This window comes from Thamnophis sirtalis, unplaced genomic scaffold, assembly GCF_051295495.1.
Source record: "Thamnophis sirtalis isolate CommonGarterSnake01/CBP01778 unplaced genomic scaffold, rThaSir2_p1.2 scaffold_7, whole genome shotgun sequence".
NCBI lineage: Eukaryota > Metazoa > Chordata > Lepidosauria > Squamata > Natricidae > Thamnophis > Thamnophis sirtalis.
In genome coordinates this window covers 83,043,512-83,115,600 of record NW_028261387.1, presented here as the reverse complement: position 1 = coordinate 83,115,600, position 72,089 = coordinate 83,043,512, and the positions used below count along the sequence as shown (strand labels likewise).

The following is a 72,089-nucleotide window of genomic DNA, read 5'->3' as shown; positions in this document are numbered from 1 at the left end:
CCACGTCCACTCAGCAACCAGGCAGAGAACCCATTGCTGAAATTTTTGAAGCCCATCCCTGCCTATAATTCTTGTTCAATTAAACTTAAAATAGATCTTAGCTTTCTGAGACCAGATGGAGTGGACTAGATTCTGCTATCTGTTGAAAGTGGTCATTAGTTCATCTCAGGAATTTAAGACTTTTCCAATTGTCAGAGTTTGGTAAAAACTATGTTTGGAGGAAACTTTAAGAGCTGCATTTCCAAGTCCTCAACTTGTAAAAAAATATTTAGTGCCCATTCAAAGTTATAACAGCACTGAAAAAAGGGACTTACAATCGCACTTAACAACTGTTGCAGCATCCACCACAGTCATGTGATCAAAATCCAGGTGCTTGATAACTGGCTTGAATTTATGGTAGTTGCAGGTTGCTGGGGTCATGGGATCACCAGCTGCAAACTTCCCAGGGGGTCTTCCAATAAGCAAAATCAACGGATTTGTTTCATGACTACATGAGTCACTTAACAACTGGAATGATTTTTTTTTAGATTAGATTAACAGAGTTGGAAGGGACCTTATAGGTCATCTAGTCCAACCCCCCACTAAAGCAGGAGACCCCACACCATCTCTGACAAATGGCAGTCCAATCTCTTCTTGAAAGCCTCCATTGATGAAGCTCCCACAACTTCCCGAAGGCAAGCTGTTCCATGGATTGATTGTTCTCACTGTTAGAAAGTTCCTCCTTATTTCTAGGTTGAATCTCTGCTTGATCAGTTTTCCATCCATTATTCCTTCACTGGCCTACAGAAGCTTTGGAAAATAGCTTCTCTGTGAAAATCCTCTCTGTGGCAGCCCCTTAGATATTGGAACACTGCTATCATGTCTTCCCTGGTCCTTCTCTTCACTAGACTAGCCATGCTTAAAACCATTTACTTAAAAACCATGGCAAAGAAAGATCCTAAAATTGGATGCAATGCACATAGCCTATTTTAGGATTAGGAATTCTCTTCCCAATTGTGCTTGAAGTTGAGGATGACCTCCTGTGCTCATTGTTCCTCTGCTCGTTTGATATGCATTGTTCATCTGAGTCCCTCGGGAATAGGGCGGCATAGAAGTTGAATAAACATTCCAACATCTTGAATTTTTTTAAAATTCCTTCTCCAGTCACCCCAATGGAGAAATGTGATTTATGCTTGATGGGGAAAAATGGTTGGAATTCTAAGGGAAAAATTTCGAAGTTCTAGTTGTCAGATTGAAAAAGAAAATGAAGATACAAAGGTAGATTGATCTGTGATGAAGATGGCATGTCTGTATGTTCAAAGTTTCAACTTCCTTACCATTTAATAATTCCCACGATTTACTGGACTGTGCTTGTAAGGATTTGAAAAGCATCTGATCTATTGTAAAGAGACTCCTCCAAGACTATGCATTTCAGCTGAAGGATAGCTGTATTGAATCATATCATGATAACCAGAATTAATTAAAATGATATTTCTCTTTATATCCTGTTCCACGTCTCCGCAGATGTGTGGGCTGTTCAGATTATTTATTGGGTTCATTTAAATTCCACATCTTTTCCCAGCTCACTTTTCCCCCCACTTTCTATTCTATAGCACTCACTTGTAAAATCAATACTCTCAAGTGGCATTTTCCCTCCCTTCTAAATTGGAATGGCTTTTCAAAGGAATTTTTAGAAGACAAACTTGAACATAATATAATCTAAAAAGCATATGTCTAGCATTCTGAGCTGTTTTCCAAAAGTTTAAATAAAAAATTACAAGTAATCATAAGGTCCTCAACATAGCTTCATTGGCTGGATTGCCTCCCCTTCTTTTTCAGCATCTTTAGTGTATAAACTGGTAAGTCACTCAGCAGTGGGATTCAATGGTTGGCCATAGTGGGGTGGCCTACTCAGCCTTCTGCACCACAGTGGGAGGGGGGAGTTTTCACCCTCCCCAGCCTCTGGAGGGCTTGCAATTTGGGAGTCCTCCTGGATCCACAGCTGACGTTAGAACATCACTTGTCGACTGTGACCAGGGGGGCCTTTGCCCAGGTTCGCCTGGTGCATCAATTGCAACCCTACCTGGACCGGGAGGCTCTTCGGATAGTCATTCACGCCCTCGTCACCTCAAGACTGGATTACTGTAACGCGCTCTACATGGGGCTGCCCTTGAAGAGTGTTCGAAGACTCCAGTTAGTCCAGAACGCAGCTGCGTGAATGATTGTGGGTGTACCTAGGTACACCCATGTTACACCTATCCTCCGCGAGCTGCACTGGCTGCCCATTGGTCTCCGAACACGCTTCAAGGTGCTAGTCGTTACTTTTAAAGCATCGGATCTGGTTACCTGAGAGACCGCCTCCTGCCAATTACCTCCCAAAGACCGATTAGATCGCACAGACTAGGCCTTCTCCGGATTCCATCTGCCAGCCAATGTCGGCTGGCGACGCCCAGGGGAGGGCCTTCTCTGTTGCAGCTCCGGCCCTCTGGAATGACCTCGACGTTGAGATCCGGACCCTGACCACCCTCCCGGCCTTCCGTAAAGCTGTTAAGACCTGGCTGTTCCGGCAGGCCTGGGGCTGTTGAAGTATCCAGCCCCACTTTAATTATGAATGTTGTTGTAATTTTAAATTGTTGTATTGTCTTATATATCCTCCCTCCCTTTTTTATTGTAAGCCGCCCGGAATCCTCCGGGAGTGGGCGGCATACAAAACTAATAAATACAAATAATAATAATAATAATTTGGAGGCTTCTCCTGAATCCTTTCTCTCTTTGTGAGATTCTGAATGATATCTAACCACCTGAGTTTATTATTGTTATGTTAAGGTAAGTAAGCATAATCAGGAGTGGGAGAAGGCTGTCCATGACCACAATTTGTCTTTCTGGGACTCAGACTCCCAAAAACAGATGATCCAGGAGAAAAAAAAATGAAAGACACTTCAGATTCAACCAGATTAAAGGTAATGATTCTATTGCTAGATCTCTGATGATGACATGGACACTTTATTTTCTTGGCCATTGTGGGGAGCTAGTTTGATGTTGCCTTCTTCTGGGATATCTCTGTTTTTAAGATGAAAAATTGGACAACTATTTGTCTGAAATGTTATAGGATTTCGTGCCTGATCAGGGGGTTGGGTTAGAAGACCTCCAAGGTCCTTTCCAAATTCTGTTATGGTCAGAGTTCCAAATAGCATCCAAAATTAAATCAGAGTCTGAGGCAAAGTATTGCTCAAAGTTCCAATTTATTAAGAGAGCCATGTTGGCACATCTGGGAAAACCCAAATCTGAAAGCTTCCTGGTTTTCCCCACCCAGTCGAAAGTTCAAGATCTTGCCCCCACACCCACAAGTCCATCTCATGGTCCAATCTCCCACTGCCATGCTGGCAGCTTCCACCAATCCAGTTCCGGTCAGGTGCCGAGGTGCAAAGACAAAGGATGACCTTGGCTTTCTAGAAAGAATTTTGTTATGGCTACATAGCATCTAACTCCATACAATCCCCACTCCCATTTTCCCACAATAGAAAATGCATAGTAGAATAATAGAAAGTGTGGCAGGCCAAAGATCCAAAAGAAAAGATGGCTGCAGGCCTGACAGTTATTCTGTTATTTTTATTCTGTTAAGTAACTAGTCCCATGTAAGGCATTATAGCTAATAACCAGGGATGTGCAGTCAGGGGAGGCAGGGGAGGCAGGGCCTCACCACTGTCATCCTGAAAAGAAAAAAAAATAAAAGGAAAAAAGCTGAGGTAGTTGCTGCCAGAGTCACAGTGGATGACTCTGCTTAGTGCTTAACTGCAGGAGGAGGCGAGAGAACCATGTGCCTCCTTTATTCCATCTTTATGATCATTTGAGCAGAGTTAAGCAAGGGTTAAAAGGCGAAAAATTCCTTATGTAGATGAGGCACGTGGTTCTCTCACCTCCTCCTGCAGAGGGCACTTTTTTAGAGGCTTTTTTTAAACAGTTAAGCAGAGTCATCCACATGGTGACTCTAGCAGCAACTATCCCAGCCTGGCTTCAGCAGCTCTTGCCTTTTTCTTTTCACATTTTCACATTTTCATCGTGGCAGACAAGAGGAGAGTTGAAATCCTCTGTGACACAGCTGGAAAAGGTATGTGGATCCTGGGTTGGAGGGAGGGGGGAGGAATTCAAAATTATTTGTAAGTAATTGTAATTTGTATTATTATAAGTAATTTGTGTGAGTGTGTGTGTGTTTATGTGTGTGTGTATGTTTTACCCACCTCTGCTGGTGCGTGGGCTGGTACTTTATTTTTTATTTTTTAAAGCCATGCTGCTGCGACTCGTCATAGAGCGGGATGTGGTCCCGCTGTATGGCTGGTGCGGCGGCATGCACTTTAAAGTGCTGGCGCACCTTCCGGCCATAAAGCAGGTCCCTCTGTATGGACGGAAGGCGGCATGCACTTTAAAGTGCCAGGATGCTTTCTCTTTTGCCGCTCGCTGGTCCCTTTAAACCCTCTTTTCGCCGCGCGAGTTGGGAGGAGACGGACGGAGGGAGGCTGGAAGGCGGCAAGGACACCCCTTGTGCTGCTGCTTCTTGGAGCACTGTGTGCGGCTTGCTCGCACGAGTCTCTCCGGCTGTCCTTCCGCCCTGACTCAGAGGCCACTGAGGGAGGAGGACCGAGCTGGGAGTCCCCCACCCCACTGTCCATGCCTCTCCAAGCTGGGTAAGAAGTGCTGCGCCCTGCTCCTCTCCGGCCCCTCACTTTCTCTTTAACCCCCTCAAACCGCCTTCAGGTCTGTCTCTGCTTTCCCCACTTTTGCTTCGACTTCGCCTTTTTGCAAAGGGGGAAGTGTGTGGCTTGGGGTGCGTGTGTATGAGCAGACTGCCTAGCCCCAGGTTTCCCATTCTTTCTCTCCCCCCTCCCACCAAAGTCACCCCCGAAGCCCTGACGCGGGCGTCTGGCACTGGCAGACATAGGGCGTCTTTTGCCCACTTGCCTCACCGGCCGTGAACCTCACCGCATGTCACTGCTAATAACTAGTACCTTGTCTTCCATCTGGAAACAAATAGGGAAATTTCCCAAGCAACAAGATTGGGAAAGTCTAGTTCAGCATGGATTTTCATCATGGAACATTTCACTAGGAGTTAATAAGGGACCATGGAATTTAGTTATTAATCCTGATTTTGGTGTCTGTGTATTAGTGAGTCCTTCGGAGAAAATGCTGCGAGTCAGTGTCACTCAGCTGTAGACCTTGTTTAGACCCAAGGGAAGAAAAGGTCTGCTTCTTTTTAGACAAGCGTATGAAAAACATTTGACATTTTCCTACTGTCCCCAAGACTAATGAACTGTGGTAGGATATAATGTTAATGGCCTCCAAATAAGTGAATAAAAGTCTGTGGAGGACCATTTGGTTTAGATTTTAGTGTCTCTTATTTCTTATTATGATTTTCTATTTTTTTTTCCTTTTTGGCAGTAGCTGCTGCTGCCAGTAACAAAAGGAAGTGAGGGTTGTTTTAGCTTCAAGCTCATTTTTCTCCCACAGCACTTCTCCTGGATTGCCTTGGACAGGTGTCTTTTTTCTAACAGCATCTAGGAAGGGGAGGAGGATCATCAGAAAGAGACCAAGAGTCGACTCTTCAGCTGGAGATGCTGCTGAACTGAGCAGCCATTCAGAAAATATCCAGACTTGCTGTCTAGACGAGGAGCAAACAGACACTCTTCTTAGTCTTTGTCCCCATCCAGAAGCCTGTTGAAATGCAATTTATGGTATATATACATCTGCTCATTAAACCTAGGTACTCTGTTTCCCCCAGGACAATTTCCCTCATGACTCCTTTCAGTGAAAATGTAGGTCATTTGATTGACAAGGGTCTCTTTCCTCAACTTTACCTCTAATGTGAGATTTATGACTGAAAATGCTGTCTTTGGATTCAGAAAAAGAAAATAAGCTGCCTGGCTCTTAAAAGAATCCTTTATTGCATACATATTTTTTTTAATGTATATGTACGTGTATGTGTGAGAGAGAGAGGGGGGGAGGGAGATATCCACAGAGAGAGAGAGAGAGAGAGAGGGAGGGAGGGAGGGAGGGAGGGAGAGACAGAGACAGAGAGAAAGAGACCCAGAGAGAGACAGAGACAGAGACAGAGAGACAGAGAGACAGAGAGACAGAGAGACAGAGAGACAGAGAGACAGAGAGACAGAAACAAAGAGAACGGGAGACAGAGAGAAATAGACCCACAGAGAGAGAGAGAGACAGAGAGAGACAGAAAGACAGACGGAGAGAAACAGAGAGACAGAAACAGAGAGAGGGAGAGACAGAGACACAGAGACAGACAGAAAAAGAGAGACAGAGGCACAGAGACAGACAGAGAGAGAGACAGACAGACACACACACAGAGGCAGACAGACAGATAGACATACACACACACACAGACACACACACACACACACTCAGAGAGAGAGAGAAAGAGAGAGAGAGGTGTTGTGCTACAATGTGACTAGTTTAATTGAAATAGGAATAGAGCAGTGGTGGGATTCAAACATTTTTATTATCAGTTCTGTGGGTGTGGCTTTGTGGGCATGGCATGGCTTTGTGGGTGTGACTTGGTAGGCATGGTCGGGGAAAGTTACTGCAAAATCCCCATTTCCTCCTGATCAGCTGGGACTTAGGAGGCAGAGAATAGATGGGGGTGGGGGGAGTCGGAGGTGGTATTTACCGGCTCTCTGAACTACTCAAAATTTCCGCTACCGGTTCTCCAGAACTGGTCAGAACCTGCTGAATACCACCTTTGGAATAAAGTATTTTGAAGCATAGCTAGACTCTGGCTAGAAGCAAGGACTATATTTAGATCACTCATAAGACTTGGCTCTGAAAACATACCTTGGGATTAAATGCTTTTGACATGTTCTTCCATATTCATATACATGTATGAGTATACTTTTGGGAATGGTAATATGGGGCTTCAAAAAGAAAGGTTCTTTAGTTTTCCAAGTGTTCAAGAGATATATCTTCCTCAGGTGTAAATGTATCAGCCCTAAAAGCTCAATGTGTAAGAATGTGTGATGCAGTAGTTATATCTTTTGTGACTTGTAACCAGACTGAGGATGGTTACAAGAATATCACAGATTTGGATGATCACTGGAAATTGTTTACTCTTAGTTTATCCATTGCACGAAGGGATCGTCAAACTCTTTTTTCAGAAAGAGTGCAGAGAAGAGTAACAAAGATGATTAGGAGGTGAAACATATAAAGAATGGTTGCTGGAACTGGGTATGTCTAGTCTGATGAAAATAAGGATTAGGGGTGACATGATAGCAGTGTTCCAATATCTCAGGGGCTGCCACAAAGAAGAGGGAGTCAAGCTATTCTCCAAAGCACCTGAGGGTAGAACAAGAAGCAATGGGTGGAAACTAATCAAGGAGAGAAGCAACTTAGAACTAAGCAGAAATTTCCTGACAGTTAGAACAATTAATCAGTGGAATAACTTGCCTCCAGAAGTTGTGGATGCTCCAACACTGGAAGTCTTTAAGAAGATGTTGGACAGCCATTTGTTTGAAATGGTGTAGGGTTTCCTGCTTGAGCAAGGGCAGGACTAGAAGACCTCTAAAGTCCCTTCCAACTCTGTCATTCTATTATTCTTTTTGCAATGGAGGAACATTGTTAATCTTGCTGGGTGGATGCATGGACATTGGGTAGCAAATATTGAAGTGATGACAGAAAATGATGGAATCACGCTAGATGGAAAGCTGGACGATAAGTTTTTATCTCCCCACCCCCATTTTACAGGTAGGAATAGGAACTTGTATCTTTCAGGTTTGGCCTAAACGTTTGTGTACTTTCCATTTCAAAATGACAAGGAATCGCCACTGGATTTCAGCAACTGGGATTGGAGAAGATCCTGAAGACAATAAAATGGTCTACAAGCACTTAGTTTAAGAAAGAAGTTGGCCAGAGATGACAATTATATCAACACAGAACAGGTGCCTCTGTCACTGCAGCAACTGAACAGCCCACCAGCTTGAAATGGTGGGAAATATACCGTAGAAAATAGCTTCATTCTTGTCTGCAAAAAATGCAATAATCTTGTGCCTAAGAAAAAGGTTTCCTTGTGAAAAGATGTGTTCAAGATGAGGTTGGGTAGTCATCTGTTAGGGATGCTTTAATTTGGATTTCTGCGCTGAGCAGGGAGTCTGAGTCAATGGTCTCAGTGCCTCTTCCAACTTTTATGTGATGCCAACATTCATATTTATGCGATTCCATGAATATAAATGAAGCCGCTTTGAAGGGAACACATTTATTTATTTTCAGACTATGCAGACACATGATATAATGTATCCTTTTGCAGGAAAAGCATCCCAGACCTCGGCGAGGAAGACGGAATCCCTCCAAGACAATTTCAAGGGATTGCAATATTTGCCTTAAACGTAATCTTGCCTCAAAACAAAAACCTGTTGCCAAATTAAGTCATTCTTTTTAATCACTTGAAATCAATCATCTAGGCTGATTAGCTGAGTAAATTCCCCATTAATGGGTATTGGCTGCCAATGATAGGTTATTCTTTTTTTTGTAAAATCATCAGTGAGGTTTAGGTCATTCAGTATCAGCCCAAGAATGATATAGAACAGTGATGGTCAGGGCCAGATTTAGATGAAAAGTGGCCCTAGGCTATTCCACTTATGAGGCCCTTTCACCCCCCCATTTTTAAGTTTGTAAGTTACATGAGAGACAATAAAATACATCATTACTGTGATATATCAATATATATCAATATATATAGCTGGCCTCCCGACGGAGGGCGGCTCTGCTCTGCGGCAAAGGCAGCGAGGCCAGCCGCCTCCCCTGCTGCGCTCAGCTGCCCGGCTCGGCCCCCTTGTCCTCACCTGCCTGGCTGCTGGTGGGCTCCGCGTCGACAGGGTGGCTACTGGGAGCGGCCGCACCTCTTGCCCGACTGCCAGTGCCGGGAACGTGGGCGGGCTCCCCAACTGCCGCGGCGCTGGAACGATCTTAACCAATACATTTTTATGTTTGTTTATTAGTCATATGTGTAGAATTTCTCCTTATTTTCGGTTCAGTGTTTTAGTGTTCACTGTTTTTACAATAGTGTAATTTTAATTTTGCTAACAATTTGAATGTAGGCCCCTCTTGATCTTGAGGCCCTAGGCTGAAGCCTAGTTAGCCTATAGGAAAATCCGGCACTGGTGATGGTGAACCTTTTTGGCACTGAGTGGCTAAACCGGAACTCGTGCATACCAGAATGCCAGAAAGCCGAAGACCAGCTGGTCGGCACAGGATATTTTGAATAAACTCCTTTAAAGCTGCTTTGTGAATCAGAGCATCCCTGGAAAGGGTTTGTCTTAGGATCCTGCAGTTACCTTTGGTGCCATATTGTTTTGTATTGCTTTGGGGTCTCCAAATGTACTTCTAACAGCTGGAAGAGGCTTCAGCACATAAGCATGGGAGTGCTAGGGGACTCACCCAAAACAATATAATGTTCCTTTGGAAAGTCCTGACAAAGCAAATCTCACATTGCATCTGCGGCATAAAGCATCTCACAGAAGTGAAGCACAGCTGAGTCCCACTGGTGTATTATATGGGTGGATTTGTTAATGTCTAGTTATGAGTAACAGTATACTTGCATTAAGTCCAAATAGTTTGCAACAGGCCATAGTGTAGCAACCCTAAATAAATGTCTAAATAATCATTTTTAAAATGTGCCGTTGCAGGCACTGCTTCTGTCAGGAAGCTATATTTGCAATACAAATGTGAATGATTAACCCTGAAACAAAGGCTTAAAGGGAAAACATAGAATCAATTGCTAGAGAAATTCACAACCTACATTTTCATTGCATTATAGGCTTTATAATGCTACCCACCTATTTGCCAGTTGTTTCCTGAAAACGACAAGGGATGTGGATGAAAACATCCAGGGTTTCTGATAAGTGCTACATCAAAAATGTCTATGGAGATTAGCAGTAGCAATAGCAATAGCAGTTAGACTTATATACCGCTTCATAGGGCTTTCAGCCCTCTCTAAGCGGTTTACAGAGTCAGCATATCGCCCCCATAGTCTGGGTCCTCATTTCACCCACCTCGGAAGGATGGAAGGCTGAGTCAACCTTGAGCCGGTGAGATTAGATAGATTAGATTAGAGCCGCTGAACTGCAGATAACAGTCAGCTGAAGTGGACTGCAGTACTGCACCCTAACCACTGCGCCACCTTGGCTCTGGATGGATTCACAGTCATCCAAGTCATGGTTGTCCCAAAAGTGTTTTTTTTCTTCAAAATAGAATATAGAATAGAATACAGGGCGGGGCATAACCTTTTCCTAGGGGGTCACAGCAAGATCGACAGCAGTTTACAACTTCCGCGACACTTCATTTTAAAGCCCATAAAAAACTGAATTGAATGAGCTATTAAATGTTAAATTTGCTTTAAGAATGGCTGGAAAATTGATGATCTTCATGACAAAGCTCCTTGCATGCGTGCAAATGCGACTCAGCAATTGTTAAAGGAAAACAATGTCGAATTTTGGGGCAATGACGTCTGGCCGGGAAATTCGCCAGATCTCAATCCGGCAGAGAACATTGGGGCCATAATTAAGGATGAAGTGGAAGCTCTGATGATTCAGGAGCAAGGTCAAAATCGATATTCGGTTGAAACTGAGAATGAATTTGGAAACTGTGTTGAAAAATCTGGAAAATCGAACGGAACTGTTTGAAGATTTGTTGTGTTCTTATCCACCTCGTTTGAATGCTGTTCGAAGGGCTAATGGTGGTCATACTGACTATTAAATCGTGTCAATAAACTCAGTTTTTGATGGGCTTTCGAATGGTGTATGAATTATTTGTGTTGTTATTACAAGTGTTGCTGTGACCCCCTAGGAAAAGGTTATGCCCCGCCCTGTAGAATTCTTTATTGGCCAAGTGTGATTGGACACATGAGGAATTTGTCTTTGGTACATATGCTCTCAGAGTACATAAAAGAAAACTAAAATAGAATACATTCATCAAGAATCATAAAATACAACACTTAGTGATAGTCATAGGTTACTATAAGCAATCAAATCATACTAGGAAACTAAAAAAAAACATTTTAACCACCAAATGACCTAACCCATGTTGAAATGTATGGCTGTGAAGGTTGGACCATAAGAAAGGCTGAGCATCAAAGAATTGAGGCCTTTGAACTGTGGTGCTGGAGAAGACTCCTGCAAATCCCTTGGACTGCAAGGCTTCCAAACTGGTCAGTCCTAGAGGAGATCAACCCTGACTGCTCTTTAGAAGGCCAGATCCTGAAGGTGAAACTCAAATACTTTGGCCACCTAATGAGAAGGACGGACTCACTGGAGAAGAGCCTAATGTTGGGAAAGACTGAGGGCAAAAGAAGAAGGGGATAGCGATTGAGGGCTGGATGGAGTCACTGAAGCATTAGGCATGAGCTTACATGGACTCGAGATGATGGTAGAGGATAAGAAGACCTGGAGGAATGTTGTCCTTGCGGTGGTGATGGGTCGGACACGACTTCGCAACTAGCAACAATAAAATTGTAAAGATCCAAGCAATATGATTAAAGTCATGTGGAAGAGATAGGTACTAGAAAGGATGAGAATAATAATAGTAATACAGTAAATAGTAAATAATTTGACAGTGTTGTGGGAATTAGTTGTTTAGCAGAGTGATGACATTCAGGAAAAAACAATCCTTGTGTCTAGTTGTTCTGGTGTGTAGTGCCCTATAGCGTCATTTTGAAGGTAGAAGTTGAAACAGTTTATGTCCAGGATATGAGGGGTATGTAGATATTTTCACAGCCCTCTTCTTGATTCGTGCAGTGTACAGGTCCTCAATGGAAGGCAGGTTGGTAGCCATTGTTTTTTCTGCAGTTCTAGTTATCCATTGAAGTCTGTGTCTGTCTTGTTTGGTTGCAGAGCCAACCAAAAGGCATCTGAACTTGGTTTTTCCTTGAAGATGTTTCGCTTCTCATCCAAGAAGCATCTGAATCAGAGCTGGAGAAGTTTCTTGGAAGAGAAGCGAAATGTCTTCAAGAAAAAAAACAAAGTCCAGATGCCTTTTTTTGGGGGGGGGAAACACTTTTGGGATACATCAAACAGATTTTCAAAATCAGGGCTCTTGAAAAGCACGACTTGGTTTTCATTGCAGAAAATCAAACAGGAGAAGTCTTGCAAAAAAGGCAACACAATTATATCATTGTGCCAATATTTCTTTTTTACTTATGTCTGGCAGTGGTGTAAAAAAAAAGAAAAGAAAGCACTGGAATGGTGGATAAATGAATTTTGGTAATACGTTAAAAAGCGATTCTATAATGATGTAAAATGTCAGCTTTAGCCTTGGTTGTTTCCATGGGATCACATTGTTTCAATTGCCGAGCCAAATGTTTTGGAATGCATTTTGCAGTCTGATACTCAATTCCCATCAACCTTAGTTTCATAGTGAAAAAGACACACCCTTTCCATCCACCACAATAGTGGAGTCTGTCACATTAATTCAAGCAGAATAATGACAGAGAATTGTAAAAACTAAGCCAAGACATATGGGTGTTTGAGGCAACGCAACAACTGAAGACAAGCTGTGTGCCTCCAAAGAATAACTATTAATCATGGGCTGCGATTGAAATATGATGACATGATGAAAGGCAGAAGGAACAATTAAGGCTGATACATAACATATGACTATCATAAATTGCCCCACAATGTGGCTAATCTAATAGAATAATGAAAAGGGAAGTGACATAAAATGAAGGGGAAAAGGGAGGGACACATGTAAACGATTAATGGAAACTGATCCAGCTCAATAATCTTCATGGGCTTTTGTTCCAAGCCCTAATTTATGTTTTGAAAATATGATACAAATGGAGAAGGTAGGAAGGGGGAAAAAAGCAGAAGGAGTTAACAGATTGGTTCTATATCGATTATAGAAGGTTTGATTTGCCTTGATTCTGCTAGGATATTATTGTTTCGGAGGGCAAACAGAAATGGAGAATCAGAACATGTAGGAATTGAGAGGAGGAGGCAAAAGAGAGAATCGGGCTTGAGAACGATGGATCAAGGACCACAGTTTGGCAAATTTTGTCTTTCAATAGATTCAAAACAAAGTATAAATCACAGCTATTCCTCACGTCTTTGATAAAAATCTGCAATTCTGCTTTTGGAAAGCATCATGTGAATTTATTTCATTGGATGACAATAGTAAATATCAACTTTTATTCATTCTTCACCTCTTTTATATTTCTTTTGTTGCTTTTGAACAAATTGTATCCTTCACTTTCTATATTCCAATTCTGGAGGTCATTCCAACAGCTTACTATTTTCAATGAAATCAGATATTGCTCTTCTTTACTAAGAGTTCAAGCTCAATTGTTTATTTTTCATACTTCGGAATATTAATGTACAAGCAAAAAAGCCCATGAACTTTAGAAGTCAACATCGCTCATAATTTTTTTATTAAACAGTTTAATAGTTGCCATCACAACGACGTCTTTTTTTTTAGCACACACATAACATTATTTGATCTTCTTCTTCTGTCTATAACTTTCACTATTCCACTTTAGATCTTCCTAGGAATCACTGTGGGGAAAAAAAAGACCTTTTGATGAAAGGGAAAGAGATGGATAATGGGAGGCCCTTTGGAAACGCCAAGGATGGTGAGATGGGTGGGCCCCTTGCAGCAGCCAATGGATAAGAGAGCCTTTTATCCATCAGGGCCTCTTCCTGTGTGATTTTGGACACAAATGTTCTTGAAACTTTGGAGACTTCCTTTCCACAGATGAACATTTATATCTACTTTAATATTTTCTTTAACCACTTAAACTTTTCTTCTCTTTAATGGACCTTATTATGACTTTTTGATAACTCAAACAATACTTTATATACTGTAAAAATAATTGACTTCTTGTTACTGTTTATTGCAGCCAAACAGGTATGGCAAGATCTTGGAAAATAGTATTTCCATATAGTGGCAAATACATTGGGCATGCATTGTTTACTACTTAGTTCCAAATCCCTAGAAATTGCATAACTCCTCCTCCTCCTCCTCCTCCCTCCTCCTCCTCCTCCTCCTCCTCCTCCTCCTCCTCCTCCTCCTCCTCCTTCTTCTTCTTCTTCTTCTTCTTCTTCTTCTTCTTCTTCTTCTTCTTCTCCCGTCCTCCTTCCCCTTCCTCCTTCTTCTCCTATAGCTTCCACAGGTTTTACTTTAGAGTCTGCCTATTAATGTTTCAACCAAGCTTTCTGTTTCAACTTTCTGTTCATCCTTATGAGCTGAAATCCACTGCATACTTGCAACTGCTCTGAGTTAGATACCAGCTGTCAGTAGAGGTGATGGGAGGTTCATCTTGTGGGTTATCTAAGACAATTTTAAGCCTGCTAATCTTGGAATTGGAAAAGGGACAGGATTCTTTTGACATCAAGTGTTCCACCTGTAAGCTAAATCTCCATTCTTCACAGATGGTGGAAACCTCTAGGGAGTTTCCAGGAGTCTGGAGCAGAATAATGATGAATGCATTCTTAGGGAGTGGATGATATCGTCACCCCTGAAAATAGATGCGGTATGCCCTTCCTCATGAAAATAAGTGTTAATAGTTGTTTGATAGTTGTTCTTTTACTTGCCTGGCTCCTTTCATTTGGCTGGAACAATGCACTTCACAAGTTGATGTGGCCCATCAACAAATTTTGTTTTGGTTATTTCCAGCTCCTTGTAGTAGTGAGTCATGCAGGTGTCATCTAAATCAAGCAAGAATCAGGTCAAGAATAATTCACAACTCTGAGACCTGGTAGGTAGTAAAAAGTTGGCCTGATAGGCAGAAACTTTACTCTGCTCCACCAGGAAATTTTTATTGCAATCTATACTTTAATTTGTATTTCAGTAGAAGAATTAATATTCTTACCATGATCAATGTTTGATAATGATTCTTGGATTATTGAGATAAGAACCCTACTTCACCTGTTGAATTCCTGAAGGAGGGCACAGGCTAGGAAGGTTCAGTACTTCAGAGCCAAAATAGGGGTTGGAATTGTGTTATGAGAATTTAATAGCCCTCGGTTTGTTCACTGACATCTACTTTTAATCATGTTTGTAGTGAAATATTGTATATTGTATATTTCACTACAAAAAGTGACAAAAATGGTTTGTACATTGGTTTTTTAAAACTGCACATATTATAGTAATTAAAATAATATGAACATAAAAGAAAACTAATAAAAATAATAACTAAAATCCAGATTGTATTAATTTAAAAGAATAACTCAATCATCAGTAGAATAATAGAACAGACAACTTCAAGAAATCTGCCCTCAACCTTCACTATAGTCATTAAAATTAATCCATCAACATTGTTCTGAACGGGGCATCTGAAACTGATACAAACCTATGACTTAAATATTACTCCAATTTTCAAGGTAGAAAGGAGTAACCTGATCATACAACCAATGTTCCCTCTAATTTTTTTTCAGTGTGTGCGGAAAAGTATAGTGTTTGAGTGGCACATTTTCATGCCTGAGCACCTGAATTTTTTTTAGCCATAATTGCCATCAGAGCAGATATTAGGGAGGGGAGCAAGGAGGAAAAGGGTGCCCTCCCTCTCCCTCAGACCCCCAGGAAGGAAAGAAGGGAAGGGAGGGGGAGGGAAAGGAAAGGAAACGGGAAAGAAGAAAAAGGAATAGAAAAGAGAAAGGAAAGGAAAAAAGGAAAGGAAAAAGGAAAGGAAAAAGGAAAGGAAAAAGGAAAGGAAAAAGGAAAGGAAAAAGGAAAGGAAAAAGGAAAGGAAAAAGGAAAGGAAAAAGGAAAGGAAAAAGGAAAGGAAAAAGGAAAGGAAAAAGGAAAGGAAAAAGGAAAGGAAAAAGGAAAGGAAAAAGGAAAGGAAATGGAAAAGAAGGAAAGGAAATGGGAAAGAAGAAAGGAAAGGAAAAAGGAAAGGAAATGGAAAAGAAGGAAAGGAAAAAGGAAAGGGAATGTGAAAAAAGAAAGGAAAGGATGAAGAAGGGAGGGAAAGGAAAGGGAAGGGAAAAGAAAAAAGAAGGGAAAATGAAATAAGGAAAGGAAAAGAGAAAGGAAAGGGAAAAGGAAAGGAAATGGAAAAGAAGGGAAGGAAAAGGAAAGGAAAGGAGAACGGAAGGGAAAAGAGAAAGGAAAGGAAATGGAAAGGAAATGGAAAAGAAGGAAAGGACAAAGAGAAGGAAAGGGAAAAAAAGGAAAGGAGAAAGGAAAGGAAAAGAGAAAGGAAAGGAAAAAAGAAATGAAAAGGAAAAGAAGGAAAGGAAGAAAGGAAAGGAAAAGAGAAAGGAAAGGAAAAAGGAAAGGAAAGGAAGATAGAAGAAGGACAGAAAGGGAAAGGAAAGTGTGGAATGGACTGGTGCTGCTCAAAAATCAAGTCTCAAGATCCCATGGACCCCTTTGGCTCACACAGTCCAACTCCAGCGAAGAGATTGCAGAAAGACTGCCGAGTCCAGAACGGGGCTTCAGATGACGCAATGCCCGAGAAACCCCGGATGTGCAGAGAAACGCAGGCTACAACCAGCGAATCACGTTTTTCCAGGAACCGACAAAGCCCCAGAGGACCAATGGGAATTCTCCCTTCTGCAGCATCATCAGTCTCTGAGCAGAGTCTTCCTTGATTTCACTAATCACCAGATGGAGGAGAGCATTCGGTGCAGAGAGAGAAGGGAGGGAGAAGGGATATTTTCAGTCATATTTTAAGTCATTAAAAAACACTGCGCGGCAGTTTGAAACTTCTGCACGGTGTTTTCTTGTTACGTGCACGGCCACGCAGCCGCGCAGCTTAGAGGGAACATTGCACACAACAGCCATAAAGTTTAACTCACAGTCCCAACCATTTGGAGGACAGTCACATGTTTGAAATATGAGAACAGGTGACACATGGTCTCTCATAAGTAGTTGACGCAGAGGACATGGCAAATGGATGAAGGAGGTGTCTATCATCAACTGGGCAGTCCTCCAGGATCTTGTCTGCTACTTCAGCTTCTCCCTTCATCCTCTAAGCTCCAAAATGGGACCAAATCATTTTTGGAAATTGTCAGTGCATGAGAGTTCATGACTTAGAAGGCATGATAACAAGGTCAGCCAATGAATAGGCATAGCAACTAAGCCAGCCAATGAGTGCTGTTTGGAAACTGAAGCAGTATTTGCTGTGTGAGCAACAAGGAGACAGCAAGGAGCCTGGGTGTAGCTTAGCTCAACTGTTCTGTACTAAAGCTCTGAGTCTGTGCAGACCTGTAAACTAGTCTGCTCTCTGAACTGAAACTGTTCTCTCCTCTGCCTGTGTGCTTGTACTCTTTACCATGTTGGAAGAACCAGATTTTGGTATTGTATATTTACTTCATGTGTTATATTATATATAAAGAGAAGTTAATGAATCTTGCTGAATCAGTTACCTGTGGGTGCTTTCTGGATGTAATTGCTCCTGCAAACTCTGACAGAAATTAACCTGATCTTTGAAGCAGGTGCTTTATTTTGCAGCAGGTGTCATTGTCATTTTATTCCTGCGTAATGACAAGGATTGAAAAACTGGGAGCCTGGAGCCTGGCTGTCACCAAGAGCACATTGGCACCTCCAGTCATCGTTTCGCTGACTCAAAAGATATCCTTCAATTGCATTACTTCAGATTGCAGGTGGGAGATTATGACTGAATATTCCTACCAATAAGAAATGACACATGCATTTGGATCCTTTCCATGTTAACTCACTTGTCAACTTGAGAGAAGAAAACCAAATCTTTGGTGCATGGATCATTACTTTCCCCCAGTAGAATAGAATAGAATTCTTTATTGGCCAAGTGTGATTGGACACACAAGGAATTTATCTTTGGTGCATATGTTCTCAGTGTAGATAAAAAGATGTTCTGACCCCCCGACCTGTGAATACACCAGAACACAGGCTTGGCTGTTTGCCATTATTCAATTACTGAGATAACGAATCTTTTGGCTGAGGGCCCAGGCAACTCGTGTTCAATACAGTAGCTCTGCAGCAACCCAGATAATTCAAACGAAGCAACGCAGATAGTCCAAACGAACAGACACGACTAGAATACACGGATAGATTTTATTAACTACTAATTCGAACAGTTGTTTCCTGAAAATGTCCCCTCCCAATGCCTCACCTATAATCTCTCTTGGGAGGGGCCAATCAACAACCACCTCTGCTTAATCATCTTCTGTGAGTCTGCCTACGGAGTTGCTGCTTCCGTTTCTCAGCCCTTCTCAATCTAGCATCAGGGACAAACTGCCTTTGATCCTCCCCACTGCTCCATGCCTCAGGCACCTCCTGGTGGCCAACCAGCCTCTCTGGTCCCTGCTCTGCGTCTGAACCCTGCCCAGGATCCTCCACAATTTCCATGGCAGACTCATATGGTTCCTCGCTATCCGAGTCCATCAGCAGCTCAACCGGATCCTGCTGGGCCACAACAAAAAGACAAGATACATTCATCAAGAATCATAAGGTACAGCACTTAATGGTAGTCATAGGGTACAAATAAGCAGTCTGGAAACAATCAATATCAATATAAATCATAAGGATAAGCAACAAAGTTACAGTCTTGCAGTCATAAGTGGGAGGAAATGGGTGATAGGAACGATGAGAAGATTAATAGTGGTGCAGACTTAATAGTTTGACAATGGTGAGAGAATTATTTGTTTAGCAGAGTGATGGTATATGGGAAAAAACTGTTCGTGTGTCTAGTTGTCTTGGTGTCCAGTGCTCTATAGCGTCGTTTTGAGGGTAGGAGTTGAAACAATTTATGTCCAGGAGGCGAGGGGTCTGTAAATATTTTCACAACCCACTTTTTGACTTCTGCAGTGTACAGGTCCTCAATGGAAGGCAGGTTGGCAGTATTTTTTTTTCTGAAGTTCAGTAGGAATACTAGGAATAGTAGTAGGAATTTCAAAGCTTAGCCGGCCATGGGCTCTATTCCCACAAGAAGAGAAAATTCTGGTGACTTCTAAATGCATCTGTACCATATTTCTATTTATAAATGCATAAATTGAGCATAATGAATCAGACAAGTTAACTGAGAGATTATGTTCCCCTTTTCCCCCCTTGAATTGTTCGCCGCCCTGAGTCCTCCCGGAGAAGGGCGGCATACAAATAATAAAATTCTATTCTATTCTAATTCTATTATTTGCAGTTCTATGCATGGGCCTCAACGAGTAAAGAAAAGTAGTAACAGAAAAAAATGGGATTTGGGTTTCAGGAAAATGAGCATTTTGTGCAATGAACTTCATGTGCCTGTACAAGATACGAATCTTTTAGAGAGTTTTGTGTGGGTAACTGGCTCATAAGGGTTATAATCTAAGAGACCATTTCTTTAAGTTACTAGTTGGATGCCACTAGAAGTAAAGCTGTGAGAAATTGATTTGGGGAAATTTATAGCATCTCTGTGTGTGGGTGCATGTGAGTAAGAAAGATAGTCCATTATTCACAATACAGCATGGGGTACATTCTTGTCTTTCAGATTGACTAATTTGGTTACTATGAAAAGAATATTAAAAGAACATTAGCAATAGCCCTGCTGGGTAAGGTCAGCAGCTATTTAGAGTATACTAGACAATCCATGACCTGGTGGGTCATTGTTTTGGAGATATTTCCCCTCTTAAATGGAGAAACAGAATGACTTCCAGTAGATCGCTATTGTTTTGGGTTTTAAAATTAACAAAGAAAACATTTTATTCAAGAAGAAAGTTGGCTAGCAAGACAAATATAGGTGCTTTTCATTCAACAAGGGACACTTTTGATGACAACATTTGTGGTTGGTCTGCCATTCTTTGAAGACTACTACCTTAATGTTTTCACTTCTTTTTCTTCAGCTTAAAGTGACACAAAGCTGACCATGTTGGAATACTAGTTTGTCCAGATAAATCAGCATATTCTCCATTGTTTGTCCTTGTGAAGGGGGAGCAAAGCAGGACAAGATCTTCATCTTCTAATAAAACTGAGCACAATTCTTGGAATTGTGGCAAAGTCATTTTTGAACTCCCCAATGTTTATCACAGATTCTGTTTCGTAGAGTAGCCAACCTCTGGAACATCATTCCTCTGGAAATTAGACGGTCCTCCACTCTCTTTTGGAAGGCCCTGAAGATATGGTTGTGCCAACAGGCCGCGGGAACCCAGAGTGGGATGGATGGAGCCCATTAAGGGGCTGCTATGAATGTGTGTTGTAACCGGGGTGGAGTTGGGGAGTTGTTATTTTATTATTTTTCTTTTTTATTGTCCCAAAAGTGCTTTTTTTTTTTTCCAAAAAGCAACTGAGCTGAAGAAGAAGAGCTGAAGAAGCTTCTTGGATGAAAAGCGAAAAATCTTCAAAAAAAAATAAAAATCAGAAAGTCCAGTTGCCTCTTGAAAAAACACCTTTGGGACAACTATGACCTGGATGAATGAGAATCTCCATAGACATTTATTTTTTTATTATTTTTACTTTCTTTATAATTGTGCTTTTATGTCCCATAAGGGCACAACATACATTTTATAAACAAACAAACAAACAAACTGCCAGGGAAGTGGGTGAATCGATAGGTTGCTCCAACAACAGGAAAATTGATCCACAATGTTTGATGTGCAACTACGATCCAAGCATTTATATTCCAAAACTAAATGCAGTTCATTTGGAGCTCAGATTAGACTAAACTCTCAGTGACATATTGGGAGCATGATCAAATCAAATTCATTAATTTCAGTCTTGCTTTGAGTCCTCAAACCTCAAATTTATGTGGTGTGCACACACGCCTATGTTTTCTATGGCGTGGAGCCGCGGCGAGGCTCTATGCAGCTGGCGATGACTCCGGAGACCATCCAGGAAGACGAGGAACGCGAGGGTGGCTGTCAAGAGAGAAGAGGGCAGTGCACACCACGTGGGCTTGTGGAGCAGCTGAAGAACAAGAGGCAAGGATTCGGCTGCTGCACAAGCCCGAGGGCACGTGCTGTCTTCTCTCTGACAGCCGCCTGATTAAAAATAAGGATGAGGCTCCGCTGGTCTGGAGCCCATCTGGGAAGATGAGGAATGCAAGGGGGACCCCTCGCCCTGCGGATGGGCTCTGGAGCAGCGGAGCCTCATCCTTCTTTTTAACCAGGTAGCTGTCAAGAGAGAAGAGGACAGTGCATGCTACGTGGGCTTGTACAGCAGCTGAAGAACAGGAGGTGAGGATTCGGCTGCTGCACAAGCCCACGGGCATGTGCTGCCCTCTTCTCTCTGACAGCCGTCTGGTTTGCTGAATCCAGTGCGGCGGCGGGACTCTTGCCTTCACTGAGAGCTTCGCTGGCAGCCGCTTCTTGCCATTGCCGCTGTGCCGGAAAGAAGCCGGTCTTTGGAAAGAACCTCCCCCTCCAGAGACCCCATGCCAGAAGACAAAAGGGGGCGGGCCAGTTTGAATGCGGACGAACTGGCAGTTTGGTGCCAGCACCCCCTCCCTATAAATTGTAAGCCGCCCTGAGTCCCCTCAGGGAAAAGGGCGGCCTATAAATAATAAACAAACAAACAAACAAACAATTTGGGCAGGCAGAGAAAGAAAGAAGGCTTGTGATAAAGCACCCCTGCCACCAAGGGCGAAGGAGAGCACCTTCACCTTCGACTATTGCACACCTCCTTTCTCCACCTGCCCGAACTAGCAAAGAAGGTGGGCCACTAAACTGCCCGCTTGCCCGCATTCAAACCAGCCCGCCTCTTCTCTTTTGGCATGGGCTCTCTGGAGGGGGACGGAAGGTCTCTCCCAAGACCTGCTTCCCTTACCTCGTGGCACAGTTCCGGGACACGTTCGAGCAATGTGGGCGTGGGAGCTTTCTCTCATGCCTTTGGAGAACGAAAGAAGGCGTGCGAGAAAGCCCCCCCCCCCTGCCCGAATGTTTGAATGAATCAGGCTGCAGGCTCCTTTGCCCTTGACTATTCGATCTCCTTTGGTTCTCTGCTGCCTGAATGAGGCAGACGGAGAATGAAAGGAGATCGTGTCGGGTGGGGGGAGTGAGCCAAGCATTCCAACCGGTTCTAAATGGCATAGTAGATTTGTGGAACCTCTTCTACCGAACCGGTTAGAACCGGCAGGAACCCACCCCTAATATATATGTATGTATGTATATATGTATGTATGTATGTATGTATGTATGTATGTATGTATGTATGTACCATGTTTCCCTGAAAATAAGACAGGGTCTTATTGTCTTTTGACCCCCCCCAATTTTGCTTGGGCCTTATTATTGGCAGGGGCTTATTGGTTTGGGGTTGCCGGGTGGCTGCTCTCTTGCGAGCTGGTGCCCGAAGAACCAGGCACAGCCTCAGGGGCAAATGGCTGTGTTGCACTGTTGCAGCAGCACAACATAGCCGCTATGAGGTGACCACACTCATGAGCAGCCGCCCGGCAATGCCCCTTTCCATCCAGGCAGAGCACTACTCACCGACACAATAATATCCCAAAGTGCTAAGCCGCGTGGCGCTCTGCCCGGTTGGAAAAAGAGGTTGCGGGAGAACTTGTTCTGCTTCCAGCTCACGTGCCTCCCTGCCTCACCATGCCCAACTCTTCCTGCAGAGCTGGGCCAGGGTGCCACTGCCGCCCCACTGCTGCCACCGCCGCCCCGCTGCCGCCGCCATGCTCCAAGCATAACCAGCTTCCAAACTCCAGAGATCCGCTGCCGAGTCTTCCGGCAACGGCCGCTGTGGGACTACGCTCTATGGTTGTGGGCTGGCTGCGGGAAGACTCTCTGTACCATGAGAGCAGCTGCCTGGCAACCCCCCCACTCCAGCTGGGCACAGCACCACCCACCAACCTAGCGGTATCCCAAAGGCGTCAAGCAATGTGAGCATCTTTGCCCTCCTCACCCTTGCTCCTGTGGCTTTGCACCTTTGGGATATCACTAGATTGGTGAGTGGCGCTCTGCCTGGCTGGGGGGGGGGTATCTAGGGGGCTTATTATTGGGGGAGGACATATATTTTTGCCCACAGGAAAAATATGTCATGGTCTTATTATCAGGACATGTCGTAATTTCGGGGAAACACTGTATGTATGTATGTATGTATTCAGTCTGTTTGGACTGGTTTGGGTGATCGCCGGTGGGCCCGCCATGTGTCCTGGGGCTATGCTATCCTATTTAGCCATATTTCTGAGGCCAGGCACAAGCACGGAAGGCACATGCATGAGCAAAGGGCATGCACGGAAGGCCGAGCACATCCATGGAAGGTGCGCGTGATGAACCAGTAGTAAAAGTAAGTGAAACCCACTGCTCACACACACACACACACACACACGAGCTGAGATCACAATTTTGGTTCTACTGGTGTCTTGATCATATAGTTTGACAGCCATTGCATTAGCTAAAATAACAATTCACGATCGATAAAAGATTGACAGCTGCCTTTTTCCATCTCCCATCCACCCACCTGAAATGTTCAAAGAAAAGACTGTTCTTAAACACGGAAGCACCTTAATTAATAGCTTTTGACAGGTACAAGGGTGCTGAAATAAGAGAATTGGGTGGCTCTTATAAGAGCTCTGTTGTTTTTTTTAAAAAAGCAAGCAAGATTAAAAATATCCAGCGATGCCAAAAAGAGTAAAGCATGAGGCCTTCCTAATTTGACACGGAAATCTGAAATAAAGGTGTCTCCTGTTTTAATTCTGCTGTCATTTTGCTTTTAATTATCTCCTTTGACAAATTAATTAGTGGAATGTAAACTATGGGGTTCATAAGTACAGATGATGGATCGGTCCTGTGACAATATGCCTGGACAATAGTCAGGAGGATTTGGGAGGAGGGGTAGGGAAAGAGAGGGACTGGTAGAGGATCATTGATATATTAGACTTTTCTTTCTCCCAGTTGTCTTCAGGGCAAACAATTCCTAAAGCAAAGCCTGATCAGAAACAGGTTAAGGAAAAACAGGAAGAGATTCAGAAGATTAAATGTGGTTTAAGAAAAGACTTCTGAGACATAAAAGGCATATCTCAAAGAACGTATGTGAGATAAGATACTTTTTAGATTTCTGTGTGGTTTTTAAATTTTTTTAGAATGGGGAGCTCACAGCCAAATGTTCAAATGTGACAAGGGGACCTCAGAATTTCTTTCCTTCTTAAACTTTTTTCTTTGACTGCCCTCAAAGAATGTCTCTTACATTTGGGGGGGGGAGATTTGATATTTGGAACTTTCTGACCATTCTTGTCCCGTGACGGTGAACCTATGGCACCCATGCCGGAAATGTCACATGGATCCATGTCACCTGGCACGCACTGCGTTGCCCATTCCTCTTCCAGGTTTCTGGCGTGCATGTGTGTGCGACAATCAGCTGGCTTTCGCGCAAGCAGCAGTTCTGGAAACTGGAAGAGCTGGTCTTCTGTTTTCTGGCAAGCACATGCGTGCCGGCCAGCTGATTGTCGTGCACGCATGTACACCAGAAACCGGAAGACCAGCTGGCCAGTGCGCATGCGTGCATTGGAAACCGGAAGTTCATTTTGGGGTGCGTATATGCCCCCTGGGATGCTCTTCTTCCGGGTTGTGTTCCTGATGAGTGCATGGGCATGCATGCGCTCCCTTTCTGGCACTTGGTGCCAGAAATGTTCACCATCACTGTTCTAGGCAGTCTTTGAGTAATGTTCACAACTGGGACCCGATGTTCCATTGTTAAGAAAGATGGTCGTTAAGTGAGTTGTGCCTGACTTTACCATTACTCACCACCTATAAAGCCCTCCATGGTAGTGGATCTGCGTACTTGAGAGACCGCCTCCTGCCAATTACCTCCCTGCGACCTATAAGATCACATAGATTGGGCCTCCTCCGAATACCATCCGCCAGTCAGTGCCGACTGGCAACTACACGGAGGAGGGCCTTTTCAGTAGCAGCTCCGACCCTTTGGAATGATCTCCCCGTGGAGATCTGTACCCTCACCACCGTCCAGACCTTCCGCACAGCCCTCAAGATCTGGCTATCCTGTAGGCCTGGGGATAAGATCACAATCTGTCCCCACCCGAATGAAGAATGAATGCTGTGTACTATTTTACTCTTATGTATTGTTTTATGTTTATTGTTTATACCCCCCCTCCCTTTATGTAAGCCACCCTGAGTCCCCGCGGGGAAAAGGGCGGCCTATAAATATTAATAAAATATCTAAAAAATATCTAAAAAAAAAATACTCCCATGGTTGTTCTGCAAATCACCACAACCGTTAAGTGAATCATGCCATTGTTAAGCAAATCCAGCTTCTCTTCATTGACTTTGCTTGTCAGAAGCCAGCTGGGAAGGTCTCAAAGATGATCATATGACCTCAGGACACTACAAGCATTGTAAATGCATGTTGGTGGCCGGGTACCCAAATTTTGATCACATGACCGACTGTTGCGTGAAGGCCATTGTACCATTGTAACTTCACAAAGTCACTCTATGAATGATTGTAAGTCGAGGACAAACTGTACATTTATATGTCTTTTACAAAATTCTGTGAGCCAAATCTTACAAATGTTGAGTTAGGAGTTCATAATCTACAGTATATATTGCAGTGTAATATGCATTTTGTTACCCTGGTCTGTTACTTGAGGTTTCCTTGGTGTAATTGAAGGCCTGACCATGGACAGAACATTTAGAGCATTTAGTTCCCCAACTCCCCCAGGCCATGGGCCAGTACTGGGCTGTGGCCTCTTTGGAATCGGGCCACAGAAGTGACAGGCGAGTGCATGCTTACAAACAGCTCCACTTGTGCAAGCGTTGGGCGAGTGCATCTGTGTGTTCAGCTCCATTTGTGTAAGCAGCGGGTGAGCGCATACATGTATGCAGCTTTATTTGTGAGAGTGCTTTACACCAAAACGAACCTAACTAATCAGATTACAGATTAACAGAGTTGGAAGGGACCTTGTAGGTCATCTAGTCCAACCCCCTGCCCAAGCAGGAGACTGTACACAATTTCCAACAGATGGCAGTCCAATCTCTTATTGAAAGCTCCAGTGATGAAGCTCCCACAACTTCTGAAAGCAACTTCTGTTCCATTGGTTGATTGTTCTCACTGTCAGAAAATTTCTCCTTATTTCTAGCAATAGCAATAGCAGTTAGACTTATATACCGCTTCATAGGGCTTTCAGCCCCCTCTAAGCAATTTACAGAGTCAGCATATCACCCCCACAGTCTGGGTCCTCATTTCACCCACCTCGGAAGGATGGAAGGCTGAGTCAACCTCAAGCCGGTGAGATTAGAACCGCTGAACTGCAGATAACAGTCAGCTGAAGTGGCCTGCAGTACTGCACCCTAACCACTGCGCCACCTCGGCTCTCTAGGTCAGTGATGGTGAACCTTTTCGGCACCGAGTGCCCAAACCAGAACATGTGTGCATGTGTGCGTGCCGGAGCACTGGAAATCCAAAGACCAGTTGGCTGGTGTGTGCATTCTTGTTTTTTAGCCACTTTTTGGGCTGGAAAATGGCCCCCAAAACAGCCTGAAAAGGGTCCCAAAACAGCCTGGAAAAGGGTCATTTTGGGGGGCATTTTCAGGCCATAAAGACCAGCTGGCTGGCGCACATGAAGAACATCTGGCGATGGTGCATGTGCCCACAGAGAGGGCTCTGTGTGCCACCTCTGGCATGCATGCCATAGGTTCACCATCACAGTTCTAGGTGGAATCTCTCCTTGGTCAGTTTCCATCAATTATTCCTTGTTTGGCCTTCAGGAGCCTTGGAAAATAACTTGAGCTCTTCCTCTCTGTGGCAGCCCCTCAAATATCGGAACACTGCTATCATGTCTCCCCTGGTTCTTCTCTTCACTAGACTAGCCATGCCCAGTTCCTGTAGCCATTCTTCATATGCTTTAATCCCTCAGTCATCCTGGTTGCTCTTCTCTGCACTTTTTCTAATCCTTCACTGCATGCTTAACTTTCACGGAATTGAATTCACATACTTGCTGATTCTCCCATGAGATGAGGTTGCAGCAGGCTGCACCAATGTGAGCTCCCCCTGATCCTTTGAAAACTAATTTGAAAAGTAATTTTATAAATATTGGGTAGGAACCTTTAATTGAATCTTAACTGAAGTGCACAGAGTCCGTATCAGCTGTGGTTTGATGGCAACAAGCTAAGTTTACTGCAGACGTGTGGCGTGCTGATAACAAAGAATGTAAACTCAAGGTGGAATTCCAAGCATTTTATCTCACAAAACCAACTGTGGCTCTTCTAACTATAATACAGGAAGTCAGTTAGTAAAGCTTAGATACTTACTGTAGAAAGACGGAAGAAGGTTTGAGAACATAACAAGTAATAGGACTGGTACCAAAACCAGAAAATGCACATATCAGGTATGAGGAAGTGGTTGATGATCCCAAAATCTCTGGTGCATAAACCATGGCAAAGGAAAATGTCCGGAAGCAGAACTTTATGGTTTAACCACAAATGTAGTCATGAAAGAAAGGAACTTGACTAGCCTAATCAGTCAAATTAAGAAGGATAAATCATTTGACAGGGTTGAAGGCGTGAGAGATAAATGCTGGAAATATCAGGCACTGTTAAAGAGGTGCAAACAAGATTACTATGAAAACCAATGGCAAGAATTAAGATTGTCATGTTTATAAAATAATTATACAAAATTCTTGAAAGTAATTTCCCGAGGCCGGAGAGAAATACAAAGTAATAATAGAAACAAGAGATTTTACCTGAAGTCTGAATAGCTTCTTTTTTTTTTTAATAAAATAAAAATTATGTAGTGCTGCTGAGAATAATTTTGAACTCATTTTCAAAATGTATATCCAAATATAAAAAATAGGAATAGAAAAAATATTCCTGGTGGATTAGATCAAGGTCTACCCTGGTCCATTTTTTAAAAAAATTTCTCATGCAGGCTAACTAGAAGGTTGCAAATGGGAGTTAGAGCAGGGATGAAATGCTACAGGTTCAGGCTGGTTCACCTGAACCAGTAGTAAAAAAATGCTTAAAAAAAAACCGTTCTGATGATCAGCTGTGTGACAATCAGCTGTGCCTGATTGTCTGTAAGGTCTCTGCTTGTTGCAAGGGTCATTTTGTGTGAAGTCCAGCTGCTTTTACATTGTGTGTGAGTCAATTGTGCAGCCACGCCCACCCGGTCACACGTCCATCAAGCCAAACCCACCCAGTCACATGACCACCAAGCCACACCCACCAAGCCATGCTCACAGAACTGGTAGGGATATATTTTTGAATTTCACCCTATAAACATCTCCCTGCACTGTTCACCAGCAGTTGGTATTTGAAGCCACATAATAATTCCCAAGACTGATAGCACTCAAGAGGAATCTTCTGCATGAAGTTATCAAACCACTCTTTAAATTCATCCAAAGCGGGTCTGTTTTGTTTGCTGTTTCTTCGAAAGACTGAAAAGGTAGCTATTGTGTGTATTGTGATTGTTCTGTATTTGGGGAGACAGATCAGCTAGTATATGGCAGTCAGAGCAATTATTTTTACAAGTGTGGTACCTTATTTTTGTGGATCTCATCCAACCATGACTTTTTTGCAGGGGGTCTTTCCTGTCTTCTCCATTTTTTAACTCACCCTTCATGTATTTGTTTGGTTATCTGTTGTGGCCTGGCAGGAGCCGTTGGACTCTGACAGCTAGAGGGCTTATGAGTCGGTCTTGGAGGAGGTGGAGGACCCTGGACAGGGTGTCGACTCCGAGCAGGGCGAGGAGAGACTGGTTGGCCACCAGGTGGCGGCAGAGCATTGGATCAAAGGGAATGTTCAGGAAAACATTTGGGAGTTGTTTCAGGATGCATGCAGGCGCAGGGCTACTCGGCATAAAGAACAACGGAGTAACTACAGGAGGTGATTACGAGCAGCTGATGCTGATTAAGATCCTCTCCTGAGTATAAAAGAGACTGGTTGTGCCACGCCCTGGTTGCAGGAGTCAACGTTCTCCAATTTGGATAAGTGGTTTGCTGTGAGAAGCTTATTTGCATCGCCTAGGTTCGTAGTAATGGCTGCCAGAGAGCTTATCTATTTGTTTATTTTGGCTTGCAGCCAACGAGAGTCTTGCCTGATTAAAAGAAACCTTTTTAGTTACGTGGCTTTTGGCTTTCATTCCAGGACAGAGAAGGGGGGGTCAGAACAGTTATCTAATCTCTATTAATTCTCTCTCTATGCCAAATCTCTTCAACATATTTTTTTTGTACTGGTCACCCATTTTTATCTTCAATATATTAGCATTAGCAGCATTAGCAGTAGACTTATATACCGCTTCATAGGCCTTTCAGGCCTCTCTAAGTGGTTTACAGAGAGTCAGCATATTGCCCCCAACAATCTGGGTCCTCATTTTACCCACCTCGGAAGGATGGAAGGCTGAGTCAACCCTGAGCCGGTGAGATTTGAACCGCTGACCTGCTGATCTAGCAGTAGCCTGCAGTGCTGCATTTAACCACTGTGCCACCTTGGCTCCTTAATGTTCTTTCAGCACCCTTTATTCATGATTCTATTTTTTTCACAACACACTTACCTTCAGTACCTCAATGACCCAGTATCCACTCTCTTGCTATGCTTCTTCTGATGTAGTCAACTTTACTGTCATGTAAGAAAGTAGACATACACTCTATTATCATTTTTCAACAAACATTCTTTCCTCTGCAGCCATGCTCATGTCTTCAAAATTTCCAACAATTTCTCCATTTTTAGTAAACATTTTCCCCAAACTGCATAATTTCATCTAGGAGTGCTAGGTGGTTGTTGTTGTTTGCTATTGATCAGAGGTGGGTTCCTACCAGTTCGCACCTATTTGGTAGAACCGGTTCGTCAAATCTACCGAACCGGTTAGAAGAGGTTCCACCAGTGGACCCGGAAAGCAGGCCAAACCTACAGAAGAGCTTCCAAAATTTTTTGAAACCCACCACTGACACACACACACACACACACACACACACACACACACACACACACACAGATAGACAGACAGACAGACAGACTCACACAGAGAGAGAAAGAGAAAGAAAGAAAGGAAGAAAGAAAGAAAGAAAGAAAAAGAAAGAAAAAGTAAGAAAAAGTGAGAGAGATGAAAGAAAAAAAGGAAAAAGGGACAGAGAGACAAAAGGAAGGAGAGAGAGAGAGAGAGAGAGAGAGACAGAGAGAGAGAGAGAGAGAGAGAGAGAGAGAGAGAGAGAGAACACATGGCCGGCAAGCCACTCCCACCAGGTCACATGGCCTGCAAGCCACTCCCACAAAGGAGGCCACACCACAAGTAGGTTCCAAAAAATTTTGAAACCCACCACTGCTATTGATGTATAACTTTCAGTCTTTCAGTCCTTTTCCCCTGTCAAACAAAACTATCCTGACTTTGATATATTATTTTTGGCTATATACTTGTTGCATCATCCAATCTATTTAACATTTACAAATAATCCAAGTTCCCTGCCAACAACATAACATGATCTGAGTACAAAAATGCATGTAATATTGCTGACTCTCACCAACATTTCTGTAACATTGCCACGAGCCTTGTACATTTATTCACATTATATTAATCATTTAAAGGAACCTCATACATCTTTGTCTTATGCTTTGCTCGGTGTCGAACTATTCATTAAGCATTCCATTTATTCTCTTATCACATCCAGCAATCTACTTGCAATTGCAGCTTATTCATTTTATAACATGTTTCCCTAATCAACCTTTGATAAACTCTCTTTCTCCTATTCATTTAATTTTCAGTCACTTGCCAAGATCAAATACCTGGAAAACATCTACCTGGCATGAAGCCATTTTGCAACATCCCAAATTCTGGGTCCCCCCCCTAAACATCTTGTATCCTTGAATCAGAATTCCTCCCTCTACATTTTTGCTCACTCCTGCTAACCCTTTTCCTGTGTAGGAGAACAATAGCAGCTTTCTCCAAAATGTCAGACAAAAATGGGGTCTGCAGTTATTTCATTAACAAACCACATCCATATTTTAATATTTCCTCAGCAACAACGTCAACACTTATTTATTTATTTAGTTTGTCAAACATGTACAAGATAACAGCTATAAGTATAAACATGGACATGAACAAAGGAAATGAGTACAAATAAATGAGGACAGTTTTATGGTTCCAAATAGCATCCAAAAGTAAATCAGAGTCCAAGGCAAAGTATTGCTCAAAGTTCCAATTTATTAAGAGAGCAATCTTGACACATCTGGGAAAACCTGAATCTGAAAGCTTCCCGGTTTTCCTCATCCAGTTGAAAGTTCAGGATCTTGCCCCCACACCCACAAGTCCATCACATGGTACAATCTCCCACTGCCATGCTTGCAACTTCCACCCATCCAGTTCTGGTAAGGTGCAGAAGTGCAAAGACAAAAGATGACCTTGGCTTTCTAGAAATAATTTTGTTATCGCTACAACACATCTCACTCCTACAATCCCCCTCCCATTTTCCCACAATAGAAAATGCATAGTAGAATAATAGAAAGTGTGGCAGGCCAAAGATCCAAAAGAAAAGATGGCTGCAGGAATGACAGACAGAAGGACAGGGATGGTAGGTGCGCTTATGTATGTATGTATGTATGTATGTATGTATGTATGTATGTATGTATGAACGAACATCTTACATTGAAGTGTGGGTGCTGTACACAGACTGTGAGTTTTTAAAATGTCTGAGTGCACTAAAGAGCCCTCATTTAAATATATATCAGTAACTGCAGGCATCTTAGCAGGTGGGATGCGGGCAACAGTATGTTGGCTTGCAAGGTGGCCTCAAAATTAGATTCCTAGCTTGCCATGAGCAGGCTTGGTATAAAACTAGGTTTTGGTTTTATTTGAGGTATAATGGACAAAACGCTCCTAGTCCTGTCCTTATTGTTAACACAGAGTGCTTCCTCTGACATGGATATGGAGGTGGGTTGCTCCCGGTTCGGCCCAGTTGGCCAAACCGGTAGTGGAATTCAGGCCTGAGTCACAGAACCAGCAGAGACCCAGTTCTTCCATGCCCCCGAACCGGTTCCCTAACCACCACTGGCCCACCGCCATTTTGGTTTTTAGTGATTGCGCACGCGCAGTTCACTGTAAATTGTTCTGCGTATGCGCAAAGAGAAATTTACATTGAACAGAGCACGTGCACGGGTTGCGAACCGGTAGTAAAACCGGCAGCAACCCATCCCTGCAGGGGTACCACTAAAGTTGGAAATTCTGGAGGTGGTTGATTTATTTATTTATTAAATGGATATGCTGCCTGCCTCATTATCCAGAGTGACTCTGGGCAATTAGTGGACTAAGAATATACCACCTCCACTCTGTCTTTACAGTGGTTCTTATCTTTTAGTTTGTTAATTTTTAATGTTTTAATGTCTTAATATTTTGTCATTCTGCAGTTTTGTCTTTGTGATGCTATGAGCCACCCAGAACCACCTGACAGTAAGAAAGGTGCCATGTACATTTAATTGATAAATGAACAAACAATAAACAACTAATACGCATCTTCCTTAATTCACCCCAAAAAAAGCATCATGTGACGATATTGTATGAATAAATACTTAGTATTGCAGTATTTATTAAGGTAGCAGATCCTTATTTATCTAGGTCCATGATGGTGAACCTATGGCATGTGTTCCACAGGTGACATGTAGGGTTCTCTCTGCGCGCACGCGCGCCGTTGCCCCATCTCGGCTCCATCGAGCATGCGCACCACCTGCCTGCCAGTTGATTTTTGGGTCTCTGACATGCATTCATGGGGGGAGAGGCATATGTGGGAGATGTGCATGCATGCACAGGGGGTGAGTGGGAACACATACGTTTACGGGGGCAGGGGGAGCACAGGGTGCAGCGCCCCTCTCGCGACCTGTTTTTTCTCCCAGGAGGCTGCAATGAGGCCTACTAGGTCCAAAATGGGGAGCGGGGGGAGGGTAGCATATGCATGCATGGAAGGGGCACAAGGGAGTGCAGGGGGTCATGCGCACATGCACAGTGGGGCAGGGCATGGGGAGGTGTTGCACATGCATTGCATTATGGGTGCACTTTCAGCATGTGACGACAAAAAGGTTGGCCATCAGTGGTCTAGGTGGACTTCAGAGTGTAGCATATTGATTCGGAAAAACGATAACAACACTGAAGAAGGTTTAAAGAAGGACAACGACCAATTTGACCTTAAACCCAGATTACTGCAAGGCCAATTACAGACTCAAACAAGATTATCTTGCTCCTTAAAAGATTAACAGTTTCACTCCACAAATCTTGTGACTTCTCACCACTGAAGTATTTTCCCTACCAAACTTTTAAACTTGTCAACGAGGGCAAAATCTTCACCCACACGAGCATTTTCTCCATCATCCTGTTCCAGACGTTCTAACCAGGGTTCATTTTAAAGTAGGCCCATAAAGTACATTTTCTCTCAAGTCGTCCATTACTAAGAGCAGTTTGATTGAATTGTCTCCCCTTTTGGAGTGTCTCAAAAGTACAGGATGTTCCTAATAGATAAAATGTTGTGCGTGGCATTTGTGTCAGCAACCCTCTGGAGAGCAGGATAATTCTTCAGTGTTTTTATTATTTGCTCATATGGATGCAAAGTTCTTCAATATTACACATCAATTTAAAACAAGCAATCTAACTGGAGAGCAATGACTACCAGGCTTTTAAGAAGTAAAAAAAATAGCATTGCTATTTATTGCTAGTTTTCCTAGGTTGTCCCTTTATCGGATATATTCTATTTGTCATTTTTACCATTCTCATTAATTCTATATATAAATAGGTTAGACTACAAAGTCCCAACCAAAAGTCTTTGCTTGTCCAAGATACCTGAAATAAGAACAAAACTATATATTTAGAGTTGATTATGACTCTTCATGCAGGATTAGGCACAAAAATGGAATTTCAACCAAACTTGGTACCCACATGACTTACTTTCTGGGAAAAAATATTGTGGGGGTAAGACACCCCTAAAACCCTTCAGTGTGTTCTGTTAAGATACAGCCTGTTGTGCTTTAAAATGGCTTCTACTGTACTGCCGTAAAATGGCTTTTACTGTGCAGCACAGGGGAGTTGCCATGGTAACAGCTGTACAGTACAACATAAGGGGGCTCCCTCTGGCAAAGGGGGAAATCCAACATTAGAAATTACATTTGGTCCAGACATTTTCCCTCTATAAATAAATATCTGGACAATGCTGGGTTATCTGCTAGTAATATATAAAGGGGAATGTGTTGACAGAGGTGGATCAGACTTCTATAGCTTGGATCTTCAAGAGGTACTGGATAACCCACCTGGGGACTAACAATTCCAATATATCTAGATTGTGCAAGACCTGGGACAATGGCTTTATGGAGTTACCTGACAGTAGCAGCTGTCAGTTGTGATGTTGCTATAGTTATTTGCAAAAATGCTCCCTCTAATCCTCTTGAAACTTCATTACTGGTTTTTTCATTCATCTTCTTAAAATACCAACCTTACTGCAGCAATCAAGTGGAACAATAACCACAGTAGTCATTTGGTGGTTCTGACTATTTGGTCCTCTTCCTAATGAGAATGACCTTGGTGGACTGGAGGAAGAGGCACAGCTTCCAAAACAAAGATAACTCAGCGGAGGAAAAGAAGAGACCCTCCCTAGCTTTCTGGACAGTAAAAGCAAGGAAGTAGAAAAGCGCTTTCAAACTTGCAAGATTCCTTTACTTACAATAGAGGTAGTCAGGGCCGGATTTTCCTATAGGCTAACTAGGCTTCAGCCTAGGGCCTCAAGATCAAGAGGGGCCTACATTCAAATTGTTAGCAAAATTAAAATTACACTATTGTAAAAACAGTGAACACTAAAACACTGAACCGAAAATAAGGAGAAATTCTACGCGTATGACTAATAAACAAACATAAAAATGTATTGGTTAAGATCGTTCCAACGCCGCAGCAGTTGGGGAGCCCGCCCACGTTCCCGGCACCGGCGGTTGGGCGAGAGGCGCGGCCGCTCCCAGTAGCCGTCCCGTTGATGTGGAGCCCACCAGCGGCCAGGCTAGTGAGGGCGAGGGGGTCGAGCCGGGCAGCTGAGCACAGCAGGGGAGTCAGCTGGCCTCGCTGCCTTTGCCGCAGAGCAGAGCCGCCCTCCATCGGGAGGCCAACTATATATATATTGATATATATTGATATATATCACAGCAATAATGTATTTTATTATCTCTCATGTAATTTACAAACTTAAAAATGGGAGGTGAAAGGGCCTCATAAGTGGAATAGCCTAGGGCCTCTTTTCATCTAAATCTGGCCCTGGAGGTAGTATTATTAGTCATGGTTTGTGCTACCTCCAAGGGCTGGTGTTCTGACCTAGGCTTCCCCAAAAAGCATGAAACAAATGTCCTGGTCCCGACAAAACCCCTTTTATTGAACGAATGTGAATTCCTCTCATTCACATTCAGCAAACACCTGGCAAACAGTTTTTCAAAGGTGAATTTATGACCACAGATCTTATCTAGCTTGGAAAGCTGCCATGTAAATATTTTCCAAACACACTGCAGTGCAAGGAAAGACTTGGCACAGAGTCTCTGAGATTTACGGACAGATTGTCACTGAAATGAAATGAATGAATATACAAACGAATTGTTTCCTGCAAAAGCCCACTCCCCTTTCACTTCTCATTTGTTTCCTATGGAAGGGGCCATTCACTGTCCACCTGTGGCTTTACTCCCAAGCTGAATCTGATTTCTTAGCTGTTCTTTTCTTCTGGCAGCTCTGCACATGCACACACTGGGAACAGGCTCTAGCTGTTCCTCTGTCTCGTTGCTGTCTAGCTCCGTAGGCACCTGATCACTACCTGATGGCTTCGGCCCTCCCTCTGCCTCCGACACAGAGCCCTCGTCTGAGCCTTCCCCAGCCTCCAGGACTGGCCCATATCTCCCCAATCTCCTCACTGTCCGACTCTGCTGCCAGCTCTGCTGGCTGCCATTGGGCCACAACAGTTGGCACAGATGATTGATCTTGCAATCATGTTATATAGTGCTTGAATTTTAAGAAAAAAATATAGGAGAATGCAAACAAGAAGCCTCTGAACTCTGTTCAATTGCAATCAAATTAGGACTCCTTCTATTGTCATTCTATTCTAAAGATGATTAGAGGATTGGAGACTGAAACATATGAGGAACGGTTGCAGGAACTGGGTATGTCTAGTTTAATGAAAAGAAGGACTAGGGGAGACATGATAGCAGTCTTCCAATATCTCAGGGCCTGCCACAAAGAAGAGGGACTCAAACTATTCTCCAAGGCACCTGAAGGTAGAACAAGAAGCAATGTGTGGAAACTAATCAAGGAGAGAAGCAACTTAGAACTGAGGAGAAATTTCCTGACAGTTAGAACAATTAATCAGTGGAATAGCTTGCCTCCAGAAGTTGTGAATGCCCCAACACTGGAAGTCTTTAAGAAGATGTTGGATAGTCATTTGTCTGAAATGGTATAGGGTTTCCTGTCTAGGCAGGGGGTTGGACTAGAAGACCTCCAAGGTCCCATCCAACTCTACTATTGTATTGTATTGTAATTTTCTGTAACCAGTAGAAATAAACCATGTCTCCCAAAAGATATCATGCTGGCTAGATCCCTCTTGATTCCCTACAATTTGACCACAGCCATTTCCATCCAGTCTTCTCCGAGCATGCTGATTATGTTATCCATTGTGATAAACACGGCTGGAGATTTCTCTCCCCGTCTTCCTTTCCTCAGAAGTCTGTGATTCAGAGACCAGTCTCTCAGTTACTAAGCATGCCTCATTTATTGTTAAGTTCATTCATAGTGATTTATATAGTTTAACTGCTATTTTTAACTTACCTCACAATTTCCAGCTGTCTTTCTTTTTGAAAAGAAGGGCAACTATTGCTAACTCCCATACTGTGCCAAATCAAGTCAAATTGGATAAAATAGAATAACCTTTGCAGAGGAGAAGTTAAGGCCATTGCACAAATATACTCAATGTGCCAAAAAGCATGGGCATTTTAAGTCAAGGGGCCTGTGAGTTTGGCTTGGTTGAAGTAGAGGATAATTGAGCTTGCTGCTCAGAAGATGGTACTGAATATAGAATGTTTGTGTGTATGTGTGTGTGTGTGTGTCTGTGTGTGTTTTAAAGGTTCCCCCCACATATATGTGCTAGTCGTTCCCGATTCTAGGGAGCGGTACTCATCTCCATTTCAAAGCCAAAGAACCAGAGCTGTCGTGGTCGGCATGACTAAACACTATTACAAGGTATGCAATGACTCTATTAGTCTACTTTCATTTTTACATGCTTTCGAACTGCTAGGTGGGCAGAAGCTGGGACAAGTAACGGGAGCTCACTCTGTTACGCGGCACTACGGATTCAGAATTGCCAAACTCCCGACCTTTCTGATCGACAAGCTCAGTGTTTTAGCCACTGAGCCACTTTCTGCCTTACTAACAGAGAGTAAATTGCAGAGCAGTTCTTCCCACACACACCACTCTGTTCTTTCTTCCACCTCTTAAACTCTGCAGTTTTTGTGCTTTATTTATGCTTTTGTTCCATTTGTTGTCATCAAAATTTGTTTGAACCACCAAACTGCTGATCTATCTATCTATCTATCTATCTATCTATCTATCTATCTATCTATCTATCTATCTATCTATCTATCTATCTATCTATCATCTATCCATCCATCCATCCATCCATCCATCCATCCATCCATCCATCTATCATCTATCTATCTATCTATCTATCTATCTATCTATCTATCTATCTATCTATCTATCTATCTATCTATCTATCTATCTATCTATCTATCTATCTAATAGAGGGAGTTTTATTCTGAGTCATAGTCTTCTTTTTTTTTGGTGAAGAGCTGAAACTCTTATGACAGTGTTTCTTAAAAGAGTGGTCTCAGGATAACCCACAAGAACATCTCAGGGGTCTGTGAAATCAAAAATATTGTTCAACCTATATTGAAGAACAATGAACTATTAAAATCTCATCAAACAATTGTGAGAAACGGTAATGGTGCAATGCATCAATTTTGATTTTTAATATGATAAATGATAATAAATATAATCCATACAATCAAGAGCTCTTTTGAGATCCTCCGTAATTATTGAAAGTGGAAATGGATCCTAAGGGGGAAAACAATTTAAGGAACCATGCCTTGGGATAACTTCAGCCTTCATTGGGATATTGTGGCAGTGACTTTCCATGGCAAATGGTACCCATGTCCAAGAGTAACTTTGATTTCATGTGAAAAGCTCTATTAGCAACATTTTCTGCAGTAGAGGTGGGAGGTTAATGCTAATACTTATGCAATACTCATGTATTCTCATTTTGAGAACAAATAATGTGCATATTCAGAAACATGTTGGATGGTTGACTTGGTGGGAAAGTAATGGAGCTCAAGTGTATCTGTACTTTATTTGTAAATCTGAGTTTAGCATATTTTATATAGAGTATAAGGAGAGAGACTACATTTTGGCTTGAGAGTCAATAGGGAATAAAGTAAATTGCCTAGAAGGAATAGAGAAAAAACAGGATTCTCTCTTTTGATAAACATGGGTAAGATCTCTGAAGGATTGGAGTGGCTAAATGCTCAAGAATGAATGCAAAAGGGAAACATAAACTATTGAGTTGCTCATGGAAGCCACAGTAGTGGCAGAGAAATAATACAGGTGAAAATCAAGAATATATTTGCCTTCACATAAATGGCTAGGCAGGAATATCTCTTCATTTGGGCATCACCAAGGATTGAGGTTTCCGTAAAGGTTCTTTAATACTAGTTTGGGGGTAAATGCAGAATTTTACAAACTGTAAAATCCTATTTCCCCACCTCATTCATAATGAGTTAATTAAGGTAGAATTTATCTGAATATGTTGACACGCTTCCTTCCAACCTGAGCTGAGTCTTTGTTGATGCGATAAGCTGTCAAAGGACTGGCTGCTGCAATCTTTTCATTCCTTCTCAGTCTTTCCACAATCTCTCACAATATCTAAAACAAATAAGTTATAAATATCTTCCAAGGCCAGAATGATAATACATTTGGAATGCCAATTTTCTCCAAACCAGAAAAATCCAGGGAGGCTTGAATTTCATTCAAAAAGGAATTTGTAAGGGCAGGAAATATCTCTTTATCAGATAATACACTTTTAGCACAGGAAGCTTTGATGGGATGGGTGTCCATTACTGACCCCTTCTTTTACTTGAGATCACACAATATGTTAACTAGAATGGCTAAAATGTACAGTTATATAACTTGGTTAATCTTAAATATATTTTATCTCAACTAGATTTTTGCGGATTTACCTGCTGTGTGAATCCTTCCCATTCTATTATGGTATGTCCATTATTTATGATTTAATGTATAGGATAAAATAAATAGTCAGCCAATAGTCACATTAATCAGTTTAAGTGGCTACAGGTAGAATGGAAGTTTACTGAGATCAGTTTTTCAATGTAGCAGCATTATTTTGGGAATAGGGATTGGACAATTTTTGATAAATGTTTCCTTATCCAATTCTTTTTATTAGGGGCTGTACATTCAATCAGAAGAGAGCTGGAGGCCTTCTAGTCCAACTCTAAATGGTATAGGAGACCCTATACCATTTCAGACACGTGACCAGACTCTTCTTAAAAACCTCCAGTGATGAAGCACCCAGAACTTCTGAAGGCAAGCTGTTCCACTGGTTAATTGTCCTCACTGTTGGGTAAAGGTAAAAGTCCCCCTTGCACATATGTGCTAGTCGTTCCTGACTAGGGGGAGATGTTCATCTCCATTTCAAAGCCAAAGAGCTGTCTGAAGACGTCTCTGTGCTCATGTGGCCGGCATGAATAAATGCCGAAGGCGCATAGAATGTTGTTATCTTCCCACCAAAGATGGTCCTTATTTTTCTACTTGCATTTTTTAATGTGCGTTTGAATTGCTAGTTTGGCAGAAGCTGGGACAAGTAATGGGAGCTCACTCCGTTACATGGCACTAGGGATTTGAATCGCCGAACTGTCAACCTTTTGATCGACAAGCTCAGCGTCTTAGCCACTGAGCCACCATGTCCCTTTTTCACTGTTAGGTAGTTTCTCCTCAATTCCAAGTTGCTTCTCTCCTTGATTAGTTTCCATCCATTGTTTTTTATCCTGCCCTTTGGTGCTTTGGAAAATATATAGACCTTCTTCTTTGTGGTAGCCCCTGAAATACTGGAATACTGCTATAATGTCCCTCCTACTCCTTCTTTTCTCTCGAGTAGCCAAACCCAAATCCTTTCCCCTAAACTAGCCAAACCCAAATCCATTCTTAGAAACAGTTCATAAAATGTCTGTCTGTCTGTCTGTCTGTCTGTCTGTCTGTCTGTCTGTCTGTCGGTCGGTCTGTCTGTCTGTCTGTCTCTCTCTCTCTCTGTCTCTCTCTTTCTTTCTATATCATTTTTATTCAGAACAAAGTTGCATTGACTACAATGGACTCCTTAATTAACTTGGAGTGTTTAAGCAGCAGCATCTTTGTTCATGCTTCAACATAAGCATGGAAAATCATGGGCTGTTTTAATGAATAACAGAGAAGTGGCACTTCTGTGGAGCCCAAGCATTTCTTCTGAACTGTTTTGGAACTGTTCGTGCCAGTGCTGTATTTTCCCCCCTGTTGTTGTCATTAATGTTCTGGTGTGATAACATAAATATTAACACATCCTTAGTAAACATTAGAAATACTTCATCATTTTGAAAGATGACCATATTTCATGATGTGGTATTAGCCACATGATGGAATTCAGCATTGAAGATTGAATAATGAGAAAATATGTCATGTAAATATTGGGCCAATGTTTCCATTGGGTTGCCCGTGTTCTCTGAATTCTGCTGTAATATTTGGAAAAGGTAATGTGTTCCTTGGAGTTGGACTGGAAATTCTGAATGTTTAGAGAAGCTGGCTGTTCTCAGAGCCACTGCCTTAATGGGACAATTCAGAATAACTGCTACATTTTAGCTCTTTCAGTGTGCTTCTAAAATTCAGCAAGGACACTCAAAAAAAAAAAAAAAAAATTATGGAAAAAGTACAATGTATGGAGCATGTGCAAAATGACATATTTCTGTGGAAACTGCTTTCAAAAAGGGCACACAATAGAAAAGGTGAATACAAAAATACATCCATTAGGAGAAGAATTAGGAAGATGAGAAATTCAGTTAATTGCATCTCTTAGAGTCTATTCTTCAGTTGATTCTTTAAAAACCTGTAGATCTATCTGTCTCAGGAGATCTATCTATTTATCTGTTTATCTATTTGTCTCTGTCTCTGCCTGCCTTCCTGCCTGCCTTCCTGCCTGCCTGCCTGCCTGCCTGCCTGCCTGCCTGCCTGCCTGCCTACCTACCTACCTACCTACCATCTCATTATTTATTTATCTATCATCTATTTATCTTTATATCTGTCTATGATCTTTCCATCTATCATCTATGTAATCAATCATCCATCATCATTTATTTCTCTGTCTCAATGTTTTTATGCAGAAGCACTTCTTCCCTTTCAAATATACTACCATATATTATGAATGAACTGCCTATTTATGGTGCATTTGTATTTGTTTAACAAGAGACTGGTCCATTGGAATGTATTAAAAGCAGTTTGTGCTTTTTTTTTTTTTGGTATAATTTTCATTAAAATGTTGGAAAAGAAGATTAAAAACTAATACAAACTAATAGACAATAAGAAAGGAAAAAGAATGAAAAAAGAAAGCAAAGAGCAAGCAAGGAGTGCAAAGAAAGTTAAAGACAAATAGAAAAGGAAGAAAAATGTATTAAGAAGAGGCTTCTGATATTCTTCACAACAAAATGCATATCGAGTTGACAGTACACATATATTTTAGCCATGGTGGTGCAGTGGTTAGAATGCAGTATTGCGGGCTAACTCTGCCCATTGCCAGAGATCGATCCTCACCGGCTCAAGGTTGATTCAGCCTTCCCTCTTTCCAAGGTCAGTAAAATAAGCACCCAGATTGTTAAGGGCAATATGCTGACTCTGTAAACCGCTTAGAGAGGGCCATAAAGCACTATGAAGCGGTATATTAGTCTAAGTGCCATTGCTGTTGTTATCTCTCCCCTCCTCTCTCTGTGTCTCTCCCCCCACTATAAAAGTCTTGTTCCTATAATCTATCCAAGCCCAAAATTTCAAGCCTGATGGCGTAAGGGATTCTATTGTGAGCAGAGGAGTGGAGTATTCTCCACTCGTGAAATACCTCTGGACTTGCTCACTTGTGTTGTATTAATGTCCAATATACAGTGTGGGTTAATAAACACCTTTATAGATGAAATCTTAATGAACTTAAGAAAATGAAAGCTATCACAAACCAAAGTTGGAAAAAAAGATCTAAATAAAGAGGTTGAAATAATGTGCTTGTTACCTATTGGCATTTCAGCAAAATATTATAATACCAGATCTTTGATTTCTTTAGTTTTTACTTATCTATATCCTGATTTTATTTTTTATTTTTTACAAATAAATCAAGGAAGCAAACACATTCAACATACCTTCCTTCTCCTGTTTTCCTTACAGCAACAATCCTGGGAATTTATGGAGATTCTCAGTCATTCAGGTCATGGTTGTCCCAAAGGTGCCTTTTTTAAACTGGACTTTCTGGTTTTCCTTTGAAGCTCTGAAGAAGTTTCTTGGATGAGAAGCGAAACATCTTCAAAGAAAATACAGAAAGTCCTGTTGCCTCTCAAAAAAGCACCTGTGAGACAACAACCCTGGGAGGTGAGCTGGACTGAGAGAGAATGATGGGCCCAAAGTCACTCAGCTGGCTTTCATGGCTAAGGCGAGACTAGAACTCATAGTCTCATTTTGTAGTCTGTTGCCTTAACTACTACATTTAGTTCTACATGTAAGCAAGAAAACCAAAATGCATAGGTTCAGTATAGGTGGTACCTTCCTCAATAGTAGTAACTGTGAAAGGGATCTTGGAGTCCTAGTGGACAACCATTTAAATATGAGCCAGCAGTGTGCAGCAGCTGCCAAAAAAGCCAACACAATTCTAGGCTGCATAAACAGAGGGATAGAATCAAGATCACGTGAAGTGTTAATACCGCTTTTGTATAATGCCTTGGTAAAGCCACTCTTGGAATACTGCATTCAGTTTTGGTTGCCATGATGTAAAAAACATGTTGAGATTCTAGAAAGAGTACAGAGAAGAGCAATAAAGATGATTAGGGGACTGGGTATGTCTAGTTTAATGAAAAGAAGGACTAGGGGAGACATGATAGTGTTCCAATATCTCAGGGGCTGCCACAAAGAAGAGGGAGTCAAACTATTCTCCAAAGCACCTGAAGATAGAACAAGAAGCAGTGGGAAGAAACTAATCAAGGAGAGAAGCAACTTAGAACTGAGGAGAAATTTCCTGATAGTTAAACAATTAATCAGTGGAACAACTTGCCTCCAGAAGTTGTGAATGCTCCAACACTGGAAGTTTTTAAGAAGATGTTGAATAACCATTTGTCTGAAGTGCTGTAGGGTTTCCTGCCTAATCAGGGGGTGGACTAGAAGACCTCCAAGGCCGCTTCCAAGTATATTAGTCTAATTAGTCTAATCCTATCCTATCCTATCCAAGTGGGGGGTGGGGGAGCAAAGGGACTTTCTGAAATGCCATCAGCAAATAGAGTACTATTCCATATAAAGACCGTTATGGAAAAACCTCTTTTGGGGGGCAGGGTGAGAAAATAAAATATAGCAGAAATTTCTGCTTGAAATGCTTCAAAACCTCTTTGTTACCATCTTTTTGAAAATGTCATTCTATGCTGTTTATCAAAGGATAGTTTGACAAGATTTGGCAACCGCTCATTATGTATACAGCAGAGAAATCAAAGTCTCTACTCGGTGCTTTAAAGATTATTGTCTTTCCAAATGGTTTCTATTGATTACCTGAAAAGAGCCAAAAGGAAAAAGAAAAATTGGAAGTGACCAGCAAAACTGAATTGTCCTTTCATTCAAGTGATGCTAACAGTACACTAAAAATACATATAATTAATATATGCACATTGTAATTTCTAACCGTCGCAACGTTCTGAATGAGTGACATAGATTTTCTGAATTCAAGAAGCAGCATTTTCTTTGCTTTCAGGGTCAAGCTTAGAAACAAAGTGAACATATTCTATACTGAATAAGTTCAACAATGGAACTTTTAAAGAAATCCTGAAAGCAATTTTTTTTAGGATAGTGGGAGAAGAACCTGATATAAAGAATGAAGCTTCCAGATGAATTGTTAAGATCTGTTTGCTTAGCCTCAGCCATCTTCTATCTAGTATTACCGGTAATAAAAATGGTGGTTTATTGTATAGGGATGATATGCAAATTAGAGGGAAAATGTAGGTGAGTGAATTTCCAGGGTGAGAAAGACGACTGCTAGGCTTATAGAGGCTTTAATTTTTAATTTATAAATGGGAAAGCTGCAGATCTTAGATGAAGGTGAAAAACCTTCTGGAAACTGTCAGATGAGATAGCTGGCAAGAGTTTCAAAGGAGAGAGAATGAAAGAAAGAAATATCAGAAAGAAAGGAAGGAAGGAAGGAAGGAAGAAAGAAAGAAAGAAAGAAAGAAAGAAAGAAAGAAAGAAAGAAAGAAAGAAAGAAAGAAAGAGGGAGAGGAAAGAACATAAAGAGAGAAAAGGTTTTATGTCCTAAGGCATATCTGACTCTATTCCACCCATCACACCTTCTATCCCGCCCAGGATCTGCCTGCAAATCTGGTAGTAGCAAGGCTTCCTGGTTTAGGATGAGTTTAGTTTAGTTTAGTTTAATTGTTTAGTTTATTGCCACTGAACCTCGTACAACGAAATAAAATGCCATGTTCAGTGTACATCTTATATATATACATACACACACACACACACGTGTGTGTGTGTGTGTGCGCGTGCGCGCATGCGCATGTGTGTTCCAGCGTAACTCTGGAATGCCTCGAGCAATTTCAGCTAAAGTTGGTACACAGATAACTTACTCTTTGGAAAAAAATACTGTGGGGGGTAAGACACCCCTAACACCCCCTTGGAGTTTATGTTCTGTTAAGATGCAGCCTGTTAATTTACACAAGCTCAAAATCTGAGAGAAAATTTTTACAAGATGTTCTATAGATGGCATTTAGATCCTAAAAAGTTGGCTTCTATGTATCCGAATGTACAGCCTAAATGTTGGAGATGTGGTTCTCTCGATGCTACATATTATCATATATGGTGGACCTGCCAAAAGGTTAAAGCATTTTGGATAAAAATATGGTGGGTCATGCAAAATGTTTTTAAAAGAAGGATAAAGTTTAGTCCTCAGCTATTTTTACTAGGTATATGTACTGACTTTACAGTGGTAGAGACCAACTTGACTCTTCACCTGATAACTGCAGCAAGACTGTTGGTGGCGCAATATTGGAAGAAGGAAGACTTGCCTACAATTCAAGAATGGACATTGAAAGTAACAAACTTAGCTGAAATGGCTAAAATATCGGCATATCTCAAAGATCATTCAAATGAGAGATATAAACGAGACTGGAAAAAATGGATTGACTATATACAAAATAAATACGGGACTAAGAAATTCCAGTTAGCCTATGCTTAAGATCAGGAATGATTTAAATTGTTTAAAGTTAGTTCAGTAAGAAGAAGCTAAGGTCAATCTAGAATGTCATTAATTTCTTTATTTCTTTTTTCTCAATAGATTTTAGACTGTGTTAGTTAAAATTCTATACCGTGTACGGGTTCTGGGAAGTCGGGGGGGGGGAGGAGGAGGGGGGGTGGGGGGGTGGAGGGAGGGAGGGGTACACACAAAAAAAAATTGTACTTCAATGTTTTAATGATTGACAAATGATGACATATTTGTGTTTTTTTTAAAGAAAAAAAAAAGTTCTGTTAGAAAAGATGCAGCCTGTTGTGCCTTTAAATGGCTTCTATTGTACAGCACAGTAGAGTTGCCATGGTAACGGCTTCATAGTACTCCACAAGGGGGCTCCCTCTGGTAAGGGAGAAAATCCAACATTAGAAATTACATTTGGTCCAGATATTTTCCCGCTATAAACAAATACCCGGGCAACGCCAGGCTATTGGCTAGTTATACATAAAAAATAAAACAAAAACACACATCCTTCACATTCTATACAATTGATTTGAAAACCTCTATACTGTATTATATATTGCACTATATACAGTAGAATTCAATAGTTACTTGTCTTGGACTGTTAAAGGAACAGAATACAGAATAACAGAGTTGGAGGAGATCTTGGACGTCTTCTAATCCTCCTGCCCAAGCAGGAGAATATTCTATACCATTCTGGATAAAGTGGCTATTCAGTCTCTTCTTAAAAACCTCCATTGATGGAGCACCCATCACTTCTGAAGACAAGTCATTCTGCTGATTGATTGGTCTCCCTGTCAGGAAATTTCTCCTTAATTCGAGGTTGGTTCTCTCTCTCTCTCTCTGATAAGCTTCCATCCGTTACTTCTTATCCTGTCTTCAGGTGCTTTGGACAATAGATTGTCTCCCTCTTCTCTGTAACAACCGCCCAGAAACAGACAAAGTTCCATAATGGTTCAAAACTTGAAGAAGTGAAGAAGAAAGGTGCCCTGATTAAAAGGGAAACATGTTATCCATTACCTTCTTTATAAAATCAATACATCCATAATACCAGCATTAAAGAAGGTCTGATATCTTTGTTTTTTAAATGACCAGGGAAATGTTTAATCTCTCTGGGGAAGGCTACACTCACAAAGAGAGATTACTTCTCTTCCCACTGTAGGGAATGTTTCATGGCCTCCAGCAGGAGACTGGAAATGTCTTCTCTAGCAACAAAACCATCATCTTTTCCATATTTTTTATTCCAATTTGTTTTCATTATGGGAAAAAGAGCCCGAACAGTTTAAAGAAAAAAAAAGGATGGCCTTATTATTACAGCTGCAGGACTAATCGTTTAAAAAAAAAAACCAAGGTGGAAAGTTCTAAGAATTCACATTGCATTTTAAATGTGTGAAATACTCTTGTTCAGTTTTGTTTTTCATTCTCTGCTCTAGATGTGAAGTCAAATGCTCTGGAGATCAACCCTGACTGCTCTTTAGAAGGCCAAATCCTGAAGATGAAACTCAAAAACTTTGGCCACCTAATGAGAAGGACGGACTCACTGGAGAAGAACCTAATGCTGGGAACGATTGAGGGCAAAAGAAGGAATGTTTAATTCTGGCTTAATCTCGCTGCTTACTCTCTTCTGTCTTCAATTTTAATTTAACTTTTGGGTTTTTTGGGTGATCTCTTCTCTAATAATAAAATTTATTTCACCAATTTGACATACTTTCTCTCCTGCTTTCCTTCCATTCTGGAGCTGTCCCAACTTCATCAGCTTCAATGGCTGCTTCTCTGTTGCTGGAAAAAAGAGCTTCTTCTGGATCAATCAGGGACTTTGCGATGTCCCCGAGATCAGCAGGATGTGCCCTTCTCTATCACCATCTCTACAGGACGGTTTAGGTCCAAAACCGTCCAGTGGCAGAGATTTCGATGGCAATCTTGGAGCACCAAGATTGCACATTGTATTGTCAGCCCTGCCCAGCTTCCAAAGCTTCAGATGCTTGACAATCGACTCATATTTATTTCGATTGCCGTGTCCTGAAATTTTGTGATCTCCTTTTGTGACCTTCGGACAAGCAAAATCAATGTGGAAGCTAGATTCACTGAACAACTCTGTTACTAACTTAACAACTTCAATGACTCACTTAACAGCTGTGGGAAGAATGGTGGTAAAATGGGATAAAATTCACTTTAAAATGTCTCATTTAGCAACAGAAATGTTGGGCTCAATTGTGGCCATAAATCAAGGACTATCTGTAATGCAAATAGATCCATGCATCAAATATCTGCACAAAACTGTCTCTTCCAAATATAGCCTAAATCATTCAGTGGACAATTTAGGACAATTCAGTGGACAATTTAGGATGACGTCAGATCCTTAACTCATAAAATAGATTCTGAAGAATGTTCTTTTCTAGGAACAGAAATCTGTTATTTAGTACCAGATAGCATATTTCAGTGCTTGGAAAGTTAGCAAACAATAGGATGTAAAATGTGATAAAAAGTTTACTTCCAATCCATAGCAGCAAAAACTTCTAAAGAATGCAAGCAATTGCTGTAATTTCAAATATTGATAAAAGCTAATAATTACCTGTTTTTTTTTTCCAATGCTAGATGTAAAGTGGCTATATTTTAAAATTTTCCAATACTTTCATATTAAAGGCAACAGGCAAAAATGGTTTAAAGCAAATCTTGTCTTTCAGTATTGAATCTCAAATTTTGAAATGGATCTTGACTGATTCACACCTCTCTAGAAAATATTTTCCAAAACGTTGTTGCTCTTAATTTAACAAAATTACTGTTTTCCTTTGTTAATTGGCAGAATACATCCAAAAGCATGGACATTTTATACCCTCAACCATTTTATACCCTCAACCCGCTTTAAAGTTCAATTCAGGTATAATCAGTTGCCTTTCAAAATATATTGGAAAAGAAGTATGACAGTAGGAAATATGAGGAATATTTATTTTGGGGATTTGTGTGCTAGAACAGAATAGCCATGTGATATTTACAATGACTACACTGTAGTCAACTTTATTACAAACTGAAATGGAGACAGCAGAGTTTGCAGTAAATTAAACAGAAAATGTGTAGACTGGTATATTAGAACACTGAATACTGTCCGGTGTATTCGTCAATCCAAGATATGACTGTTGTTGTTTTCTTTTCAAATTAATACACAAATTAAAGTACTCACAGTAGAGGAGGCTCAAAAATTGTATTGTGGCAATGTCATAATTGAAGCAAAAGTTTCTACTGTTTCTGGAGTTCCCTCTGGTCATGTTCTTTTCTTCATTTTGGCTGTTCTTAATATCTCTCTTCCTTCTTTTCAACTCTTCCAACTCTTCTCACCAGAACTATAGGTAATCCTTGACTTACCATCAGTGTAGAGGTGGGTTGCTCCTGGTTCGGACCAGTTCAGGAGAACCGATAGATGGCTGGCTGGCCACGCCCCCTAACTAGCACGCTCCGACGTTCTCCCTGCCTCGTCTTCGCCACATGCATCCACATAACTGTCTCTTAGTGCCTACACACAGGTAAGCAGCATGGGCTACTCAGGGAGCCCCAAGGTTTCACAACCATCATCTCCTAAGTGGGATTGAGCCTCCCCACCTCCTTGATGCACGGAGGCAGGAGGCGGCAGTTTCATTTGCTGAGTACGAGCTCCAGGGGGTGGGGGTGAGGGAGACCCTGCATCAGTCACTTAGTGTCATGCACAAAAAATCAGGACCATTCATAAAGTTTCAGCAAGGAAGAATTATTCAAACTATCTACAAGAATCTAGTCATCTAGCTGCAAGCACTAAATTGGTGCTAGATAGATAAGGGCCATGAAATTCACCAGGAGATGGATTTGGATCTCTTGTGGCAATGCAAGGACTCTAAACTGATGATGCATTTAACTCCAGCCTCAGCTCTGCGGGCTCTTTTCCTATACTTAGTGACCATTCAAAGTTACAGGAGACCTACTTACAGCTTAGTTCAGAGGTTCACACCTCCCAGTGGTCACATGACTGCATGTTAAATGCTTAGCAACAGGTCTGCATTTATGGCATCCCACAGTCATGTGATCATGTTTTACGATGATTTTGCTGGAGACCGGCTTCTCTTACTTCTCTTACTTCTCTTAACAATTGGTGATCACTTAATATCTGCAGCTTTCACTTCACGACTACCACAAAAAAGGTGGTAAAATTGGAGCAGTCACATGGGTGACCTGCTTTATGATCATCATGACTTATGACTGTGAGGGGAAGGCTCCATTATGGTTCCAAGTCAAAGACCATTAAGGTTCCAAGTCAAGGAAAAGAAGCAATGGGTGGAAGCTAATCAAGGAGAGAATCAACCTAGAACTAAGGAGAAATTTCCTGACAGTTGAAACAATTAATCATTGGAATGACTTGCCTCCAGAAACTGGGGGTGCTCCAACCCTGGAGGTTTTTAAGAAGAGGCTGGAAAACCATTTGTCTGAAATGGTATAGGGTTTTCTGCTTGAGCAGGGGATTAGACTAGAAGCCTCCAAGGTTCCTTCTAACTCTGTTATTTGGTTATTCTGTTTTACTACCTGTAGGTCTCATTTATTCCTTTGTTGTCTTGCCAGAATTCTGTTTTTTGCTTTTCCAATCTTGTTTTTCTTTTAATTTATTCCCAAAGAGAAATACTTTGCTTCTCTTGCCTAGCCTATCTAAGACATTAGTGCAGATCAACTGATGCTAGACAATAATTTGGAAAGCCCAAGAAGCTAAACAAGAGTTAATATTTTTATTTTCGATCGAATAACTTTCTAAGGTTTCTTAGAAAGTTATTTTCAGCCCCAACCCTTCAATGCTTTGCAGTGCTGTTGGAAAGATGGAGGTCTGTCAGCAGAATCGCTTAAGATTCTTGGCAGGATTAATATTATGTATTGAATAAATCACAGCTCTTGACAATGTGCATTTTGTCCTGAGCATTTTTGACAGAGTATATTTTATCTCAATAAGGATTTTTAGCAAAGCTGTCAGCTATGTTTCTTGACTGATGGCAGTTGGAAGATGTCTGACAATAAGAAGGAAGAGAGGACTAAGACAAAAGCAGAGGGCAAATACTATTAGCTAATGATTAGACAGACGTCCAATGACAGTGAGGTATATTAGAGTAAGGAACTAGACTAAGGAACATTAAGGGAGGTACTTAAACCCCCGAAATGGACATAAGGTCCCTCGAGAAAACTTAAACAAAATAGAACTGGCTGTTGACTGTAAAAAGATAGAAACAGAACATGTAAATAATGTCTTTTATGAGTCCAATAATACTCCTCAGTATTTGAAAGCCACAAATAGAAGATCTCTATTTGGGATGGGCAAAATCCTTTAGGCTAGGGCCCCCAAGCCTATGGGCCATGGCCTATTCACAACTGGGCCCACTCATGGGAGTGGCATCTGCCGGCACCTCGCAGCCCCACTTGTATGAGTGGCCCACGGCTCACACAAATTTAGCTGTGCACAAGCACCTGCCCCTGCCCCTCACACAAAATCATGCCCTCTTCCCCACTCCCAGAGGTGGGTTCCTTATGGTTCAGACTGGTTCAGGCAAATCGGTAGCAATTTGGCAGCCTGGGTCGCTGGAACCAGAAGTGACCCATAGCTGCCAAGCCCCCCAAACTGGTTCTCCTAGGGCGCCGCCATCTTGATTTTTGGTTCTGCGCATGTGCAGAACAAATTTTATTGCAGAAATGTATTTTTTCCCTTTTTAAATGTTTTGTGCATGCACAGACATTTTTACGAACGAGTGCACACATGCATGGAGCATGCGTAGCGAGCAAAAATGTTTGTGTGCTGAATCGGCAGTAATGCCAGCAGCAACCTACCCCTGCCCCCTCCTCTCCTGTGCCAGGCCACCTGGCACAGGGGGAGGGGAGAGGGGAAGAAGACATGATTTTCATTCACTTGATTTTCATTTCACAATTTTCATTTCATTCACTTTGGACACACCAGCAACATATTTATATACTTCTGTTGGAGAGCAGCCATCATTGCCAATATGTTTTCTTGGAGTGCTCCTGTTACTTTAGAATAGAAGGAAAAAAAACCAGTAGTTCAAGGGTGGGATACAGTCTCCATACAACGAAAAAACTAAACATGTGCTTAAGCATTTTCCCCTCATTGTTTTTCTAACTTAGGAGAAGATAGTCTCTAGCAATGGGGCGCACATACCCGTCATCTGGGTCTCTGAACCTTGGAAATTACACTAGAAATGTATTAGTAACAATAGCATTTAGGCTTCTAGACTGCTCCATAGCACTTTACTGCCTTCTCAGGTAGGTTTGCAATGTCAGCATGATTTGCCTATTGCCCCCAACAATCTGGGTCCTAATTTTACTGACCTTGAAATGATGGAAAGCTGAGTCAACCTCAACCTCTATCAGGACCAAACACCTGGCTATGAGCAGAGTTTGCCTGCAAAACTTCGCATTAACCATTGCATCACCAGGCTCAATAAGGCCCCAATTGGCCCCATATTGCTATTTTCAGCCTGATGTTCATAACACTTGGCAAATGCAGGATTTTAAAGGTGGGTGAGAGAGAGAGACCTCCAGCAGATAAAATTATCTCGTCTTGTTTAAATCATCATCCATTTCCCTCTTTCCAATGCAATTTGGAAACATTTTTTATGGAGATACCAGAGGTTTAGGAGGCTATGTAGTGATGCGATTCAATTTTTTTTTACTACCAGTTCTGTGGGCATGGCTCGGTGGGCATGGCAGGAGAAGGATATTGTAAAATCCCCAGTTCCTCCCAATCAGCTGGGACTCAGGAGGCAAATAGATGGGGGCGGGGCCAGTCAGAGGTGGTATTTACCGGTTCTCCGAACTGCTCAAAATTTCCACTACTGGTTCTTCAGAACTGATCAGAACCTGCTGAATAGCACCTCTCAGGCTATGGTCCCAGCCCTTCCAATGTTACCTATTTTTTTCCTAAATAATCAACTAGATCTTGCTTCAAGACAGAGATTTTATCCCAGAGTTGCTCTGGAGGTAAATGGACAACACATTTAAACTGATATATGCCATTTTCCAAAGATGTCAGTAATTTTCAGTGAGCTAACAACAAATTAGACTATCTGGCAAGCTGACCTTTCGTGCATCCTCTTTTCTGAGAATAAAAGCACTTGGTTGCATTTATTCATTCATTTGGTACAGCCGCCCCATCTCAAACCAGTGACTCTGGGCAGCAAACAGCCTTGTGCCATTTTACTGCTTTGTTATTCAAGGGCTTGCTTGGAAATATGAACAAGCCACCAACTCCAACTCTTCTAGGAAGTCAGTTTCATTTATGTCTCTTTTATTGTGTATATATTAAGCTTTCCATTGCACACAGGATAGCTGAATAAAGCAAATGGCAGATCCATTTAGTTTATTTTGAAGGCTTTGAAATTCATCTCGGTTAAGCTTGAAAAATCTCTCATTCGGGCATTCAGCATTGCAGCCACCCCTGTGTCCGTAATTCTTACTGACATGTGTGTCTAGCCAGAGTAATTCTCTTCGTTCAATTTGTGCATTTTCCAAGTCTACCCTTTCAGCATTCAGACTGAAGCAGCCCGTTTATTTTCCCATTCGGAGGGAGATACACAAACTTGCTCACACAGAATGATCTTGCATCTGTGAGTGAAGCAATGCATATTAATTCAACTTTGATTCTGGTTGCAGGCTCAGAAGCATAAATCCTGGCCGAATCGGTCCCTATTATAAATCTCTTCATGTATATCACTGTTATTATTATGCCCATCAAATATTTCTTTTAAATCCAACCTGTTCCATTACCCCTTTGAATTTTCACAAGGTGCCTCTCCACTTCCAATATATGTAAGCCCAAATGAAGCATGGCCAGTCCTGCCATTAGAGGTTTATTTCTCTGTGTAGGAACCCTAACTCTAACCCTAACCAAGCATTTCCATGGTGAAAGAATTTACCAGTGAAATCCCTGTTACCTGCGGGATGTCCAGTTGGGGCCTCCTTTCATGTCTCCATGAATTTGCCTATTAAAGTGGTATCCGTTAATCTAATCATGGTCACTTGCTTTCAAACTGCTGGGTAGGCAGGAGCTGGAGCCCATGACAGGAGCTCACCCTATCCCGCAGCAGCAATGGGTCTCAAACATGAGCCTCCCAATTGTCAGCCCAGCGTTCTAACCTTGTGAGTACCACACTCTGCCATTAGGTAGCAAACAGGGGAAAAAAACTGGTTCAAGCAGGCAATAAATATTTTGTTATTATATTATTGTGGAGTTTTCCTTCTTCATCTCAAATCTGAAGGATTTAGATGAAAGGAAACATGGAATGACGTGGATAACCAGTGTAAATTGGTTAAGATGTTGGACTACAATTAGGAAGATCTATTTTTGAATCTACACTCATTTATAAAAGCTCATGGAAGATTCCGGGTGGTCATTTTCTCAGCCCAGAGCTTCCCTCAGAGAAGGGCAATTATGGTCTCTTTATGACCTGTGGCTGCCTCAGGAATTCTGGAAATTGAAGTCCACAGGTTATAGAGAGGCCATAGTTGTCCATCCCTGCCTCAGGGATAGTTGTCAGAAAAACTAGTAGAGGATATGTCTTAAAAATGGAGAATAGGAATAAATACATTTTTGGCAAAGGTGAATTACTGGATATTTTCTAGACTCAGAAAATCCTGGACAAACTTACATCTGAAGTTCAAATTTCAAGCCTAAGTGAAATTGCAAAATGTGAGTCACCACTCCTCAGTGCAAAGCAAAAAAAAAAAAAAAAGTTTTGGAGTAGCTTTATCTAGAAACTCGTCTCGACTTCAAACAATTGAATTATTTTTAAAGAATGTTGCAAGAAAGTCGTGTCCGGGCTATGCCAGAGAATGAGATAACTGCCTTTGTGGTTAAAAACCTCAAAGCGATTAAATTGTTTTTAAAAATGTTCCTGAGAAGCATAACCATGAGGAGGAACTGCAGATTTTCTGCAGAAATTATGCCCAATACTTTGAGCTCTGCTGATTCATACTGAATGTTTTATAAGCCACTATAGTCCAGCTCATCATTTTGGTGAATCATCTTAATTTCACTCATCGCCATCCACCCAGTCCAAATTATATATTACTCAGTTGTCTTCAATCAAAAGCAAATACACAGAAAAATAGCATGGTAATAGCTTTGGTTCAACAAAGCAGCAATAAAAATATGTTAGAGTGAATATCCCTAAGATGGTTTTTCAAGAGGCAATTGGACTTTCTGGTTTTTCTTTGAAGATGTTTCGTTTCTCATTCAAGAAGCCCTCAACTGAAGAAGCTTCTTGGATGAGAAATGAAATGTCTTCAAAGAAAAACCAGAAGGTCCAATTCCCTTGAAAAACACCTTTGGGATAACCATGACCTGGATGACCGAGAATCTCCATAGACTGTTAGATTGAATATTAATCTAAGCCCCATTTTATTTTCAAATAAGCTTGTAATCAAGACAAGAAACAATGGATGGAAACTAATCAAGGAGAAAAGAAATCTAGAACTAAGGAGGAATTTCCTAATGGTGAGAACAATTAACTAGTGGAACAGAAGTTGTGGGTTACTCCAACACTGGAGCTTTTAAAGAAGAGATTGGACAGTCACTTCCTGGGAGACAAACTTTGCACCTAGTGGAAGTGACAGTTTCCTCCCTGAAATCCATGGGGTCCCACCCTGATCAGGTTTAAAAAAGCACTAGAAGACGTGGATCTTCTCTCAAGTCATGAGGTACGATAGTTATTGACTGTCAGCAATATATTTTGTGTGTATGGTTTTCTTCCAGATGCATATGATCTGTATTCTTATTTTATGGCTTCGTTGAGTTAAAATGTAAACCACTCAGTTTTATTTGGAATTGAATGTATGAATGACTCAATAGAAAGGTGGTAGGGTTAAGCTTTGGTGAAATTTTTCTATACAGGTGATCAGCGGTGGGATTCACGTAAGTTTACCACCAGTTCTACCAGGCTACCCATTAGTCTCCGAATCCGCTTCAAGGTGCTGGTCGCTACCTATAAAGCCCTACATGGCATCGGACCTGGGTACCTGAGAGACCGCCTCCTGCCGATTACCTCCCTCAGACCGATAAGATCTCACAGGTTAGGTCTCCTCCGGATTCCATCTGCCAGCCAATGTCGGCTGGCGACTCCCCGGGGGAGAGCCTTCTCTGTTGCAGCTCCAGCCCTCTGGAATGACCTCCCCGTGGAGATCCGGACCCTTACTACCCTCCTGGCCTTCCGCAAAGCCACTAAGTCCTGGCTGCTCCAGCAGGCCGGGGGGCTTGTGAAACACCCAGCCCCACAGAAATTGTGAATGTTGCGCCTTTTTTAAAGTGTTGTCTTGTCTATTTATCCCCTTTCCATGTCTGTTGTGTGCCGCCCGGAGTCCTCCGGGAGTGGGCGGCATACAAGACAAATAAAATGAAATGAAAATGAAATAAGTTCGCAAATGTGAACTTTGATGGCATCACTTGGAGGGACTAAGTTTGAGATGTTTGGAGAATATCTAACCACAGACTGATTGATGACTTTCCTTGTGATCTTATGAAGATATTAAGAAGGATTGGGGAGAGGACTGAGGCCTAAGACATCCAAAAAAGCTAGATTTCTCCCCACAATCAACACCAACTGGATACATCCCATAGGCAGGAGGAGAACTAGTACAATATCATTCTTCCCAGTTTCAATATCCAGAAAAATACTATAATCGATGGTTTCAAACTCCATCAAGAGATGAAGGAGTACTAGTATCATTTTGCTTTTTTATTACCATCACATCTCTCTATACATACTAAATATAACATAAGCATACTTATTTTTGCCTGGCAACTGTGCTGTTATTTGTACCTTCTCCTTCAGCCTTCTCCACAATGAATTTCAAAGAGCTTTGAGTCCCATTCTTCTTTCTGTGTAGCTCTTCCTCTGAAAATAATTCTTGCTGACTTTTGTCTGGATTCCTAACAACTGTCACTATTCTTGCCGCTGTTGTTATTATTGTTCCTGAAGATTAATTAGTCTCTGCAACAAAATTACCTTTTGCAATTAAAAGCCTAATTTGCTCAGAATGATTGAGATGATAATACATATTTATCACTAAGTGGCTTGCAACCCCACTCCGCTAACAATTTGTTGCCGATGTCATTGCCAGCCCTGGAGGGTAGAAAAGCACAATGGATTAAAACACACTCCCAAATTAATCTACTGCTTTGAGTGACTCACACTTGTCTTTTGACTTTGGAGACAGGCAAAGATTGTTCTCTGCATTATTTGGGAGCTGTGGATGGAAACTCTATTGATTCTGAAGCAAAAGGGCAATTGAGGAGTGGAATGTCATCTACGTCCGTCTTTCTGCCTGCCTGCCTGCCCATCCCCTCTCTCTCATAGATTGATCTATTATCTATCATCGATCTATCCATTCGTCCATTATCTTTCATCTGCCTGCCCACTCGCCCATCCATCCATCCATCCATCCATCCATTATCTATCATCTGCCTGCCTTTCTGCTTGCCTGCCTATCTATCACCTATCTATCCATTCATTCATTATCTATCATCTGTCTGTCTCTCTTCCACCCATCATTCATCTATCCATCTCTCTCTCTCTCTCTCTCTCTCTCTCTCTCTCTCTCTCTCTCTCTCTCTCTCTGTGTGTGTGTGTGTCTGTCTCTGTGTGTCTGAGTGTGTGAGTGTGTGTCATCTCACACCTACCTACCTACTTACCTACCTTCTTTTTTATAGACAAAATAATATGATTCAATAGAGGTTGCTCTCTTAGTGAAAAAGCCATATGAATCAGCTTCCACCAGTTGAACTGCTTAGTGTTTCATCAATTATGCTCAACTGCAAGTGTAGAAATTTCAATGTTATAAGACAGACAGAATTTGCGTGTGTGTGTGTGAGAGAGAGAGAGAGAGGGAGAGGGAGGGAGGGAGAGAGAGAGAGAGAGAGAGAGAAGCTTCAGTGGAGTTCACATCATGATACTGATGGGTCAGTTGTCTACACGAGCAAACAACTAATCTTTGCCAAGATTTTTCCAACTTTACATCTACTAAACATCAGTTCTGGAAATATAGGCATTTTTCACCCTGGCAGGAGTCACAAGGAGAAAAATTGATTGACAGAGTTATCTAGATTGTAGTAATTAAATCAGGGCAGAGAAATCCCAACTCTCATTATATTTGAGACACGTCTCCACCAAGAAAAAGCAGAAGTGAAAAATGATGGGCTGTTTCTAGCAGTTTGAAAGACTCCAGCATAAATGGAAGCATGCTTCCCCTATGCATACAGATGCACATAGTCAAACAGATACAGAGTTTACAGCAAATGTCCAACATTCAGTTTCTACTGGGCTTCCAGGTGAACATTTTCAAATTACAAAATTCCAGGTGAACAGATTGAAACACTTATGATAAATACATATTTCTTGAATTCGGGGTTTTACATCAGAATGCTGGCAAAGGCGTTTTAGATGATGACAGATACCATTCCTTTGTGCTTTCCTTAATTTTCTCCCATGCCAAAAAATTGTGTGTTTTGTGCGTGTGTGTGTTGCATTTTTGACTTGTCCTGTGTTTGGTAGGAAAGGAAAGAAAGTTCCATACAATTGTTACTTACAATAAAGTCTGATGCAGAATTCATAGATTAGATCAATCTGATCCTCTGAAAACCTTCCAGACACGATAAAAAAGATAGCTTTTCAAGAAGCAAAAATACACTTCGACTTACGTAATATGCTATTTCATAAGGCTTTACAGCCATCTCTAAGTGATTTACAGAGCTACCATATTGCTTCCAACAATCAAATAAAATGGTGATTATCAGTTATTGGAAACAACTGTGAAAGCACAAACTATAACACTTTTTCCTGATTGTATTGATGCTCAGAGAAGATTTTGCCAAATTACTCAAGCGATCTTCCAGGTGATTTATAGTTACTCAGAGCAGCATTTGAAAAACAACAACTATTGAAACACTTTTAAATTAAATTTAAAAAAGCAATCATACTAAGACGTAGGTTGTGTATAGCAATGATTAACATTCAGATATAACACAATAAGAGTCCTAGACCCTCCACCAGCATTTTAAGGAAACATATAATCCTTGGACCTTCTCCACCCTTTCAGAAGTAAAGGATCACAGCTAATATCAGTCTTAGCTAATACATCCTTTGGTGTATGTGGATGTGTTCTGACTGCCCCCCTCTTCATACACCAAAGGAGCCAAGGTGGCGCAGTGGTTAAATGCAGCACTGCAGGCTACTGCTAGATCAGCAGTTCAGCGGTTCAAATCTCACCGGCTCAGGGTTGACTCAGCCTTCCATCCTTCCGAGGTGGGTAAAATGAGGACCCAGATTGTTGGGGGCAATATGCTGACTCTCTGTAAACCGCTTAGAGAGGCCTGAAAGGCCTATGAAGCAGTATATAAGTCTACTGCTATTGCTATTATTGCTATTGCTATATTGCAAAGCACGCTGAGACAAAGATACTTCAAGGATTTATTAACACACAGACTAGACCTTGGCAGCAATCCAGCACAGACCAGACCTTGGCAGCAATCCAGCCTGCCAAGACAGCCACAATAGCTTCTCCAGCTCTAGTAAATACATTGATTCCTGCGACGAGCTTGTGGAAAGCCATTCCTTTTATAGTCTTGAGAGGAGCTTAATTACCACCAGCTGAGTTCAATTGTCTCCTGTAACTGTGTAACTGTTCTTTACGCCTATTAGCCCTCCGTTGCCGGGCATCCAGCACCAACTTCCTTGTCTCCTCCCCGCTGCTCCAATGCATGACATCAGGATCACACTCCCTTGTCTCCTCCCCACTGCTCCAAGGCTTGACTTCGGGAGCACGCTCCCTTTGGCTCTCACTGCTGCTCCAGGCCCCAGGCGCTTCCTGGTGACCAACCAGCCTCTCTGCACCCTGCTCGGAGTCGGAACCCTATCCAGGGTCTTCCACATCTTCCAGAGCCGACTCATAGGGCCCCTCACTGTCGGAGTCTGGTGGCAGCTCCAACGGCTCCTGCTGGGCCACAACATGGATGTATAGGCTGTATTAACAGAGGGATAGAATCAAGATCATGGGAAACATTAACACCCATTTTATAATGCCTTGGTAATGCCACACTTGGAATACTGCATCCAGTTTTGATCACAACAACGTAAAAAGGATGTTGTAACTTTCAAAAGAGTGCAGAAAAGAGCAACACAGATGATAAGGAGGCTAGAGGCTACAACATATGAAGAACAGTTGCAGGAATTGGTTATGTTTAATTTAATGAAAAGAAGGACTAAGGGAGACCTGATAGCAGTGTTCCAATATCTCAGGGTTTGCCACAAAGAGGGGTCAAAGCATGTGAAGGCAAGACAAGAAGCAATGGGTGGAAACTAATCGAGGAGAGAAGCAATCTAGAACTGAGGAGACATTTCTTGACAGTTAGGACAATTAATCAGTGGAACAATGTGCCTCCAGAAATTGTGGATGCTCCAACACTGGAACTTTTAAAGAAGGGACTGGATAGCCATTTGTCTGAAATGGTATAGGGTTTCCTGCTTGAGCAGGAAAAATGGATTAGAAGACATCCAAGGTCTCTTCCAACTCTGTTATTCTGATGTTGGAAGATGCAATCTATACAAGCATCACCAGGTGCCCAAAGCTGAACCTAAGATAAGGCCCATCCTACATCTGAACGTGTTTATAGCTGGAATAGTTCATGAGAAATCAATAGTAGCTTATACCCGGAAAATAAAACAGCCCTGTCTGCGGGAACACCAGCCGTTGCCCCAGCCTAATTTCACAGTGCATGTGCGGGCTCCTCCTGCCAGCCAGCTGGTCTTTGGGACTCTGACATGAATGCATGGGGGGGGGGCAGTTCGCATGGGGGTTGTGCTTGCATTGCATTATAGGTGGCATGTGTGCTTTCGTCAGATGATGACAAAAAGATTACCAATCACAGCACCAAGGTAACCCATTTACAAAAATAACGCACCTCCATTCACTTGCTCATATTCAAATTACTTTGGTCCATAGAGACATCTAGTGACCCACGCACAAACATTGAGATGGGTTGGAGACTTCATTTCCTGCTTGTTCATTTTTCTTTGCATCTGGTTGGTTCCTATGAGAATCAAAACCTAAACTGGGGAAAAGAAGGAAGCAAGTTTCTTCTTTTAAGCCCCTCAATTTCCTTCAAGTTGGCCAACTTGATAGAATTTTCACTCTACCTCTTCAATGAAACGGAAGATGTTCACTTGAATGGGAAACAACTTTCACCCTGTTTACAAAGCTCCAAGATCTTTCAGACTTAACCCTGAGAAACAAATGATTGAAAGGCCCACTCTCATTCTAAAGAATCATCCATTCTACCCATAAAGTTGCGAAATAAATCAAGAAGTTATAAACATAGCTTTGTGGAAATGTTTACATTGCTGAATACACTGATTAATATTGCCAAATTTCGTCCCATCAAAAGAAAGAGGAAAAGCCACAGAATGAATGGTTCATCACCAAATATTTACTCAGCTGTAATGAGGAAATAGAGGAAAAAAAGTTTTAGTAAAAATAAAAAAAATAAAAAAGAAATGGAAATTGTTACAAACTATGGGCTGATTCTCTCTCCCCGCCACTCTCTATTTGGCAGCTGAATAAAACTGTCAATCAAATGTCAACTTTTGAGGGTACTTTAAATTCATGAGGATTTTTTTTCAGTATTCTTGACTGTTGCAGGAATAGTGAAGGAAGATTGTAGAGCTTTGGGTTTCATCTATTCTTGCAGGAATATGAACTGTGGGAATCCAGCAAACCAACCAATAAACAATGCCTTTAACACCATCAAACAACAAAATCTGCCTATCCCATGTTCTTGGGAAGGACTTGATAGATGTATAGATTGCCAAATCCACTCTAAAGATCTGGCTGACTATGGCAGAAACTATTTCCTGCTTGGAACAGCCGATATTGGACCCTAACTTCAGGGGTGAAATCCAGCAGATTCTGACAGGTTCTGGAGAACCTGTAGGGGAAATTTTGAGTAGTTCAGAGAACCGGCAAACGCCACCTCTGGCTTGCCCCAGAGTGAGATGGGAATGGAGATTTTGCAGTATCTTTCCCCTGACATGCCCACCAAGCCACGCCCACAGAACTGGTAGTAAAAAAAGTGAATTTCACCACTGCCTAACTTAATAATCCTTAAATCTTTAGCCAGGAATTGAATTACTAAGTGTCCAGCAGTCTTAGATGCTGAATCTAACTGTAGATTACCCAAACATAATATTTCACAAGTCTAGCTTTCGTCCAATTCTTGTATCCTAGCTTCTGGGGGGAGGTTGTGACTCAGATCAAGCTCATTGCAAGCCAATTTTTTAAAAAGAGACCCAGGGGAAATCTGGGAAATTATAAGACAGTCAGTTTAATGTCTGTTCCAGGCAAATTGGTAGCATCAAGCAATCAAAGAAAATAATTAAGCATATAGAGGAATAACCTTGCTGAAGGTAAGTCAGCATGGACTGAGCCAAGATGAATTCTGCCTTAACCAACCTTTAGAGAGTTTGGGAAGTGTCAATAGGCCCTTGACATTGTGTACTTGGGTTTTCAAAAAGCCATTCACATCAGAGGCTCTGGCCATGGGATTAGCAAAACTGAGCATAATGTACATTGGGGGCAAGTTCCTCACTCCCCCCTCTCTAATTTCACCAACATGTTGAAAAGGGTTGATTCATCTTTAATCAGGAAAAGGTTTTGAGTTCATAATAGCAGTACAATGACAATGTCAAAACAATGTGACAAATGACAGGGGATGCAATAAAACAACAACAACAACAAAACCCCTTGTTCAATGTTATTTCTGCATCTAAGTACATTCTGGTCATCCCACTTAATGAGGACAGAGTTGAAAAAGTGCAGAAGAGGGTAAGGGGAAAGATTGGAAGCTTGAAAAGGCCAGAATGTTTTGGGATCATTTAGTTCAGGGGGAAAATGTGATTACGGTGGGTGCAAGGACAAAACTGTGTTGTATAAAATTACGCATAGTCTGGAGAGAATTGTCAGGGACACATTTTTTTCTCCCTCTCTTTAAAGTAGTCCAGGAATAGGAGCCATCCAATAAAGCTGACTTGAAGGAGATTAAAACAGACAAAAAGAAGCACAGTGCATAATTAGCCTTTGGAATTAATTATCATAAGACATGGTGGTAGCCACTAACTTGGATCAGGGGGATTTAAAATGAGATTGGATAAATTAATGGAGAAAGGGCTTATCAAGGCTTATTGGTCTTAAAGACCTATGTTATTCTTGGACTGGGGTGTGTGTGGGACTGTGTAGGCTTCCAAATATCATAGAAGCAGTGGTTGAGAGGGATATTCTTTGATCCACTGCATGTGACCTCCACAATTAGCCACTGTGAGAAATACAATGCTAAACAAAAAGGGCCCTTTGTCTGAACCAGCAGGACAACTATTGTATTCTTAGCTTTTTTTTTTCTTTGCAAGATAGGGTGGTGTTTTCTTTTAATCAGGGGAAAACAATTCATATGGAATAGCACTAGCACTTAGACTTATATACTGCTTCACAATGCTTTTCAGCCCTCTCTAAGCAGTTTACAGGGTCAGCATATTGCCCTCCAAAATCTGGATCCTCATCTTACTGACCTCAGAATAATGGAAGGCTGAGTCAACCTTGAGCTGGTCAGGATCAAACTGTTGAAAGTCGGGCAAAATTAGCCTGCAATACTGCATTCTAACCACCATGCCAACACAGCTCTGGAATATCTATCTATCTATCTATCTATCTATCTATCTATCTATCTATCTATCTATCTATCTATCTCATCCATCATCCATCCATCATCCATCTATCTATCTATCTATCTATCTATCTATCTATCTATCTATCTATCTATCTATCTATCTATCTCATCATAATCTGTCTATCAATCATCTCTTTCTCCCTCCCTCTCTCCCTCTCTCTATACTGTATATGTATATATGAAGAATATATGTCCAATGATCAAGTTGAAAATCTAGTCCACTGATTGATGCCTAGTATCTTCCAAGAGTTTAAAGGATAATAAAAAATTGCAAAAGCAAGAAGGAGATGTAATTGAATTTTAACATCTTGTATAACTTTGAGTATTTAGGAGACCTTATTTATAAATTATGAGTGAAGTGAAACCAAAAAGTTAAAGTCTGTATGATTAAATGCGTGCAGAATAGATATGGCACAATGGGAATTTCAATGAAAGAATAAGGTTATATATATATACCAACTGCCTCACTTACAGAAAACTGGTATAAAATCTTTTATTTGTGATATATTACTCTGGTTTGACTGATAGTTCATTCTCTCAACATTGTAATGTAATGATCTGGATCAGATTATTTTCTCATATTTGGTGACAATGTTGTAAGGCTCAACAATTCTGGAAAATGGTTTATAACCAGAATAAAGAAATTTTAAAAGTTGAATTTCCATTTCAACCTGACATTTTTAACTGTGGTGGAGGTGACCCTTCATTTCTCATTACAAAGGACATTTTATCTGTTTGTGAAAAAATGGTTAACTGTTGTCTCATAATAATTCTGAACCTTTCAAAAGTAAGTCTGACCTAAAATGTTATAAGTTTGCACACCATTTGTAGATTATGTTATCATATATGGATTTCTACCACATCCAGAATGTAATTAATTAATAATGTTATTTATATTTTATGCTGTGCTGACAATATCCTGATGTTTAATTTCAGTTTAGAGTTTTGTAGCAATCTCTGGCTTGTTTCTTTTTTCAAGTGATACAATATATTGAGATACTTGTGATCAATTACTGCAATCAGTGGTGGGATTCAGTCAGTTCAGACCACTTCGAGATAATCTTTTATTAACTTTCTGAGTAGTTTGGTGACCTGGTTGTTGGAAAAAATCATTAAGGCAGGTTGTTAAATTATTTGAATCCCACCACTGAGCAATGCTAAAAAACTTTAAATTCTATACATTTGTAAATTATCTGTTCATTAATTTGTATTCTACTTTTTTATAGCTTTTACCCTTTCCTTTATTTATTCTTTGTTTAACATGCTCAATAGAAAATTATTTTAAAAAGAAAGTTTAATAGGCCTTGATTTAGATGAAGAAAATGTATTTTTTCATTCACGTTAAAATTTCCTAATATCAAACTATATAAAATAAATCAAAATCATTAACAGAGGAATACTGAGATTATACACATAGACACACAAACACAGTAACAAGGGTGACTCATTGGAATAGCTACTCTCAAATATATAAAAGATTTCAAACAACAATAGAACCGAATCATTTCATTATAAATTTCCATAGAAACATGATACTCTATAGAAAATAGTTTGAACATATTCTAGTTGATTAATAAGCTTATAAATTATCAAATTGTTGGGCAGCATGGGAAAATAGGTTATAAAGAGATCATCAGAATATACCACAGTTTATATTCAGTAATGACTTCAACAAAATGATCAGAATAACACATATTAGACAACACATTTAAAAAATACACATTTAAATGAAATTAAATGGTGAAAAGAGTAAGGTTCTACATTTAGGCAACAAAAACGGAATGCACAGGTACAGTATAGGTGGTACCTTGCTCAACAGTAGTAACTGTGAAAGGGATCTTGGAGTCCTAGTGGACAACCATTTAAATATGAGCCAGCAGTGTGCAGCAGCTGCCAAAAAAGCCAACACAGTTCTAGGCTGCATAAACATAGGGATAGAATCAAGATCATGTGAAGTGTTAATACCACTTTATAATGCCTTGGTAAGGCCACACTTGGAATACTGCTTTCAGTTTTGGTCACCACGATGTGGAAAAGATGTGGTGACTCTAGATAGAGTGCAGAGAAGAGCAACAAAGATGATTAGGGGACTGGAGACTAAAACACATGAAGAACGGTTGCAGGAACTGGGTATGTCTAGTTTAAGAGAAAGAAGGACTAGGGGAGACATGATAGCAATGTTCCAATATCTCAGGGGTTGCCACAAAGAAGAGGGAGTCAAACTATTCTCTGAGGGTAGAACAAGAAGCAATGGGTGGAAACTAATCAAGGAGAAAAGCAACTTAGAACTGAGGAGAAATTTCCTGACAGTTAGAACAATTAATCAGTGGAATAACTTGCCTCTAGAAGTTGTGAATGCCCCAACACTGGAAGTCCTTAAGAAGATGTTGGATAGCCATTTGTCTGAAATGGTATAGGGTTTCCTACCTAGGCAGGGGTTTGGACTAGAAGACCTCCAAGGTCCCTTCCAACTCTGCTACTGTATTATTGTATTATTGTATTGTATTAAGCAAGACATTTCATGACTGAACCATATCAGAGTCCTTTTCTTTAGATGACCTTTTATAAAATGAAATTGAGCAGGGTGGATTGTTCGAAATTAATAATATCGTTTCTTGCCTTCATGCCAGGATCACTGTTAATATATTTGAGATTGCAAGAAAACTGGACATTAAGCTTGCATCATTGTCAAAGACTAGTCCATGCTTCAGTCATTGGTATTCAGATTTCAATTAAAGAGACTCGAAGAAAAACAATATTTTGAAAGGCTAATCATTGCAATCCTTCGGTAGATCATAGCAAAACCCACAATACAATATATGTCTTATATTATTCAATTGGATAAACATCCTGATCAGGAACTTTTCTTGTTTTTATAGAATGGTAGTTATTATTTCATTTAAAAAACCCTAAATAATTTCTGCATAAATGCAGGAAAAATTACATTAAAATTGATTAGTTTCATCCTCTGATTTATTGAGTCGGAATCACTATATTTTTTTCCCCCAGCAGTCTTAATACTAGGTACAATATTAGACTGTTGCAGTTGTTTACATTGACAGGCTAATCATCTACAAGATCTTTCACCTTGATTCAACATTTGTGTTTTATACGTTTCAGTGACTTTTTGGTTTCAAGAAAATTAAGTTTCTTGATTTGTAAATTTGTAAAATTTCCAAAATCTTCCCACTCCTACAGTGTATTTTTATTTTTCCATGAAATATAAGCAGTCATATTTAGTATTATTATATACTTTATTCATTAAAAATGAAACTCAGTTAATTGAACATTTAAAAATTATTGTTATTGTTGTTATTTTTTTGCTTTGCATGTACACTGAGTGTTTTTGTACTAGGGACAAATTCCTTGTGTGTCTAATCCCACTTGGCCCGTGACCCGTCAAAACCGCGTTCCACAAAAGCGCGGTCGACGAAAGCGCGTATGTGATGTCATCACAGCGCGACGAAAAAGATCAAAAAATTGAAATAAAAATTAAATTACAGCAAGCCGATTCACATAAAGGTAAGGGTTAGGTTTAGGGTTAGGGTTAGGTTAAGGGTTAGGGTTAGGTTTAGAGCGTTAGCGTTACACTTAGCATTAGGTTAAGGGTTAGCGTTAGGTTTTTCGTTAGGTTAAGGGTTAGGTTTAGGGTTAGGTTAAGGGTTAGGTTTAGGGTTAGGTTTAGGGTTAGGTTTGGGGGGGTTAGGGTAAGGTTTTCGCTTTATTTTTACATTTTTCGATCTTTTTCGTCGCGCTGTGATGACGTCACATACGCGCTTTCGTTGACCGCGCTTTTGTCTACCGCGGTTTTGTGGTGGAACCACTTGGCCAAATAAACTGTCCAATTCAATTCAGTTCAATGATTTTTCCCTAGATTTGCCCTTCAGGATTTAGCAATAGCAATAGCAGTTAGACTTATATACCGCTTCATAGGGCTTTCAGCCCTCTCTAAGCGGTTTACAGAGTCAGCATATTGCCCCCAACAACAATCCGGGTCCTCATTTTACCCACCTCAGAAGGATGAAAGGCTGAGTCAACCCTGAGCCGGTGAGATTTGAACAGCCGAACTGCAGAACTGCAGTCAGCTGAAGTAGCCTGCAGTGCTGCATTTAACCACTGTGCCACCTCGGCTCCCTATTCATTTCCCATTCATTTCCAATGAATGCTGGTGTAATCAAATGTCCTTGGTCCTTTTTCTCTTTCCTTATATGATTCCCAGTGTTATAATAGATTTCTCAAGAGAGCTAGACCTTCAAATAATGTGTCCAAAGTATGATAATTTCAGCCTGGCTATTTGTGTCTCAAGTGGGAATAACAGCAATAATTACAGTCATATAGTAATAATAGCCTTCATTCATGTCACTTACAGGCCAACCAACTCCATAGCATTAAGAAAAGAATAATAATCACCGCAAACTAATTTGTAATATGGAAGTACACATTTAAAACACTTTACTATTGTGTGAGATTTTGACAGGGAAGATGACAACAAAATATTTACTTTGGTGTTAATAGAGGTGTCAAAAGTCAAGGAAGCTGGAGGCTGCTGAACTTGTTTCCAGTTTGATGAAGGACATTCCTTGTATGCCCACCCCATTAACTACTTCATAAGTCAAATAAATAAAACATCGCGCTTCATCCAGGAAAGTTTCTCAAAATTCTCTCATACTACTAAAATGATTGAGACCTAATTAAAACAAAAGTTAGAAACAGTTCTAGTGGCCAATCACTTAAATATGAGCTAGCAGCGTGCTGCAGCTGCCCTCCCCCACCAAAAAAGCCCACATAGTCCTAGGCCACATTAATAGAGGGATAGAGTCAAGATCATGTGAAATGTTAATACCACTTTATAATGACTTGGTAAGACCACATTTGGAATACTTCATCCAGTTTTGGTCACCACAAAATAAAAAAGATGGTGAGACTCTAGAAAGAGTCAACAAAGATGATTAGGGAACTGAAGGCTAAAACATATGAAGAATGGTTGCACAAATTAGTTATGTCTAGTTTAATGAAAAGGAGTAGGGGAAGATATGATAGCAGTGTTCCAATATCTAAGGGGCTGCCACAAAAAAGAGGGGTCAAAATATGTGAAGGCAGGACTAGAAGCAACAGATGGAAAATAATTAAGGAGAAAAGCAACCTAGAACTAAGAACAAATTTCCTAACAGTTAGGACAATTAATCAGTAAAACGACTGGCCTCCAGAAGTTATGGGTGCTCCAATACTGGAGGGTTTTAAGACAAGACTGGGCAACAGTTTGTCTGAAATGGTCTTTAGGTTTATTGTCTGAGCAAGAGGTTGGACTAGAAGACCTCCAAGATCCTTTCCAACTCCGTTAATCTGTTATTTGGTTATAATTCTGGTACTGAACAAGAGAATTTCTCTATTTTCTACTGGATTCATATTCCCATTAGCTGAAAATTATATTGGATGGATGGATGGCAACTGAAACACAACAATATCCGGAATATTTAGGCTCTCACCATAAGACAGTTTTAGAGATGGAACCAATTTTTTTACATCATGACAAATCTGCATGGAACAGGATGCAATAAATGTCCTAATTTTTTTTTAATGAAAAGAGTCCAATTTTTTTGAGTACTCAGGGAGACAAAAGGAAGTCACTGAATACATCTGTGATTAACCCCAAAATCAGACTGATAGTGGTTTGTGTATGAGTGTGTGCCTGATACACAGAATAATTTGTTCTCTTGCTGAAACAAAGAAAGAAGGGCAAATCTCCAGAACAGGGCAGGAAAATGGAACATGGAAAGTGGCTTACTCATAACCCTCTCCATTCCGGAGACCTTTTGGAGAGGACATGCTTATTTGATGAAGTCAGGAATCTTTTACTGTTTAGTCATAAACAGATGACTCCTATAATAGCCTTTGTTTCCTCTGCTACAGGAGGTCTGTATGATTAATCAAATCTCCTGCAGTCAATGCCAACCCAAACAGATGAATGCAAAACGCATCTGCTGTAGATTAAACATTTGGAAAAACCATTTTATAAATATTTTTTCCCCAAACAACACATCCATATGGTATGTTAACCGGGGTCTATATTTAAAGCCCTCTGTGTACACTTTTTAGCCTTGCTCATGTATTTGTCATAGAAATGTCTAATGTGGACGGTTGTCATTCTGTAATTCCTCCCTTCCTATTGCTTCCTGTTTATATTATTTAAGGCTGGTCTTGCAAAATATCTGGAAACTTTAGAGGGAGAAAAAGGCAACCTTACTTTGCCTTAGAATAGTATTGGCACTTAATTGCAATGTTTTGCCAATTTTCCTTCTTTATCTGCTGCAACATTCCTAGATGGACAACAAAGATTTGATCCCATTGACCTGAAAATTGTATTCAAGGTAGTATCGCCTTTGACAAGGATTGAGGAGCAGCTGATGGTCCAAAGGGCATCACTGTTTGATCACTAGGCTATTCATTTATGTCACCTATTGGGATTATATATAAGACTTATCCAAAAAGTTTATTTGTTGAGTTTCAGTTTCAGTTAAAATGTCTATTATTTTACAACAATAAGATTGCAATCTTAAGGAGACAGATGAGTAGGGAGATTCAACTTTAAGAAGACACAAATTTAGCCCTCCATGGATAGACATAAAAACCCTCCTTAGAAGAAGAAATATATCAGTTCTCCAATGTCTAAAATGATCTTCATTCTATCCCTCTGCTTATGAAGCCTAGAACTGTGTTGGCTTTTTTGGCAGTTGCTGCACACTGATGGCTCATATTTAAATGGTTGTCCACTAGGACTCCAAGATCCCTCTCACAGTTACTACTATTGAGAAAGGTACTACCTATACTGTACCTGTGTGTTTCGTTTTTGTTGCCTAAATGTAGAACCTTACTCTCTTCATCATTGAATTTCATTTTATTAAATAGTGCCCAATGTTCAAGTTTGTCAAGATTCTTCTGTATCTTAAGTCTACCTTCTGGAGTGTTGGCTATTCCTGCCAGCTTGGTGTCATCTGCAAATTTGATGAGTTCCCCATTTATTCCTTCATCCAAATCATTGATGAAGATGTTGAAGAGAACTGGGCCTAAAACAGAGCCTTGGGGTACGCCACTGCTACTTCGCTCCATGCAGATGCAGTCCCATTGAGGACTACACGTTTGAGTGTGGTTGGTCAGCCAGTTATGAATCCATCTGGAGGTAATGCTGTCTAACCCACATTCTTCTACTTTTTCTAATAGTAGGTTATGGTCTACCTTATCAAATGCCTTACTGAAGTCCAAGTAAACTATATCAACGGCATTCCTCTGGCCCACTAATTTTGTCACATTGTCAAAGAATGCAATAAGATTAGTCTGGGATGATCTGTTTTTGACAAACCCATATTGGCTTTTGGCTATTACTTTGTTTGCTTCTAAGTGTTCACTAATTCGTTGCTTGCTTATCTTGTCCAGAATCTTTCCTGGTATTGAGGGCAGGCTGATAGGGCTGTAGTTTCCTGGATCTATTTTTTTTCTTTTTTGAAGATGGGAACCACATCAGCTCTTTTCCAGTCCTCTGGTAGTTCCCCGGTGCTCCAGGATATATAGTTCAGTGGTTCTGAGATCTCGTCTGCCAGTTCCTTCAGAACCCTGGGGTGTAATCCATCCAGTCCTAGTGATTTGAACTCATCTAGGGTAGACAGGTGCTCACTTACCATTTTCTTCCCTATTTCAACTTGTGTTTCTAATCTGACTTTTGTGGTGCTGTTTTTGATAGGTTGGACTGCTTTATCCCTTAGTGTAAAGACAGATACAAAAATGAGTTAAATAGTTCTGCTTTCTCCCTGTTGCGTTGAGTTGAGTTGAGTTGAGTTGAGTTTATTGGTTTTGTATGCCGCCCACTCCCGAAGGACTCCGGGCGGCTTACAATAAAAGGGGAAGGGGAATAAATAAGACAATACAAAATTTAAAATACAACAACATTCACAATTAAAGTGGGGCTGGATACTTCAACAGCCCCAGGCCTGCCGGAACAGCCAGAACTTTACGGTAGCTTTACGGAAGGCCGGGAGGGTAGTAAGGGTCCGGATCTCAACAGGGAGATCATTCCAGAGGGTCAGAGCTGCAACAGAGAAGGCCCTCCCCCGGGGGGTCGCCAGCCGGCATTGGCTGGCAGAAGGAATCCAGAGGAGGCCAAGTCTGTGCGATCGAATCGGTCTTTGGGAGGTAACTGGCAGGAGGCGGTCTCTCAGGTACCCAGGTCTGATGCCATGCAGGGCTTTAAAAGTAACAACTAGCACCTTGAAGCGTGTCCAGAGACCAATGGGCAGCCAGTGCAGCTCACGGAGGATAGGTGTAACGTGGGTGTACCTAGGTGCACCCACAATCGCTCACGCGGCTGCATTCTGGACTAACTGAAGTCTTCAAATGCTCTTCAAGGGCAGCCCCATGTAGAGCACGTTACAGTAATCCAGTCTTGAGGTGACAAGGGCATGGGTGACTATCCAAAGGGCCTCCCGGTCCAGGTAGGGTCGCAATTGGTGCACCAGGCGAACCTGGGCAAAGGTCCCCCTGGTCACAGCCGACAAATGATGTTCTAGCGTCAGCTGTGGATCCAGGAGGACCCAAATTGCGGACTCTCTCTGAGGGGCGTATGATTTCACCCCTCAGGCTAAGGGATGGAATAGCTGGACCATTTTTGGGAGGGAGCATCAATAGCCACTCAGTCTTGTCGGGATTGAGTGCAAGCTTGTTCGTTCCCATCCAGACCCTAACAGCCTCCAAGCACTGGCACATCACTTCTACCGCTTCACTGAGTTGGCATGGGGCGGACAGATACAGTTGTGTGTCGTCCACATATTGGTGGTATTTAATCCCGTACCGTCGTATGATCTCACCCAGGGGCTTCATATAGATGTTAAATAGGAGGGGGGACAGGACCGAACCCTGTGGCACCCCATAGTTGAGGGGCCTAGGGGTCGACCT

At 41.3% G+C, this 72,089-nt stretch overlaps 1 long non-coding RNA gene across 1 annotated transcript; it reads left to right on the top strand.

Moving 5' to 3' along the window:
- The first annotated feature begins 17,965 nt into the window (after positions 1-17,965).
- On the top strand, positions 17,966-47,065 carry LOC148044735 (uncharacterized). The gene is made up of 2 exons (XR_015697410.1): positions 17,966-18,403; positions 46,801-47,065. It is a non-coding gene; the product is annotated as an uncharacterized LOC148044735 (long non-coding RNA).
- The last annotated feature ends 25,024 nt before the right edge of the window (positions 47,066-72,089 follow it).